Here is a 71,469-nt window from a genome sequence, read left to right as displayed (position 1 = left end):
GACATCCAGCAGTTTAACGCCGAAAGTCTGCTGTAAGCTTCAGCGCCTCGCCGCATTGGTATGGGACCAGAGCAGATTACGGCATTGGACATCGTCTGGGCCAGTTTAATCATCTCTCTAATATTACCCTTAGTTACCTCAGACTGCCGCAGACTAATATCATTGGCCCCTACATGAATGACTACCCTCGAATATCTCCTATCAGCTAACAGTCTAAGGTTGCCACTAATATCCGGCACTCTGGCTCCCGATAAACAGCTAACTGTTACTGCCGGCGCCCCTAAAGGAGTAGCTAATTTCATGTTTCGAACAATAGAGTCTCCTATAACCAGAGCACTCTTAACAGGCTCCTCAGTGGGTGCTTCGCTGAGCGGGGCAAACCTATTTGACACGCGAATCAGAGGAGCGTGGTGTCCTGGTGGGCTAGCTTTGGCCTCAGTGTTAGCATCAGCCTTAGCTTTCCGGCTATGACGCCGAGACGTCACCCATTCACCCCGCTGTAAGGGGTTTTACCGACAGACTTGAGGGGGTGCTAACTCTTTCTAAGGCACCTGGAGTTGCTAGCACTGAATCTCGCAGTTTATCCCTTGAAAATAATAAGCTCCGGATGCGCACTTTTAGCTGGTCCACTTTATCCACCAGAGAGCTAACTAGCTGACACTTAGCACAAACACAACCACTATCATTATCGCTAGAGGTGGAAAAGGGGGTTAAACTAAACATGCCACACTCTGAGCAGGCAAAACAGCCAGTAGTAGCCATGTAGGTACTTGCAGTATCTTACCGCTTTTAGTTGATTTTAGTAACTTACACCAAGAACGTTACTCCAGGGTCTGGTGGCAGTTTTAGTGCCTCTGTAATAAATATTCCTGCGGAGACAATCTAAAAGATAGATCTATGGATGGTTAGTAGGTTATAAAAACAGATATAAGTACAGAAATAACAGTAGAAACGAGTAAACAGGAAAACCCGAGCAATCAAAACAGCTTCTTCTAAACGGGTACAGGAACAGCCGAACGGGTTGCCAGAGGTTGCCCAAGTTGTTATCGACGCTCCGTTCAGAAGTCTGCATCACTGATGGTATGGGGTTGCATGAGTGCTTGTGGCATGGGCAGCTTGCATTTCTGGAAAGGCACCATTAATGCAGAGAACTATGTTCAGGTTCTAGAACAACATATGCTCCCATCTAGACATTTACATTTACATTTATGCATTTGGCAGACGCTTTTATCCAAAGCAACTTACAAAAGAGGATCTAACATTCGAACTACAGCACAATTTATACAAATTACCTTACATTGAGTGCAATAAGCCAGGAAGTAATAAGTGCATTAAAGAAAGACTTTCAGTGCAACAGATACTCTCGGAGGAGCTGGGTCTTCAAGGATTTCTTGAATGCGGAGAGAGTTTCTGTTGCTCTGATAGTGCTTGGAAGCTCGTTTCACCAGCGTGGTACCAGAGATGATAATAGCCTCGACTGACCTGTACGGGGGGTTGTTCGGGTTAGTTGGTTCTCCTTTGAGGAACGGAGAGGGCGGGCACTAACATATGGTTTTAAGAGTCTATTGAGGTAGATGGGAGCAGAGCCAGTGAATACTCTGAAGGCCATCATTAGTGATTTAAATTTGATGCGAGCAGCTAAGGGTAGCCAATGCAGCTCAACTAATAGGGGCATGACATGTGCTCTTTTAGGCTGGTTGAAAACCAGGCGTGCTGCAGCATTCTGGATAAACTGTAGCAGTCTCACAGCACAGGCAGGAAGACCTGTCAGGAGGGCGTTGCAATAGTCAAGACGGGAGATCACTAATGTCTGAACAAGGAGCTGTGTTGCATGTTGAGTTAGGTATGGCCTAATCTTCCTTATGTTGAATAGGGAAAAGCAGCACGATCGAGCTACAGCAATAACGTGATCTGCGAAGGTCAGCTGGTCATCAACCATGACACCCAGGTTTCTTACAACCTTGGTGGGAGCCACTGATTGGGACTCTAGCTTGATGCTGATGTTATGGAGAATAGCTTGCTTGGCTGGGAGGACCAGCAGTTCAGTACAATAGTACAGATGTATTAATATAAGATATCTACCATGTTAAAATTAACATTAAACATAAAACAAAAGGTACCAAAATTATAAATCTGTACCACAGTATATGCCACATACTCCAACATCTCTGTCATCTAACAAACATTTCCATCTATGTGTTTTAAGTGCATTTTTCCTTTCATAGGAATGACTAAGTGTCCTTCCTAAGTCCTAAGTTCTTCCTAAGTCATCACTTTCAGGGAAGACCCTGCATTTTTTAACAAGATAATGCCAGACCACATTCTGCAGCAATCACAGCATCATGGCTACGTAGGAGAAGGATCCGGGGACTGAAATGATAACCTGCAGTCCAGATCTCTCACCTGTAGAGAACATTTGGAGCATCATAAAGAGGAAGGTGCGACAAAGAAGGCCCAAGACGATTGAACAGTTAGAGGCCTGTATTAGACATGAATGGGAGAGCATTCCTATTTCTAAACTTGAGAAACTGGTCTCCTCTGTCCCCAGACGTCTGTTGAGTGTTGTAAGAAGAAGGGGGGATGCCACACAGTGGTAAAAACAGTGGCCTTGTCCCAACTTTTCTGGGATTTGTTGACGCCATAAAATTTTAAAACAACATATTTTTCCCTTAAAATGATACATTCTCTCAGTTTAAACTTTTGATCTGTGATTTGTGTTCTATTCTGATGGCACCTCCTCATCATTGCATTCAGTTTTTATTCACAATTAGTTTAGTGTCCCAAATTTTTTGGAATCCGGTTTGTATATGTGCGTGCGTGTGTGTGTGTGTGTGTGTGTGTGTGTGTGTGTGTAAAAGCAGCAGCCAGTAAACTCACAGAATGTGAGGGGTGTGTGTAGATCTGATAGAGGACTTTAAGGTGTGTCCAGAACATGAGCCGGCTCTCCTTCATCAGCTCTGTCAGGAGACTCCACAGCGCCACCTTCTGAGTGTGTTCAGGGCTATGTTACTGAGGGACAGGGCGTGGACTGTGATTAAAGCCCAGTGTCAGCGGTCAGACAGCGGTCAGTAGGCGATGAGAAGGTGGGACACTCTGGGAGACGCAGAAGTCTCGGGGAGAAAGGAGCAGGACTCATCCTGAGCCACGCCCACTCTGTGCTGCAGAGACACTGGTGGACAGTAATTTCATACGTTTTATAGATAGAAGAGAGAGAGAGATTACTTTATTGATCCTGAAGGACATTTAACAGCGAGCAGTGATGATGATAATAATGTGATAAAAGTGACACAGAGGAACGGCGCTCTCCTCGGCTCTGAGCACAGCACCCTTCTACACAGAGGAATGTACACACTTTCATCACTAATATTTCATCACTGTCCAGTTATACCCCTGTGTCTCTGTGTGTGTGTGTGTGTGTAGATACTGCATCATCTGAATACAGCAGCTGTGTAAATCTCATGATGAATGACCAATAGAAACGCTCCAGAATGACTCTGAATTAATCTGTTTACGTTGTTTTCCACTGAATGTTAAGGTTTCATGCGTGGAGCAGATGATTCGACATGGTGCGGGTGTGTGGTCTGCTGGGGCTCTCTCTGAACTGGGCGGGATGTGTCAAATAAAAGCTTATGCTGCCCCCTTGTGGCTGATATAATTATTTTACCAGTAATAATTAATAATAATAATAATTAATAATAATACATTACATTAATACAGCGCTTTTCAAGAACCTAAAGATGTTCAGAAGTTACAGTTAATGTAGGGATGTGTAAGTCTTTGTAGTCATATGTATTTGAGACTGTATTTGTACAAAACACACACATCAGCCTTGTGTACCACTTTAATATTGATGTACGAATACGTTAATGGATATTTTAAAAAGTTCTATTATAAAATACAATGCAGATGAAGACTGGGGTTCTGGACACTGCTGGGCAGTCTGTTCTAATGAAGAACTCTGAAAGAACCCTCAGCTCTACAGATTGTACAGAACAGAGAGAGAGAGAGACAGAAAGAGAGATAGAGTGGAAGAGAGATAAAGTAAAGTGAATAAGAGAGAAAGAATAGAGAGAGAACATTATTTAGAGCAGGTGTAAAGTGTTTTAAAGACAGAGGAGATAGAGAAGAAGTGGTGACAGCAGGAGAGAGAGAGAGAGAGACAGAGGAGATAGAGGAGAAGTGGTGACAGCAGGAGAGAAAGAGAGAGAGAGACAGAGGAGATAGAGGAGAAGGGGTGACAGCAGGAGAGAAAGAGAGAGAGAGCAGAAGGGTGTGGAGAGTGAGAGAGAAATGTAATGAGAGATAAGGGAGGATTAGAGAGAGAAAGAGAGGGACAGAGAGAGAGAGAGAAGTGGTGACAGCAGGAGAATGAAAGAGAGAGAGAGAGATAGAGGAGAAGTGGTGACAGCAGGAGAGCGAGAGAAAGAGAGAGCAGGAGGGTGTGGAGAGTGAGAGAGAGATGTAATGAGAGATAAGGGAGGATTAGAGAGAGATAGAGTGAGAGGTATTTGTTCTCCGACCTCCGTAGCCTCCGGTGCTGAACCACATTAAAACCCGTTCCTCGGGTTCTAGGCGTCTGACAGAAGAGAACCCTTCGGGGCGGGGCTTGTCATGATGATTTATGGGCAAATAAAACCAAACAATTATGAAAGAATGACAGAGGAAAACCACAGACTGTTCACTTTCCTTTAACACACATTCAGTCGCTTTATTAGAGACCCACCACTTTATTTACTCCTCTATTAGATCCATTAGATATTTATTAGGTTTTAATATTCACATAGACATTCACTCTTTTATTCATTTTTACACACAACTTACCTGCTGTGTTCTGTAGATTCAGATATTTATAATAATAAGATAAATAAATATACGTAAATGCCACCCCTCAAATTTTTACTTTATAAAACCCCATTTCCAAAGACGTTGGGCTGCTGCTCAAAACGTATATAAAAAGTACCAAGAATATTAAATGATAAAAATCAGAAATAGTTTACCTGACGACAGGTGAGTTACGTGACTGTGTTTAAAAATAGAGTCTCAGAGAGTCAGAGTCTGTCAGAAGTAAAGATGTGGAGGGGGTCACTCTGTGAAACACTGTGTGAACAAACAGTGAAATAGTTCAAGAATAAAGTTTCTCAACTTAAAATAGTAAAGAACCTGGGGGTTTGATCAGCTACATCCCATAATATCATTAAAAGACTCAGAGAGAATCCAGAGAAATCTCTATAAGAAAGAGACAAGGCCCAGACTGTGGTCTTCTAGCCCTCAGACCGCACTGAATTAAACACAGACAGGTTTCTGTAGGACATCACTGCACGGGTCAGAACCACTCCCCAAACCCACCGTCTGTGAACACAGTCCATCACCACCTCCACAAACACAAGCTAAACCTCACAGACGCAGAGAAGAACCCAGAAATAAACAGGGTCCAGAAACGCCGCCTTCTCTGGGCTCCAGCTCATTTCAGACGCACTGAGGGGGAGTGGAGAAGTGAGAACACCTGGGGCTTTATGAAACACAAACACTAACGGAGCAGAATCAGAGAACAGTTCACTTTCAGTGTCAGGCTTTGTAAACAAGAGAGACACTTGTGGGTTTTTAGCAGGAAGAGGTTTACTCCAGAGATGTTCACGTGCAAAGCACACCATAAAGAGAAAGCAGTCACAGCAAAAGGAGCAATCCAAAGAATAGTGAGGTACCAGCTGAGGTCAAAAACACAAAGTACTAAGCAATAGCAGTCCGGAACCAAAAACACAGAGTCAAGAGGAACGTAAGAAAGGGTCATACACGGGTTGGCTTTCAGAAACAATGTTCGCTCGGTAAGTAACATAAGGTTAGCAATACTTTGCAATTGGCAGATGCCACAGCCTGGGTTTATATAGTACGTGAATTATTGTAATAAATACAGAACAGCTGTAAGTTAAAACTCAGGTGACCCGGAGCGCACGAAAGAGTTCCCATTGGTTGATGGAGTCATGTGACCATCCGTTGAACCATGGGAACTGAAGTCCCCAGAGTCATTCACAGACTGAAGTGAAGAAGGAAGCGAGACATCCACATCCAACAGAACGAGCAGGTAAGCCCTCTGAACCACTTGAGTCAACAAGGGGCTGGACAGAAGAACTCCTCCCAGGATGACCCCCAGAACGTCGAGCAGTAGGAACCCTGCCAGTGCCAAGTGGTTGAGACCTGGGCCGTCCTCTAGGACGAGGGGCTGGTTTGTCAGGGTGGAGATGGTGGAACTCCAACACCAAGGCAGGATCCAGGACATCATGGGCAGGAACCCAACTCCTCTCCTCTGGACCATAACCCTCCCAGTCTACCAGGTATTGCAGTTGACCTCTCCTCCTCCTGGAGTCCAGCAACCCACGAACCTGATAAACCGGGACTCCATCCACAACCACCGGAGACGGAGGTGCCCCGCCTGGTATCACCTCGTCCAAAGGACCTGGAACCACAGGCTTTAGAAGGGAGACATGAAAAGACTGTGAAACTTTATACTGTTTGAGTAGATCCAACTTATAAGTAACTGCATTAATTCTTTCCATAACCTTAAATGGGCCGATATACTTGGGAGTCAGTTTCTTACAACCCCCCTCAGACCTGAAGTCCCGAGTTGAAAGCCAGACCCAATCTCCAGTCTGATAGAGGGTGGTATCATTTCTATGACGATCAGCAAAGATCTTATATCTGTTTAGTATCCTTTCAATGTGTTGATGAGTAGATTCCCAGACCTCTTCACTCCTCTTCATCCAGCTGTCTACAGCTGGGACTTCTGTAACCACCGCTGTCCAGGGCATGAGGGAGGTTGATAACCCAAAATACACTCAAAAGGAGTGATACCAGTTCTTGAATTTACTAAGGAATTCTGTACCATTTCAGCCCATGGGAGAAAACGAGCCCACTCTAACTGGTTCTTGTGGCAATATAATCTAAGGAATTTACCCAGTTCCTGGTTCACTCTTTCACATTGTCCATTGGACTGAGGATGATAACCAGGGGTCAGGCTTACATTGACCCCCAGATGTTCAAAGAATGCTGCCTACACCTGGGAAGTAAATTGTGGACCTCGGTCTGATACGATGTCCTCAGGGATTCCGAACAGTCTAAACACATAATTGAACAGGACTTCTGCAGTTTCAAATGCCGTAGGTATCTGACAAAATGGAATAAATCTCACAGCTCTTGAGAATCTATCTACTACTGTTAACACTGTGGTGAATTGCTGTGAAGGAGGTAAATCAGTGACAAAGTCAACTGCTATATGGGACCATGGGAACAGGTAATGGAAGCAATTTTCCAGCAGGCAAAGTCTTTGGGGTTTTGCATTGTGCGCAGACTGTGCAGGAAGCAACAACACGATGAATATCCGCTGACATGTTTTCCCACCAGTATCTAGCTTTTAGTAATTCTTGTGTACGTGTCTCTCCTGAGTGACCAGAGGTAAGTGAAGAATGCGCCCAAGTGATTAAATAGTCTCTGAATTCAGTAGGGACATATTTCTTGTTCTCCTTTATTCTTATCAAATTATAAGCACTACGGAGGTCTAATTTAGTAAAACCCTTTGCTCCCCTATTCTGTTCCAAGGCTTCGGGCACTAATGGTAATGGGTACGGATATCTTTTAGTTATTTGGTTTAAACCGCTATAGTCAATGCATGGTCTTAAACCCCCATCTTTCTTCTCCACAAAAAGAATCCCGCTGATACTGGTGAAGTGGAAGGACGAATGAAACCCTGTTGTAATGTTTCTTTGATGTACTCTTCCATAGCTTGGACGTCCACAGAGACAGGTGTGACATTCAGAACCACAGCGACTGGTCTCCTCGACAGAGACAGGGCTCTATACAGCACCTTTTAGAAAAGGGTTCCATACAGCACCAAATAAGTTCCTCTATTTTTCCATAACCCAGTTAGTTACATCACAGCAGCGGTTTTAGTGTCGTACAGAACACTTTTCTGATGCAACAGACCCTTTAAAGATACAAATGATTCTTCAAGGGTTCAGGGTTCTATATAGAACCATTTACTTTTATAAAGAACCCTTGTAGAACCATCATTTTCAAGTGTGTAAAGTTAAAATGATTACACATGACTGCAGTTAGTTTTTAATTACATAGTGTTCCTCTTCCCTGCAGGTCAGTGATACAGAATACGGGAGTTAAAGACAAACCAGAGCGGCTCTGTGTACACCAGGGCACTGGACACAGCGCCACACCTGGGCCTGGGAGGTTCACTGGACACTAGGGCACTAGTGACTTGTGGCAGGGTCTGAGGAGTCACAGAGTCCTCCTGCACTGAACAGTGGGATACGCCCGTGTCCTCTTGCACTGAACAGTGGGATATGCTCGTGTCCTCCTGCACTGAACAGTGGGATACGCCCGTGTCCTCCTGCACTGAACTGTGGGATACGCCCGTGTCCTCCTGCACTGAACTGTGGGATACGCCCGTGTCCTCTTGCATTGAACTGTGGGATACGCCTGTGTCCTCTTGCACTGAACTGTGGGATATGCCCGTGTCCTCTTGCACTGAACTGTGGGATACGCCCGTGTCCTCCTGCACTGAACTGTGGGATACGCCCGTGTCCTCCTGCACTGAACAGCAGAATATGCCCGTGTCCTCTTGCACTGAACTGTGGGATACGCTCGTGTCCTCCTGCACTGAACTGTGGGATACGGCCGTGTCCTCCTGCACTGAACTGTGGGATACGCTCGTGTCCTCCTGCACTGAACTGTGGGATACGCTCGTGTCCTCCTGCACTGAACTGTGGGATATGCCCGTGTCCTCCTACACTGACCTGTGGGATACGCCCGTGTCCTCCTGCACTGAATGTAGATCTGTAGATTTAACTTCTGTCACTTGTCTGTGTTTTCAATGGGCTCTGTTTGTATTTGTCCACCAAAAGTGTGATAATCTGTGTGTGTGTGTGTGTGTGTGTGTATTTGTGAGTTCACTGTAATTTAAAAACGAAGCTGTTTCCTTTCAAGTCTCTGCTTGACTGCTTTCGTTATGAATTTATCTGGAGTTTTCTGCAGAACAGGTGCGTCCTACAACAACCAAACACATGCCAGGGATATCACCCTGCACAGATCTCTCTCACACACACACACTCACAAACCTTTAGACCACAACCGCTCACAGATTCTCAGTTACAGTCTCCACTCAGTGATTTGCTTTATTTATAATTATATTTTAATAATAAACACAGACACAGACCTGTGACTGAGACGAGGCCAAACTCCACAGGTCAGAAATATTCAGGTGAAATTCTACTGGTGAAATCACTTCTCTATGAACCTGAAATGATTATATATATATAATATGGAGAGAGGAAATGTACAGGTGAAAAACTGAAGGCCATGGATCCACAGGTGAAAACGTACACATAATCTCCTGTTTCCCAGTCGTGGGGTGGGAAAGAGTGCAGATTTCTCTCTGATGCTTGTTTGTGTGTTATTCGGACCTCTGTGGACGCTGATGACCCAGAGGTTAGACTGTGTCCCAGGGCCGCAAGTGTGTAGCTGATCACGGGGTGGGGGGGGGGGGGGGGTAGGTGACAGGGGCAGGTGACAGATCCAGACCAATCTCTGAATAATGAGTAAACCCAGCAGGGCAGAGGGGCCTGATTTACACCTGAATGAAGGTGAGAAAGAGCAGAGCTCCTGTCCCGAAGGTCAGGTCCGGTGTGTACATATGTAGACCTGGTCTTTGGAGTCGTTTGAGAATGGGTCCGTCAGAAACAGACCGATCTGAACATGTTTAAAGTGAAACCAGAACAGATCTAACTGAGCATGCTTTAAATATCTGTTTTCTGTTTGAAAGGTGGATATAACCCTGCAGGCCGAGGCAGGTCTGAGCTGCTCTACAGCCTCTGAAACAACACGGACTGCAGTGATACATGCAGGTTTAATAAGCTTTAACCAGTCAGTGCTCTCAGCTTTAGAGGCCTGTATCTGCTGTAAACTCCCGGCTGATGAGGGCTATGATTGTGCAGGGTCTGAGCTGACAGCTATAGCTCTCTCAGAGGACGATACAGAAGGAAGCCTATGTTCACTCTTGGGAAACTGTAAATCCCAGCAGGCCCAGGAGGACTGGGCGCTCTGATACACACCTCTGTTCTTTGAGCAGTGATGTTGAAGAACAACTGTTGGTTCCATAGAGAACCATTTTTCTTATTGAGTTTAAAGAACCTTAAGATGGAGTGATGTGTTTTTAAAACTTTAGAAGGTCCTTCACACGCTCCTGTCTCTCACACAAACACGGGTCTTAATGGAACCAAAAGTGGTTCTTCTATGAATTTGTAGCACTGGGTGACTCAAATTACTATTTAATCCGTTATTATTTAATCAGTCTGACGTTTTTAAAGCCACTGCGAGACTGGGAAATGTTCCTGATCAGTAGGAGTCCAAAAAGTCTTCCTGGCGTGAATGACCCTGGGTTTAAACACAGGGAACACGACGTAATCAGGAGTTAATTCAGCTTCCCCCCGAGATCATAGCTGCAGTAAAATAGAAAAATGTACAAGGTCCGCTCACAATCAGCAGGGCTTCATTTCTGAAACAAGGGGAACCCTCTAAACACTGGAGGGAAATGGGCTTTATTCGGGCGGTTGAGGGCGAGACGTGGGAGTTCACTGTAGATTTAGATCAGTCTCCGTTTAAAACAGAACTGAAGGTTACAGTAATTCACAGCTTGTCTGTCAGCCCTGCACACATCATATCTACTTACACCCTCATTACCCCCTCCTCTACACATACTGTTCAAGGGGGGGTTGTGGTCACTCATCAGGGTCAAGCTGAAGAAACACACTGACCACTGACCAAGGGCAGGGGAAGGGTGTGAGGGCTGTGGGGAGATTCCTCTCCATCAGTGCTGTGTGTGTAGTCGGATTACAGTGGAATCCTCACTCGGCCGGGGCCTCGCTCTGCTGGGGCTCCCCTCGGCTGGCCCTCACTTGGCTGGGTCTTCACTCGGCAGGGCTCCACTCGGCTGGGTCTTCACTCGGCGGGGCCTTCACTCGACTGGGCCCTCACTCGGCTGGGCCTCCACTAACACATACACCGTTAGAACATCAGAAAACATTAACTACACAAAAGAACAAAGACATCGATAAACAGAAGCATAATAAATAATAGACTAAACCATGAATAGGCAAAGAAGCATAACAGATGTAGACTATGTCATTTATAACTGGTTCACTGCTGTGTGGTTGTGCCGAGATCCTGAGAGTAGATAAACACACACAGCAGATTCAGGGAGTAAACGTGGGCGGAAACATGTCAAGCACTAGCCCACAGTGTGTGCCTTTTATTAACCTTTCAGATATACTTTATTCTGTTCTACTAAAGGCTCAGTGTTTATATATAAAACCTTACAGGTCTCCAGTAAAGTCTCTTCTTATCATTTTATAAAACATCTCTTCTGCAGAATAACCTCATCATGACCATCACAAGCCCTGAAACCCACGTTAGAGTCAGAGCCAGAGCAAGAACAGATGAGCACCTGCTCCCCCCTCAGCGCTCTGTCCAGATTCCTCTCCCTGCTCGTCCAGTCCTCACCAGATCCTCTTCTAGATAACACACACACACACACACACAGACACACACAGGAGCCACAGGGCTGTTGTTATAAGACTGAATTACACACTCCTGCCCCTGACTACAGAGAGAACAGCGAGGGATGACCTCTGTTCTCTACTCACTCTTCTCCAGTGTGAGGTTTACACCATCACTAACCAGTGTGTAATCCACACACACACACTACCATCGTCTGTGTATGAACCTTACTCACGTCTCGCCCGTCGGAACCTGGCTCAGACAGGCACTGGTTGATAGTCTGAACGACAGTAAACTTCACTCAGACTTGGACTAGTCTGATTATATCCACAGTCCCGTGAAAACACAGCTCCTCTGTGACGAAGCTGGGCAGGGGTCTGGAAACGACACAGAGGATAAGACAATCCTTTACAGAGTGTTACAGCAGCAAAGGAGCAGCACAGTACTCAGTAATAAACAGAGCTAACACTGTGTACAAAGCTTTTTAATTCTGTAACTGAGTGCGATATGAACCCTGTCTATTGCTTATAATAATGTGGAGTGTGTAGCACATGGAGGATTCAGTCTGAGCCGGACGTCCTTTAAGAAGTGAATAGAGGAGGAAAGAGCCTGTATTAATATTACATTGTGGTTTATTTTAATTTTATTTCATTGTCGTTATTATGATCTTTGTTTATTTTTTAGTGTTTTTTAGTGTATATTTGTTTACTTATTTATTTACATTGTCATCACTCACTTCATTCAGTTCTTTATTGATTAATTAATTAAAATAGATTATGAACTAAAACCTATAAAATAGTAATTATTATTAGATTTATTATTATATTTACATGTATTTATTTATTTTTATTTAAAGTGTGTGTAATCATTTCTTCAGAAATGTGAATGAAACCCCGTTTTCCAGAGCAACGCAGGGGACTGGAGAATAGTCAGATTTACCTGCTGCAGAAGGTGTGGATGAATCACTCCGGCTGAATGCTCTATGTCTCTGAGGAATGTAAAGTTTGCAGTGTGTTACGAAACAGAAGCAGGGCTGTGGGGGTGGGGCGCAGCAGGTAAGAACTGCACATTTCTGAAGTTACTCTCTCCTTACAGAAGCCCTGAAAGGCCATGCTTTAGTGCAGTGTAATGTTCCTTAGTTTTATGGAGATAACTGATTATTCCTTTAATTTAAACCCAACAACAGTGAAGTGTCACAGCGTGAGTCTACGTGTGAGATGAGCGTGAAGTCTGGATGCTGCAGCTGCAGGACGGGGGCAGATTTGCAGAGGGGCAGCTGAGTAAAAGGCTGCACATGGGCTGTGTCTGAACATGCTCTGGGTCTCTCAGGGAAACTCGACACAGCAACATTTACTGCAACTTTAAAATCACAATATTAACTGAATATTAAATCTCTATAAAGCACAGAGAGAAACTGTAAACCCACGTCCTTCCTAGCGTCCGCCTGTGGAGCAGATCTGAACGTGTCTGAGATACAGTCTCCTAAACACAGTGCTCTCAGCGGCTTATCTTTTATCATGTGACAGTATCAGGATGTCTCTCTCCTGGGAGATACACACAAACACAGTCTAACACGTATACATATCCTCACATCAGCACTTCAACATGTCACGCTCTGCTCCACTGCCCTCACTGATTAGCCACAGGGGGGTGGTAGAGTTCACTCTCACCGGGCTGTGGTATCTTTAGTTATCGGGTGTAAAAATACATTTCGTAGAGATTTTGTGTAACGTATAAATTTCAGAAACTCCCTTGCAATGTTACAGTGACCGTGTCTCGTATTAAAATCACATTCTCATTTTCTTCAACAGAAAAGAACCTAAAAATGAAGCGGTACTGGCCGACTAAGGCTGTACCTAGCCCAACTGGTACCGTTAATGCACACTCAGTGCCACCAGTTCCAGTTGAACTTCACGTGCTTTCACCAACCACCACAGCAGCACCTCTACAGTGCATTCCCCAAATAGTCTGTGCTCTCCTTATCCACAATTATAACGGCACTGATTTTCCCTCCAGTGATTTTTTATTTAGTTGTTATTTCTAAAACAGATCTGTTCTGAAAGCATATACATATACATTCCTCTGTCTGAGAACACGGAGAACCTTCAGTGAGCAGAACTGAGAGGGCCTTTAAGACCCCTGCTGGACAGGTGAAGTGACGCCTAGAACAGAAGAGCACCTACACACTCTCAGAGACACTGCACTCTACAGGTACACTACTGTTCACTACAGGGTTAATGCATCTAAAGAAGGACCCTTCTCACATCCAGCTTCCTCAAACCCGATACTTACTGCTGCACACACACCTTCCACACAAACCTGACAAAAATATGACTCCTGACATTTTTACATTCCTAACCACTGCTCGTTCGTTTGTGTACGGTACCCTGTGCTTAATTTTGTACTTCTGTCTTTTTAATGTCCACAACTGCACGAAAACAAATTCCTTATAAAACAGACACTTGGCAAATAAAAGATTCTGGTTCTGACTTTAAAGGTTCATTACATTCTCTTCTCCTGAAGGAGAGGGGGATCTCTGTAATCTTTCATTATACAACTGTGGAGAATAAAAGAACACAATAAAAGTCCTGGAGATGAAACGGGGCGAATGACATCAACACAATTTTAACATCCACAGTTAATACAGAGTAAGGTACAGTTCTGTTCCCAATTAAAGGTACAGTGTATGTTCCTTTTTCTGAGAGTGTAGGGGAGGTGTCTCCTAAGGGTTTGAGAGTCAGAACCAGATGTTTTCTGGGTTGGATTTGGATTTTAATTCCCTGTTTATTTATGAAACCTACTGGACTCACCTGGGTGTGTGTGTGTGTGTGTGTGTGTCTCAGGTGACTAACTCTGCCCCCCCCAACAGCCTTACTAAAAACGGAGGAATGCAGGTATGGCTGTGAAAGGTCCCTGTCCTTCATCATCGTTCATGGCCTGTTTCGACATCAGAGATTCCTCTCATTGCTGGTCAAGTCTCTGCCAGAGATCTGTTTTCCTGACAGCTTTACTACATGTTTATTACAGGTTGGTCCAGTTTTGGAGAATTCGCCTGAGGGCTGGAAAGTCCCTCCCCCACTTTGAACCCCCCCACCCCTGCGGCCTTAAAAGCCAGCAGCTTTCCTCCGTTCCTCACTCACTCGCTCCCTGCCCTCTAGCCTGAGCAGAAGGAACCTGAGCCTCCAGCAGAACCATGTCTCTCTTCAACCAGAGCTTCAGAACCACCAGCGCCTCATCCCGTGCCATCTCCAGTTCCGGTTCTGGACTGCGTGCAGTTGGTAGCAGAAGCAGTGTGTACGGTGGCTCCGGTGGCCATGGGGTTCGCATCTCCAATGCAACAAGTCTTGGATCAGCCAGCTTCGGCATGGGAGGAGGCTCTGCAGGCGGCTTCAACCTCTCAGATGCTGTTGACGTCTCCACCAACGAGAAGGCCACCATGCAGAACCTGAACGACCGTCTGGCCTCGTACCTGGAGAAGGTGCGCTCCCTGGAGAAGGCCAACGCCGAGCTGGAGCTGAAGATCCGCCAGTACCTCGAGTCCAAGTCCTCCCCCAAGTCCCGGGACTACTCTGCTTACTACGCCACCATCAGCGACCTTCAGGGCAAGGTACGTCAAATTAGTAGAGATCCAGCTGCATTAGATCTGATCCAGCTGCTTGTCTAGTCTTAGTTATGGTGGATCCAGTTCGTTCTGAGGCTTGGTTCTACAGAACCTCCCAGTGCATTGCATAGGCATCACTTGTTAAACAATATCTTGCTTTTTAAAACCTTTCACTCCAGGCTTTTAAAAGGCTTAACTCTAGAGTCCCTCCAGGCCAAGGTGGTTCCACGTTCTTCCGTTCTGTGGTTTCCCACACCTTTCTTTAAGAAGGCTTAGATCTGCAGAACCTCCAGGCTTAGGAAATACAGTACACTGCTATTTCAGTTTCCTCTGGCCTCCAGGGACAGAGTTCTGCAGATCTAAGCTTTAAAACAATAAGAACCTATAAGAGGCTATTAGCAGCTTTCAAAGCTGAACTTCTCTACATCCTAAAACATCCCACAGTTCTGTAAAGCAAAGTGCAATCGTGCAACCTCCTCCTGCACCAATGGGCCATGTCCAAAACTATACCCAGAAAAGTGATCTCAGCTTTCACTGCTTTACCTCATGGGGGTTTACTCTGATCTCATTCCTTTCTCCTTCAGTTTTGCCTGAAGCTGTTTAGAGTAACTGACCCTCCCTCACTGGCCACACCCTGTTTTACTCTTTGGTACAATCCCAGATGAACAAAGACCTTTTAAAAACACTGACCTTCTGAAGACAATGTTTCACCTGGTACTTCCCCTCTTTAGAAAAGACATCATAACCTCAGTTAAAAACTAATAGAAATTCAGATCATGGTGGCTGATATCTGAGTAAAGCCCTTTTGTGAGAGGCTTTAGATCAAGTCAGAACCCGTCCCAGTCCTCGGGGAACTCAGGACACTCTGATAAAGGCCTCACCTTTTTTCAGGTGTGCTGGGAAATAAATCAAAACAAAAGAAAGCAGTTTCTTTTAGATCTTCACAGATTTCTCTCCTCCTTTGGCCTGTGTAGATCCAGAATGCCATCACAGTGAATGGAGGAATCTACCTGAGCATCGACAATGCCAAACTTGCCGCAGATGACTTCAGGGTCAAGTGAGTACTGTTTAAAATGAGCTCTCAGACCAAGAGACATTATCTTAAACCTCATCAGTACAGCTCCTACCTCTTCTGACTCTACTGTATGAGATTTATGGAGCTGGTTCACACATTTCTACACCTTCAGATGTATTTTACCTTACATAACAAAACCATTATGTAATGAAACTACAGTTATACTGACCCCTAGTGACCTGTTAATCATGGTCACCCCCATGTGGGAGACCCGCTCTATGGAGCATGAATTGTTTCATTCATGGATGATGATGAAGCTTGTCCATGCTCTCAGTTCAGAGGTGTTTAAAAAAAATAAATAAATAAATAACTGTGCAGGAATGTGATCCTGATTCTCTGCACACCTGAACAGGTACGAGAATGAGCTGGCCATGAGACAGTCTGTGGAGGCCGACATTGCTGGGCTGAGGAGGGTTCTGGACGAGCTGACCCTGGCCCGCTCCGACCTGGAGATGCAGATCGAGGGTCTGAGAGAGGAGCTGGTCCATCTGAAGAAGAACCACGAGGAGGTGAGTTCAGATCTGAGATCGGCTTCACAATCACATACCATAGGTGTCCATAGGTGTGAGTGTGTGTGTGTTTGTGTGTGTGTCTATGTTGCCCTGTGAAGGACTGGCGCCCCCTCCAGGGTGTACTCCCCGCCTTGCGCCCAATGATTCCAGGTAGGCTCTGGACCCAGTGCGACCCTGAATTGGATAATAATGAATTGGAATGAATGAACATATATCAAGCCATGAAAAAAAAACAGCTAAACCACAGGCAAAAAAACAACAAAAAAACAAAAAAAAAACTTAAAATAAACAGCAACCCTTATTTATACTCAGAGTGCAATGGGTGTGACGCAGATTTCAGCCGAGCGAACACAAAGATACGGAATGAGAAATAATTTCATAAAACAAGAACCAAAACATATAATAATAACAACAACAATAATAATGATAATAATAATAAAACCAAATAACAAAACTCAAATTTAAACCAAACAGGGGAAAAAAGATACTAAATAAACAAAACAAGTGCAAGTGTGAAGCAAAAGACCATCATCATCATCATCATCATTTTCTTCTCCGCTTCTCCATTTCAGGGTCGCGGTGGGCAAAAGACCAAGCTAAGAGAAATAATTAGTTAAATAAATAGTTACATTAAATAACAACAATGGTTAAACATTTAATGAATATTTTAACTATTTAACTATAAATTTCAAATTTAACTCCTAGAGAGAGTTACACTGAGCATTCATTCATTCATTCATCAATGTCATGGAAACCCCAGTGAACACTGATGTCCTCAGATTTCCTGAAGCAGGCAGAAAAAAAAGAAATCTTCTTCTCTTACCCTAGGACTCTTGTAGCCTGATGTAGCCTGCAGTGTATGTTAGCAGGGCTCGCCGCTACGCTACACCACCCACTGGGTCAGCACTAGGTCCTGTGGAGTTACTGACAGATCACCTTCAGTCAGGTTCTGGATCTGATTTGTGTTCAGACCTTTTATTGCTGAATTATCAGTAAATAAACCAACATGAGAAGGTTTTTACCATTAGCAATGATCCAAAAACAGCCTAATTGCTAAAGAGATGAATGCTAAACTAATGCCGGCCGATGGTAAATGCTAACCCGGCTGACCTTGTGACTTTCTTGCCTCAGGAGCTGCTGCTGATCCGCTCTCAGATGGGTGGTCAGGTGAATGTGGAAGTGGATGCCGCCCCACAGGAAGACCTTACCCTCATCCTGGCAGGAATCCGCGAACACTATGAATCCGTCGCTGCCAAGAATCGCAAAGAACTGGAATCCTGGTTCCAGGCCAAGGTGAGTACATTCACACAGGAGCAAGAACCAGGTCCTAAGAGCCCTGTGTTCAGAGATACTCTTTACAGCACAGTAGACACCTAACAGCACCTTAGAAACCACTTAATAGACATCTACTGACCACTACATTAGCAACCACCAGGCAAACCATAGCAACCACCTAGCAACTACTTAGAAACCACTGTAACCATCTAACAACACTTTGAACCTGCTAAACATGTAGAATCACTGTAGCAACCGCATAGTGACAGACTTAGCAACCACCCTGGAAACCATAGTAACCATATAGCAACTATTTACCTACTGCTTAGTAACAGATCTAGAAACTGCTTTGGAAACCATAGCAATCATGTTCCACTAGACATAGAAACCACGTTGGAAAGCATAGCAACCACCTTAGAAACAACAATAACCATCTAACAGCACTGTAGCAACCATCTTGGAAACCATAGTAACAATCTTGTAACAGCATAGAAACCACTTAGCAACAAATGTAACAACCACTTTGAAAACCTTAATAAGCATCTAGCAACCACTTGGAACACCCCAACAATCACATAGAAACAACACCTTAGCAACCACCAGGAAGGTGCTGAAGCAGCTCAGGCAAATGTACATTTTTAGTCATTCTTCTTCTTCTTGTAATATATTATAAAGTTGTTTCCTCCACCTGCTGTTGTCTAACTGTAAGTTGCTGTGTTCCTCCACAGAGCGAAGCACTGAACAAAGAGGTTGCCATCAGCACAGAGACCCTGCAGTCGTCCAGGTCCGAAATCACAGAGGTCAAACGCACGCTCCAGAGTCTGGAAATCGAGCTGCAGTCTCAGCTCAGCATGGTGAGACACCTCCTGCTTCTCTTCACCCATACATCCTTTCGGTTCTACATCTCTTGAGATGTTAATGAGCCACATTTGAGAAATAAGGCTGTTCTTCTGCGGTTAACCCTTTGCCTCTTTGTCTCTGTTACAGAAAGCGTCTCTTGAGGCCACCCTCGCTGAGACGCAGAACCGCTACGCTAGGATGTTGGCAGGCTTCCAGTCGCAGGTGGTCAGTCTGGAGGAGCAGCTGGTCCAGCTCCGCGCCGATCTAGAACGCCAGGGGCGCGACTACCAGATGCTGCTGGACATTAAGACCAGGCTGGAGATGGAGATTGCGGAGTACAGGAGACTGCTGGACGGAGAGCTCTCCACGTCCACGTAAGTCCTTTCAGTAAAAATAAATACTGTTCATCACTGATTATGTGCAAACTTTCAGAGTCTTTATTTTCAGCACTGGCCTCACTCTCCTCTCCCTCTCCTCCCACAGGAAGTCCTCCACCACCTCCACCCGGAAGGTGGTGATCGTCACAGAGGAAGTGGTGGATGGGAAAACAGTCAGCTCCTCCTCCACAACCACAAGCGAGACCAAAGCAAGCTAAGGAGGATCTCCAGCTTCCTCTCGAAGAGCTCCAGCACACAGACCACTGCTCAGAGCTCTAACTGATCAATAAAGAGAGAGAGAGGATCAATAAGAACGTGTCTGTGGTTCATTTAAAACTGCTCCTGTGCGTGGTCTGGGTACTGAGGGTAACAGTGAGGGCAGGGAGTGTAGAAATGCCCCTCCCAGGTCCTGGAGTTTCAGCCCCTGAGATCCGAGTGAACGAGCAGAGTTCAGGGGAGGAGTCTGACCCCGTCCAGGGTCCGAAAGTAAGAGGAAGTAGAGGAGAGGGAGAGAGAGAGAGATAGTTTATGAGCTGAAGGTCAGTTTATTTAATCAGAGGAAGTGAGACAGCAACAGACAAAAACATCAGCCAAAAAATAAATAAATAAAAATTAAAAAAGCAGCAAAATCAGCAGGAAAATAAAATGATAAAATTTATATAAATATAACATATATCAAATGGGCGGCACGGTGGCGCAGCAGGTAGTGTCACACAGCTCCAGGGACCTGGAGGTTGTGGGTTCGATTCCCGCTCCGGGTGACTGTCTGTGAGGAGTTGGTGTGTTCTCTCTGTGTCTGCATGGGTTTCCTCCGGGTGCTCCGGTTTCCTCCCACAGTCCAAAAACACACATTGGTAGGTGGATTGGTGACTCCAAAGTGTCCATAGGTGTGAGTGTGTGTGTGTTTGTGTTGCCCTGTGAAGGACTGGCGCCCCCTCCAGGGTGTACTCCCCGCCTTGCGCCCAATGATTCCAGGTCGGCTCTGGACCCACCGCGACCCTGAACTGGATAATAATGAATGAACATATATCAAGCCATGAAAAAAAACAGCAAATCCACAGGCAAAAAAACAAACAAAAAAAAAACCTTAAAATAAACAGCAACCCTTATTTATACTAAGAGTGCAATGGGTGTGACGCAGATTTCAGCCGAGCACAAAGATGAGATATAATTTCACACGGAATGAGATATAATTTCATAAAACAAGAACCAAAACATATAATAATAACAATAATAAGGATAATAAAACCAAATAACAAAACTCAAATTTAAACCAAACAGGGGAAAAAAAGATACTAAATAAACAAATAAACAAAACAAGTGCAAGTGTGAAGCAAAAGACCAAGTTAAGAGAAATAATTAGTTAAATAAATAGTTACATTAAATAAAAACAATAGTTAAAAATGTAATGAATAATTTAAAGAAAGCAGATAACACTCTCCTAAACAGGTGGAGTCTAAGTAGGTCTACTAGACTAAACCAGAGGATTAAACCACACACACACACACACACACACACACACACACACACACAGAGAGAGAGAGAGAAAGATATCTACACAGCGCTAAGCAACGAGCACGGAGAAAGAGCACAAACAGACAAGTACAGAGTGAAAATGGCTAAAAACCAGAGCTTCTGCTCCTCGCTCCTCACTGCTGTGCGCTCGGGGTCGGGGTGAACAGCGAGCGGCTCATTATCATTTAAAGGAACAGGTGCTGAAAGCGGGCGTTCTGAACAGGGGCTGTTTACACAGGGGGAGAACACTGCTGTGGGGCTCGTGGGGTTTGAACCAAAGTGGGTCACAGACGTTTCATTAAGAAACAGAACTATGTTCCACTGTGGAGACGAGGGGGTGGGTTTAAGGTGTCCATGTTTTAAGGTGTCTGTCTTTTAAGGTTTCCTTGTTTGAAGGTGTCCTCCTGAGAGGGTGAATCTCTGGTCACAGTGGAGTGTGTGCTGATCTGCAGATTGCTCAACAGTGTTTGTTTTAGCGTGTTTGAGACATGATAAACAAAAAGGAATGTGGAAAATCATTGAGGTGTGTGTGTGTTTGTTTGTGAGAATATGTGTGTGTGTGTTCGTAAAGTGGGTGTGTGATGCTGGAATGAGCTGCAGTTTAATACAGACCTGTCACTGATGGTTAACTCAGAGCAGCTGTTCTCAGCCACAGTGAGGTGTTTTAATAATATCCACAAGATGACACTGCAATGTCTTGGAGCCCTGGGTGGATCCTCTCCTCAGGTGACTGTCTGTGAGGAGTGTGGTGTGTTCTCCCTGTGTCTGTGAGGGTTTCCTCCGGGTGACTGTCTGTGAGGAGTGTGGTGTGTTCTCCCTGTGTCTGTGAGGGTTTCCTCCGGGTGACTGTCTGTGAGGAGTGTGGTGTGTTCTCCCTGTGTCTGCGTGGGTTTCCTCCAGGTGACTGTCTGTGAGGAGTGTGGTGTGTTCTCCCTGTGTCTGCGTGGGTTTCCTCCGGGTGACTGTCTGTGAGGAGTGTGGTGTGTTCTCCCTGTGTCTGCGTGGGTTTCCTCCGGGTGACTGTCTGTGAGGAGTGTGGTGTGTTCTCCCTGTGTCTGCGTGGGTTTCCTCCGGGTGACTGTCTGTGAGGAGTGTGGTGTGTTCTCCCTGTGTCTGCGTGGGTTTCCTCCGGGTGACTGTCTGTGAGGAGTGTGGTGTGTTCTCCCTGTGTCTGCGTGGGTTTCCTCCGGGTCACTGTCTGAGGAGTGTGGTGTGTTCTCTCTGTGTCTGCGTGGGTTTCTGCCGGGTGACTGTCTGTGAGGAGTGTGGTGTGTTCTCCCTGTGTCTGCATGGGTTTCCTCCAGGTGACTGTCTGTGAGGAGTGTGGTGTGTTCTCCCTGTGTCTGCATGGGTTTCCTCCAAGTGACTGTCTGTGAGGAGTGTGGTGTGTTCTCTCTGTGTCTGTGTGGGTTTCCTCTGGGTGACTGTCTGTGAGGAGTGTGGTGTGTTCTCCCTGTGAATTCATATGAATTCACCAGAAGTTTACGGCCTATCTGAGTTAACATGCTTTATTCTAGTACTGATATAGCTGATTATTAAGAACAGAATATACACTGTGTAAGCTTCCTTTTTAACAATAATCGCGTGCCTAATCTGTGCTTTGTATTTTTTTTTTTAGGTGGGAGTGGGAAAAAGACGTTTAGCACTCATTGCTCCAGATTGTGAGGGCTACACACGGGCCCAAATAAAGAGAGTCACAACATCTGGTAAACCATGTGTGTACATTGCAAGAGATACTTGACCTTAACCCAGTACCTGCTGAGGCCAAAGAATGTGAAAAGATGCACAAGGCAGCTTCCAGAACTGCCAGAAAACTTCCCCACTTCAGGTATTGGGTCTCCATGTTGGTTCCTGCACAGTTACATTAAGCTCATCTGAGCGTGAAGAGGTAAGTCAAAGTCAGGGCTTGTGAAGTCTGTACTAGAGTAAAGGGTGTTCTGTAACCAATCAGTGTTCTGAAATAAAAAAAAAATCTGTATTTAATTTTAAATTGTATTTATATAAATTCTCATACCAGCAATTTTTACCTTGCGGGAAAAACCATCAATGCCTCCAAAGATAACTATGTTGCAGCTAAAAAGAAAACAAAAATGGATTTGTGAATGGTGTCTTTGAAACACTGACTGTGAGGGAGTTTGCATTTGAGTGTTTCGCACAAAAAACTGTTATTAAAGAAAAGCAATATAGCATTTTTCCCTTAAAATTACAGCTTCAAAATGGCATTGGCATTGCTATTCTGAGCTCAGCACAGTAGAAATTGCACTATGTAACTCCTGAAGGCAGGCTGAAAGCCTCACATGAGAACAGTGTAAAGCATCACAGCACAAGCCATAAACACCAAAAACTATGGAGGGGGGGGGGGGGGGGGGTGGGAGAAAGGAAGAGGAAGAAGGGGGAAAAAAAGAGACCAAGTGAAACACCAGACACAGGTGCCTTGATTTCAAGACTCGGCCTGTCATTAAATGTAAATTTAATAGAATAATGTTTTTTTTATAAACAATATTCAAACATTGGAATATTAAATATCCTAAATAAAATAAAAAAATTATTATTGTTTTATTATATTAATTATATTATTATAAATTATTATGTATTATTAAAAAATAAAACAAATAAAACAAAAACATTTTTTTTTAGTGAGGCGAGGTTGACATGACAGCTCCAGAATATACACCAGAGAAGAGAACAGAGCAGAGGTGGGCGATACCGGGAAGTTGCTATCGATCCGATACCAAGTAAATGCAGGCCCAGTATCGCCGATATCAATACCGTTATTTTTAATATGTAAGCTTCATAGATCCAAAGGGTCCAAAAGGCCTAGGATAGAATTCCTCTCAGACATTTCAGTACTGCGGTAGTATCTGTCTCCGTACTGTGACGTGTCGACCCGAGGAGCGCGCTGAATGGGCGGGTCAGGCTGAGCCTCTGCCTGATTGGCTATTTGACTGGCACCGCTGAGCCACGTGATGGTGCAACAACCAAAGACAAGAAGGGGGAGGGTGCGGTGCTCCGTGCTGTGAGAGACAGCGCAGCGCTACACTTACAGACAGAGTGTAGACTGATGAATCCACGTACGCAGCAGTCAGTGCGTGCGGGAGAGAAAAAAGCTTGAGTATTGATCTTTTTACACGAGTATTGCTCAATAACAATACCAGCGTTGGTATCAATATCATCGATATTTGGATCGATCCGCCCACCTCCAGAAGAGAGCAAGTGGCTAAAATATTAGTGACATTCGTTCTTATGTAAACAACATGTCAGTAAACACAATGGACGATATCTGAAGTCAACAAACATTGAGGAAATGTCCATTTGCCTATTAAAGACAGTACTGTACACTCTGCAACTCTAAGGAGAGCTCAGGAGCAAGAGGAGAATTTTAACATAGGTGTTGCTGTAAGTGAATTACAGTGATGGTGAAGGACAATAACATGAAAGAAGAACTTTACATACTTTAAACATACTTTTTTAGATCCAACTTAAACTTTGTCCAAAAAAAAAGTACTTCAAGAAGAACTTACCGGATTAGTTTGTGGTTGGTATCTATATGCATCAAAGCCTGGGGCCCGGAACTGCATCGGTCCGTCGAGCAATGCATCCTAAGTGGACCATACGGATATTGCACCTGTGGTGTCAACATGGTGCATGGAAGCTCAGCCACGGGTAAATTACACCCTTAACCCTCGAGCTTGAAGAAGAGCATTCAACATTCGATATCCAGAGTAAGGCTGTCTGGATTTAATCTGTCTCACACAGTGGTCCAACTCTGTGGAGTGCCTTTACCGAGAGATTAGACTCAGCCATGCGTTGGTATACTGTACTTCTGGACATCCCCAAAAATGTAGCTATACCTGGGACAGAGAGATTAAGTTCCAGTGGGATGCAGAGATATCACCATTCATTGTCGCCCAGTTGGACCTTCTTCAAACTGCACAACTGCAGTGTATTGACTCATTTTCTCCTTTTCCAAGTTGATGAGATTGTGAAGCTGTGTCAGCTCATTTAAAATAGCTGGACAAACAGCTATTTGACTAGATCCAGCATCTAAAAACACAAGGTATTGTGTACATGTAAACGCCAAGAAGTCAAGATCCAAAAGCATGGGTCCAATAATGTGTTCTAAACGAGAGCGAAGTCTTTCTAAAATATGATTAAGCATTAGTTCCTAAAGAGATAGAGAAAAAAGTAACATCATGTACTACCAAAATGAACAAAAATATTTTTTAAAATCTGTAATTGGATGCAATACTTGCTTCATAAGATGTTTTATTAGCAGTACTGTAAAAACAGGTAAAGGCTCAAATTCAGGAAGAGTCTAAAACACTAGATGTGAGTTTAACGTGGTTTAACGTACTAAAACAATGACCCAGGAACACTAATCTCTCAATTACTAATGATTGTAAGTGCACTCTCCTACTGAAATGGCGAGTAACGTCAGCTAAAAATAAGCCACGATTAATAAACAATGCACATTTTACAACCACTGCCTCATTGAAATCTCAGCGTATATGTTGTCTATAGAAGTCTGTTAATGTGCAGCGCGTTAGTTACTAAATCTTACTGAATTTTACAAACATCACAAAATGCAAATAAAAGAGTAAACGCACTCACCGAAGAGGCACCTCTCGAGTTTGCCGCCATAGATACTGCCCTCCTGTAGCTGCAAGCACCGCCGTCATGTGAAGCAGTGGTAAGTAATTTAATTGGTTGGATGTTGGTTCGATTGGAGACAGAATCGATTGCTTGTCCTTTGTATCCAGGATGTGTATCTGAATTTTTTCACTCGTATTTTGGCATCCGAATTTTGTCTACCGAATGTGAGCAACTTCAAAATATATTGTTGGAATTTTTTTTAGCTTGATATTTTTTTTTTATCTGAATTTATCAACCTTGAATATTAAAGAGTTCAATTCAAGAGCAGTTATATTGAGATGCATAATTGTGAAGCAAAATATTCAGAGGTGGAAATCTGAAGACTTAAATTCAAAAGCAACAAAATTCAGATGCATAATTTTAGTGCAAAAAAAAATCAGTGTTACAAATTCTCTACTAACGAACTTTCCAAGATATGAACCGGGTATTTGAATATTTTTGCCTCCACCAACGAGCCACGACTCTAGAAACGAACCCGAGCCTCCTCCGAGCCGGCGGCTGGAAATGGCCACTGACCCCAATAGGCGAGTCTCCCAGTGCCCCCAGACTTGAGTGAGCTGTTAAGATTAGCACATTGTAGCTTTAGCAATTTAGCATGAATTTCAATGTCTGCTATTTACACTAATGCTAAGTTAAGCCGTATCTAATAATCCAGGGGGGTGTCGAACTGCACCCTGTATCCTGGTCATTACTCTCGTCCTCCTAAATCCTAAAGAGAAACACAAGGAAATAATATTAAAAATGTGTCATGATTCTCAGTTGTTAGGGTTATTACGGTAGTGCACCACTAATTTTATTGTGTATACACATTATTCCAACTTCACTCTTTTCTAGAATATCAGATAAGGATTCATTCCAAGTTTGAAACAGGTCTATTATATATCTATTTAAAACTCCTGTCACTTCTTCTAACTCTGTTCTATAACTACAATATCCTCCACAGTCCACACCAGGTTTAAAGCAGATCAGGGATGACAATGTAGCTTTGGAAATTCACACTATTTTCTGTGAATACATATTTTTGTAGGTTTAGACTCAATACAAAAATTATTCCAAATGAACTATATTTAATTATGAAATATTTCCAGGATACAAAAGTTAATGTTCACACACAAATATACACATTAAATATACACTTGAGATACTGTAGTGTAGAGTCAAAATAGAATGAGGGATATATTATGAGTAAAAATAATACCTATATATATATTAACGTGGCCCTGTGAAGGACTGGCGCCCCCTCCAGGGTGTATTCCTGCCTTGCGCCCAATGATTCCAGGTAGGCTCTGGACCCACCTCGACCCTGAACTGGATAAGGGTTACAGATAATGAATGAATGAATATTACGTATAGTATTCATTATGGTGATAAGTCTCACAGATCTACATTTTCACCATACGAGTTAACTATTCTAACCCTCAAATATCTTAACTATAGACCTCCTATAAGATGTGTGTGGTCTCTTGTCCAACGATCGAGAACAAATTTGAGTGGAATAACATATCTATCACAAACACAGTCCCAAGTGTCTATGCATGTGTACAGAATTACAATATGATTAAGTGAGTTCCAAAACAAAAGCCCACTTTGTGCTTAAGTTTGGTCAGGTCTGCCATCTTATCCAAGTAAGAAATATAAGAGGTTAATTCAATGAGTTTTCAGTAATAACTGAAATAAACAACAATGTGGTTATCTTTCCAAAACTCCACAAAAGATCTACTTCAGACTTAGTCAGATGATGAAGTACAGAATCCACATGTTCAAACTGACACACTTCCATCATGTACCTAGTTTCGTTCAGAGAGCCGTGTTTGAATATACTACGTTAGGACATTGTCAGAACAGGTCCTTCCTGGTAGTGTTTCACAAAATGATTGAGCTAGGTAACGTTAACTAATCGTTAATGTTGGAAGTTGAATGTTGGAACACTCCACCAAGATTAACCAGTTATAGTCTGACTCTAAGCCTCTATGACGAATTGTGCATTTACTAAAAGACATAACCCTTAAAAACATTTAAAAAAAAAAAAAAAAAAAAAAAAAAAAAAAAAAAAAAATATTGCCGGTCAGCCATTTTCCAGTTAGTGTAAAATTGTCATGCTCTTGCTGACGTTGCAGGATGTGCAGAATCTGCTGGGTGGGCGGGGCTTAATTTCAGCAGCCAATGACTGTCTAGATCCCCCCCCTTCAAATTCGGTCCAAAAACCATAAGCGAGAAATTTCTGGAGGCGAAAGCGAGACTGAGAGAAGCGCGACTTAGAAAAGGCAGAATGAATGCAAAAGCAGATTCTTCAAGAATATATACAGAAATATTCTGTTTATAAACCTGTTTTTATTACTCTCTCAATATTAATGACAGTTTTCTCAATCAAAAAAATGTCATTTATTGGTTATGATTTCTGTTTTTTGGTTCAGCAATTTAGAACCTATTTTAATGCCATAGTGTGTGCGTGGGTTTCCTCCGGGTGACTGTCTGTGAGGAGTGTGGTGTGTTCTCTCTGTGTCTGCGTGGGTTTCCGCCGGGTGACTGTCTGTGAGGAGTGTGGTGTGTTCTCCCTGTGTCTGTGTGGGTTTCCTCCGGGTGACTGTCTGTGAGGAGTGTGGTGTGTTCTCCCTGTGTCTGTGTGGGTTTCCTCTGGGTGACTGTCTGTGAGGAGTGTGGTGTGTTCTCCCTTTGTCTTTGTTCCCCTCCCACAGGCATGAGTGATGTGTGTGAAACTGTGTGAGAGACTGGGTGAGTGTGTGAAACTGTCCGTATAGGGTGGTCTGTCCTGTCCATACAGAAAGGTCTCACCTTTCCATAGAGCACAGTCTCACCTGTCTATATAGAACTGTCTCACCTGTTCTTACAGCACTCTTTCACCTGTCCATGCAGCACTGTCTCACCTGTTCTTACAGCACTGTCTCACCTGTCCATGCAACACTGTCTAACCTGTCCATGCAGAAGGGTCCTACCTGTCCATATAGAATTCTCACCTGTCTTTTCAGCACTGTCTCACCTGACTGTACAGCACAGTCTCACTCCTCACAAAACTCACAGACACAGTTGGATAACCACTGCTCATCTAGTATTACTATAAACACCGGTGTACCACAAGGCTGTGTCATGAGTCCCTTCCTCTATTCCCTCTTTACCCATGACTGCAAACCTGTAGATGGCTCCAACATCATCATTAAGTTTGCAGATGACACCACAGTGATCGGCCTCATCAAAGATAACAATGAGACCGCCTATAGGAAGGAGGTGGATCATCTGGCTGAGTGGTGTGACAATAACAACCTTCTGCTCAACACTGATAAGACTAAGAAGCTCATCGTGGACTTCAGAAGGAATGCTGATCCACATCCACCCATTCACATCAAGGGGATGGCAGTGGAGCATGTGATCAGCTACAAATTCCTAGGTGTCTACATCTCCGAGGATCTCACCTGGGCGACCGGCTGCTCCAAGTTGATCAAGAAAGTACACCAGCGCCTCTTTTTTCTGAGGACTCTGAGTAAGAACCACCTGTCCTCAGACATCCTGGTGAACTTTTATCGCTGCACTATTGAGAGCATCTTGACCTGCATCACAGTATGGCACGGGTGCTGCTCTGCTTCAGACCGGAAGGCACTACAGAGGGTGGTGAAAGCCACCCAACGCATCATCGGAGCACCACTTCCTGCCATAGAGGACATCTATTGGAAGTGGTGTCTGAAAAGGACTGGAAAAATCATCAAAGATTCCAGCACACAGACTCTTCACCCTCTTGCCCTCTGGGAGGCGCTACAGGAGCCTTGACTAAGACCACCAGGTACTGGAACAGCTTCTTTTCCACAGCTGCCACACTCCTGAACTCTGCCCCCCGATACCCAAACAATAATGACGAGCTGTATCCTAACACATGCTAATAACACATGGACTTAAACACCACTTTCCGGCTCTCTCATCTGTTGTATATATTGCCCACTATTGTACATACTGTATAAATAACCTACACTGTTCATAAGAACACACTTATGTATATATTATATATTATTTATTATACTCTGTTTATACACCTTCACATTCATATTTATAACCTGTTCATAGTCTGCACATTCATAACCTGTACATACTTATATTTATTCACACCACACCCAAACAATTTACTGCACATTTGTAATATATATATTTATATTTTTATTTTTTACTACTAAGCACTTCTGGATGGATGCAAACTGCATTTCGTTGCTTTGTACTTGCGACATGTGCAATGACAATAAAGTTGAATTCTATTCTAATCTATTCTATTCTATTCTATATGTTTAAGAGTTAAACAGAAGTGGCCCAAGTACTCATCCCTGGGGAAGACCATGCTCTCAGATCAGGTTAGATGTGAGGGTGTGTGGGGTGTGTTCAGAGCTCTGTGCCCAAGGACTAAAGGGTTAAACAGGGTCCACAGAGCTGCTCTGTGTTGAGAAGAGCTCAGGGCTAAAATTCACAGAAATGTGAGCCCTGTCAACCACCCTGAGAGCCTCAGGGAGGGCAGGTCTCAGCACACACACACACACACACACACACGTCACCATCAAATCTCCTTTGACAGCACTTACAGTAGATCAGAGCCTTGAGAAAACAGGTGCCACTGTCACACACACACACACACACACACACACACACACAAACTAATCATACACACAAACATATGACAACTACTGCTTCAGGGCAGGACATACAGCAGATCCACTGTCAGAGCATCCAGGAGAACAGGTCTCAACACACACACAAACACAGATATGTTACCATCAATTCCCCAGGACAGCATACACATCTGAATCATTAGTTTACAGAACCGCTCAGTTCCTGAAGTCTCCTCTAAACCTGTTCCCTCTCTGAGCTCAGTCCGGACCAGGGCCTCTACTCCACTAAAAATCGTACAAATATCAGAATAAAACAAAAGCCAGTCATTATTCAGCTCTGATTCCTCTGCTTACATTCCCAGAGTCTAGGGCTAGGGTCAGGGGTTTGGGGCAGGCCTCCTCCTCCTCTCTCACACATTTTCAGTTCTGTCTATAGACTCTCTATGGGACTGAGGTCAACGCTTTGTGATGGACACTCCTTTACACATTTTGCCAACTTTCTGGAAGTACAAAGTGTGTCTTTGTCAATAAAGCAGACACTTCTCTGTGTGTGTCCTCTCCATGTGCTGCTCTGCAGTCGGTTTGCTCTGGAAACCGCTCTAATGTGTTGACGAAGCCCCAGTGTCTGTAAATGGGTAAAAAAAATAAAAAAAAAATAAATAAAAAGTGTCTGGGTCCAGTGCTAGGCTTTCTCTCTCTCTGCTCACGGCAGAGAAACGCCATCTGGAGGTTTTTAGACAACGGAGAGACTCCAAACACTGAAAAGCACCAACCGAGATGAGGATGTTTCTCTATTCCTGCTCCATAGGGGGGTAACACTGACTTATTTTTACTGTTACAGTTACATTACTTAAGGTGGAACTGACTCTAAATTCAGGAGAGCGCTAACTGCATGAAAGTAAACACAGAGCAAAAGTGCTACAAAACTAAACAGCTCAAGTTACACACGAGTTTATGTGGGAATTCAAACAGTGAATAAACATTCATTCATTAATTCTCTGTAATGCTTATTCAGTTTAGGGTCGCGGTGGGTCCAGAGCCTACCTGGAATCATTGGGCGCAAGGTGGGAATACACCCTGGAGGGGGCGCCATTCCTTCACAGGGCAGTGAATAAACACTTACAGACAATTTACACCTCAGACACCAACAAGATACAGTCGCTTCTTACTCACACACACCGCTCCACATTAAAAGATACAGTCACTTCTTACTCACACACACGCACCGCTCCACCTTAAAAGATACAGTCGCTTCTTACTTACACACACACCGCTCCACATTAAAAGATACAGTCACTTCTTACTCACACACACCACTCCACATTAAAAGATACAGTCGCTTCTTACTCACACACACCGCTCCACATTAAAAGATACAGTCGCTTCTTACTCACACACACCGCTCCACATTAAAAGATACAGTCACTTCTTACTCACACACACGCACCGCTCCACCTTAAAAGATACAGTCACTTCTTACTCACACACCGCTCCACCTTAAAAGATACAGTGGCTTCTTATTCACACACATCCTTCTCACACCAGGAGGATATATTTGAGGAGTCAGTGTCTCATCTACACTGGTCCAGGAGGATGTAGCTGAGTAGTCAGGGTCTGATCTACACTTGTCCAGGAGGACGTAGCTGAGGAATCAGGGTCTGATCTACACTTGTCCAGGAGGATATAGCTGAGACCCTCCAGAGCTGTGGAGTGGGCATTATTCACTGAGCCCTTTACAGCAGTCACTTCAGCTCCATACTCTAGTGGACATGCAGGTTCCGAGAATCCAGCACTGAACCGGAACCAGAGTTCACTCTGTTGAGTGGCTCAGTGCAGGGGAAGGGTCCGGAGACTGTGTGTGTGTGATCTGATGGGATGTGTGTGTGTGTGTGTGTGTGTGTTGGGTGGTCTTATAGTGTGGTATGTGACTGTGTTCAGACCTGTCCTGCTCCAGGCCCTGAGAGTGGGTCTGATTTCTGTGGCTGTGACAGGTATGTGTGTGTGTGTGTATAGTATATAATTTGCGTGTGTGTGTATATATTGATGCCTATAATCTCTGTAGCTCTGAGAGTGGGTCTACTGTGTGTGTGTGTGTCCTGGGGCTGTGTTGGTGATGTATGTGTGTGTGTGTGTGTGAGTGTGTGTGTGTGTGTGTGTGTTGAGGCCTGTCCTCTTCTCTACTCTTCTTACATACACTCAGGTCCAAGTCGTTAAAACTCTAATATATTTCTCCCCTCCGCTAATTCAGTTTCAGCAAACTATAAATTTACAAGTGATTTACGAGATCTATTTCCTTTTTGAGACAAGCAGTTTATCAATCGTGTGTTTACCAACAGATCACTCCCTTTGTAATTTACTCATAATCAGACCTGCAGATCAAACCCTCCTCCAGCTACATCCTCCTGGACTAGTGTAGATCAGACCCTGACTCCTCAGCTACGTCCTCCTGGACAAGTGTAGATCAGACATTGACTCCTCAGCTATAACCTCCTGGACAAATGTCAAGTGTCTCTGTAGCTCCTGGACTTGTGTAGATCAGACCCCGACTCCTCAGCTACGTCCTTGTGAACTAGTGTAGATCAGACCCCAACTCCTCAGCTACGTCCTCCTGGACTAGTGTAGATCAGACCCCGACTCCTCAGGTACGTCCTCTTGGACTAGTGTAGATCAGACCCCGACTCCTCAGGTACGTCCTCTTGGACTAGTGTAGATCAGACCCAAACTCCTCAGCTATATCCTCCTGGACTAGGGTAGATCAGACCCTGACTCCTCAGCTACGTTCTCCTGGACTAGTGTAGATCAGACCCTGACTCCTCAGCTACGTTCTCCTGGACTAGTGTAGATCAGACCCTGTCTCCTCAGCTATATCCTCTTGGACAAGTGTAGATCATACCCTGACTCCTGCTGCTTCTGAATAGGATCCATTTGATCCGACATCACTGAGAACGCTCGCTATATCAAGGCAGGTTTATTTATACAGCATCTTTTTATACACTGAGGTCATTTACAATTCTTTAATACAGAGAGGGTGCAGAGACTGGGTAAACGACAAGTACACACCCTGGAGGGGGTGCCAGTCCTTCACAGCATGACACACTCACACATTCACTCACACCTACGGACACTTTTGAGGTTGCAATCCACCTACCAACGTGTGTTTTTGGAGCATGGGAGGAAATTGGAGCACCCGGAGGAAACCCATATTAAAATAATTTAATTATTAACCAAAAACATGGTTACAACTGTACTTCCTTCGAAATCATGTACATTAACATAATTAACCCCGCCACAAATAAGAACACTATCTCCTTATTAAACATTTATAGACCACCAGGGCCCTATTCAGAAATTATAAAAGAATTTGGTGAACTAGCTGCTAATTTAGCAGTGTCATGTGATAAGTTAATAATTGCAGGAGACTTTAACATTCATTTTGAGAAAAGTGATGATCCCCTAAAAAAGGCGTTCACATCAATCATAGATTCTGTTGGTTTCACACAAAATGTATCAGGTCCTACTCATTATTGTAATCACACACTAGACTTGGTTTTGACCCTGGGCACGAACATAAAAAACCTAAATATTCTCCCTCAGTCTTCCACAGTCTCAGACCACTACCTAATTTCATATGAACTGAGTTTAGATGTTAAAAAATGTACATGCCCACATTATTATCTAAAGCGCTCACTAACCCCATCTACAGCCCCTAAATTTACTGAAAACATTACTGATTTATTGACCTCAGTCAGTAGTCCAGCGGACCCACTGGAGCTGGACAGACTAATGGACTACTTAGATAACACTCTTCGATCAACTTTAGATAGTGTAGCACCGCTTAAGCGTAAAAAGCTACAACAGAAAAAACTCGCTCCCTGGTATAATGAAGAAACACTCACCCTAAAACAAACCGTAAGGAAATTAGAGCGCAAATGGCGGTCGACTAAACTGGAAGTGTTTCACTGTGCCTGGAAAAACAGCCTTATCCAATATAGAAGGGCACTCGTCAATGCACGTTCAGCACATCTGTCCTCACTGATTGAAAATAATAAAGACAATCCTAGAGCACTCTTTAATGTAATCTCTAAACTTACAAACAATCGGGCAGCTACTGATCCACAGATCCCAGCCGTTCACACCAGCAATGCTTTTATGGACTTTAACAATAAGATTGAAAATATTAGACAAACAATAAATACCATATTACTAAATCCAGCCTGTCTGTCATCTGGTGTGGATGATATAGAACAAAACATAGAAGAAAGACTAGAGGACTTTGACCCACTACCACAGCTAGAACTGGAGAAAATCACCTACTCGTCAAATTGTATGACCTGCACACTTGATGCAATACCAACAAAACTATTTAAAGAAGTATTACCAGTCATAATCAATCCCATCTTAACAATCATAAATTCGTCCCTTAGACTAGGTCACATACCCAACGCATTTAAACTAGCAGTTATTAAACCCCTGATCAAAAAACCAAATCTTGATCCTAGTGTACTATCCAATTACAGACCCATCTCTAACCTTCCCTTCATATCTAAGATCTTAGAAAAAGTTGTGGCCCAACAACTTAGGTCATACTTGCATAAGAATAACATATATGAAAAATTTCAATCTGGTTTTAGGCCACACCATAGCACCGAAACAGCTTTAGTTAAGATAACAAACGACCTTCTTCTCGCCTCTGATCGAGGCTGCGTATCCATGCTAGTTCTACTAGACCTCAGTGCAGCTTTCGATACAATTGATCATACTATTCTGCTAGAAAGATTAAAAAACATGGTTGGAATAACAGGAACAGCTCTATCATGGTTTAAGTCTTACCTCACAGATCACTATCAGTTTGTAAACGTAAATAACGTTTCTTCTATTCATACAAAAATGAGATTTGGAGCTCCCCAAGGTTCCATTTTAGGACCTTTACTATTCATATTATACATGCTGCCACTGGGCAGAGTTATTAGCAGGCATGGCATTACCTTCCACAGTTACGCAGATGACACACAGTTACACATATCAGCCAAACCATATGACAAACCTACACTAAAGAACATGGAGGATTGTGTTAAAGAAGTGAAGCATTGGATGCCATACAATTTCCATCTGCTAAACAGCGACAAAACCGAGGTTCTCCTTCTAGGTCCAAAACCTGCTATAAATAAGGCATCAGACTTAATACATAATTTTGACTTCCCTGTTCTCCCGAGCTCATCAGCTAAAAATCTGGGTGTCATAATTGATTTAGATCTATCATTTAATCAGCATATAGGTAAAATTACAAAAACAGTTTTCCTACATCTTCGGGAACCTCGCTAAGTTAAGAAATTCCTTATCCCTCCCAGATGCGGAAAAACTAGTTCACGCTTTTATTACACCAAGTTTAGCTTATTGCAATGCACTTTTATCAGGATGCTCCAGCAGAAACCTGAGTAAACTCCAGTTAATTCAAAATGCTGCAGCCAGGGTCCTCACTAAAACTAGAAAATTTGATCATATCAGCCTTCACTGGCTTACAGTTAAATTCCGTATTGATTACAAAATTCTTTTACTCACGTATAAATCCTTATATGGTCTCGCCCCTGAATACTTGCAAGACCTCATCACACACTATGAACCACCAAGATTACTCAGATCTCAGGGCGCCGGCCTCTTACTAGTACCCAGAATTCATAAGACTTCAGCGGGGGGGAAAGCCTTCTCCTACAAAGCCCCTCAGCTCTGGAACAATCTTCCAGCTAGTGTTCGGGACGCAGACACAGTCACTATGTTTAAGTCTAGGCTCAAAACACACTTGTTCAGTTTAGCCTTTGGCAACTAACCTCTGTCTAGTTTAAGGTTGTCATTTCAGGAACTCATGGACATGGAGAATCAGGGTAAACCTGGATGATGTGCTCACAATTTCTCTTGCTTGGAGCGAAAGGATGTCTTTGCCTGAGCTCCTTCTGGTTTCCCTCCTCCCAGTCTGTTACAGTCAGATCCGTCACTACACTAATGAAAATATTCACATGCTCTTATTCTCTGCTGCACTCAACCAAACTAACTGCTTCCCTTTACTGTTTTACTGTTTTCTGAGAAAATGGTGGCCCACTGATGGAAGATTGTTTGCTGGATTCTCCTGCAGCCCAGACCAGACCAGACCAGCTGCTCACCTTATTATTATTATTATTATTATTATTATTGTACTGTAGCATAATGACACTTCATTGGTGATCATTTAAAATTCAATCTATAGTTTGATCAGAGGAGGATGGGTTCCCTTTGTGAGTCTTGGTTCCTCCCAAGGTTTCTTCCTCCAGCCTCGAGGGAGTTTTTCCTTGCCACTGTCGCCTTCGGCTTGCTTGCATTGGGCTTTGATTTAAATGTTCTGTTTTGAAACTGTGAAGCTGCTTTGTGACAACGTCAGTTGTAAAAGGCGCTATACAAATAAATTTGATTTGATTTGATTATCACTCACCCAGACACACTCATACATTATCACTCTCTCTCTCTCTCTCTCACACACACACACACACACTCATAATCACACTCATAAATAATTACTCTTACAACAACACACACACTCATAATCACACACTCATAAATAATTACTCACACACACACACTCATAATCACACACTCATACATAATCCTCACAGACAGTCACCCGGAGGAAACACATGCAGACACAGAGAGAACACACCACACTACTCACAGACAGTCACCCAGAGGAAACCCATGCAGACACAGGGAGAACACACCACACTCCTCACAGACAGTCATCCGGAGGAAACCCACGCAGACACAGGGAGAACACACCACACTCATCAGACAGTCACCCGGAGGAAACCCAAACAGACACAGGGAGAACACCCTACGCTCCTCACAGACAGTCACCCGGAGGTAACCCACAAAGACACAGGGAGAACACACCACACTCGTCACAGACAGTCACCCGGAGGAAACCCAAGCAGACACAGGGAGAATACCCTACGCTCCTCACACAGTCACCCGGAGGAAACCCACGCAGACACAGAGAGAACACACCACACTCCTCACAGACAGTCACCCGGACGAAACCCACGCAGACACAGGGAGAACACTCCACACACACTGAAAATCACACACTCATACATAATCACTCATACTCACACTCAATCACACACTCACACTCAAAAAATTACTCACACACACAAATATAATTACTCATAATCACACACTCACACACACACTGCAGTAGTCCACCCTCTGCGTGTGTCCTGGTGGGGTCAGTGATACTGCGGCACGTCAGACGTAAGAAGACAAACTTGTCTGCATCTGAAACACAAGGCAGTGCCTTGCTGTGCCTCACACCACCTTTAGGACGTTTCAGACACCGTCCAGAAGAACAAAGCGGTTCTGACTCTAAGTCACTGAGGTGAGCTAAGTCACTGAGGAGATTCAGATTTACACTGAGCCTCTTTCCACTCCCACACCTCAGCAGCATCCCACCCTGGGTCTCCACTATGTCTCTTCATTAGTGAGGTGTGTGTGTTTGGTCTCTGAGGAGTCTCTGCGCAGGGTTGGATGTGTTCTCAAGGAGAAGAGGATGGTGCTTGAGCTGTGGGAGTGAAACTCTAGCAGGGGTAAATGTATCCTTCTGGGGTGAAAAAGTTACAGGAGTCAGGAAGAATAATGAGCTTTCACTGAATCATCTTTGTGCTGAAAGCTGTTCTCAAGCTTCAGGTATTTAGAACCTGCAGGTAAAAGCCTTGAGAGAGAGAGAGAGAGAGAGGTAAGAGAGCAGGTGAAAGCCTGAGAGAGTCGCTGCTGCTGTCAATCATTCCGTCATTAAGCCTCTCCTGAAGAGCTTGACCTCATACTGAAACGGTCTCACGCAGCGATAAATTTCAGCAGGTTTCGTAACATGCAAATGACCTGAGAGCCCAGTTCTGATGGAGGAGCTGAGGGTATAAAAGGAGGCTGAGTGTCTGCTCCCCACTCACTCTCTCCAGAGCTGAGTAAAACCTCCACTCATCACACAGACCTGTGCTGAAGATGTCCACCAACTTCGCCCGCAGTAGCTTCATGGCCGGAGGAGCCGGAGGGAGCCGGGTCAGCGCCATGAGGGCTGGCAGCGTGTACGGAGGAGCTGGAGGGTCCGGAGTGCGGATCTCCCAGGCCTCGGGCTCCAGGAGCTTCGGCTTCAGCTCCGGTGGAGGCTTCGGTGCGGGTTCAGGGTTCGGCGCTGGTGCTGGTTTTGGCGCTGGATCCGGGGCTGGGTTTGGAGCTGGAGGTTCTGGATCTTCTTTTAGTTTCAGTGCTGGCGGTTCTGCTGGTGCCGGAGGAGCAGGGGAGGGCAGCATTCTGGGGAATGAGAAGTTCACCATGCAGAACCTGAACGACCGCCTGGCCTCGTACCTGGAGAAGGTGCGCTCCCTGGAGAAGACCAACGCTGAGCTGGAGCTGAAGATCCGACAGTTCCTGGAGTCTAGAACCTCCCCAGCCGCGCGGGACCAGACCGGATTCCTGGGAACCATCTCTGAGCTCCAGGCCAAGGTGAACCCCGTGTCACATTTAGGAGAACCGCCTGTGCTTATGCAGATTTATAATTAGCATATCACAATCATATGAACATCATATGAACACCTGTCTGTCACTGTTTGAAAGTTCCCCACCTGTCTGACACTGTTTTAGATCTCCTCATTTATCTGACACTGTTCTAGATCTTTCCATCTGTCTGACACTGCCCTAGAGCTGCTCACCTGTGTAATGTTCCCTGTCTCTGTTCTAGATCTTCGACGCTATCCAGGTGAAAGCGACTGTTCACCTGAGCATTGATAACGCCAGCCTCGCTGCAGACGACTTCCGACTGAAGTGAGGGCTTAGTCCACTTCTTGTACACTTACTCTGCCATAACACTCTAGTACCACACTCCAGGGATGAAACCAAGGACACATTGTCTTTTTACAGCCTCTCGGGTTCTAGATAATGATTTTTATTTAGTTTCAGACTAAAATGTGTATTAGTTTAGTCTTTTTTAGTAATGTAATGTTGTTAGTTTTAGTCGAAGACAACATTTTAGTTTGGCTTTAGTTCATTAAATTAAAATAAGCCTTAGGTGGCTTTTTAGTAAAAATCATTTATTACTAACTTTATAAACAAAACTTTAATGTCATTTTACATTATAAAATTTTCAATATAATTTGCATTTCTAACATTTACATTTTAAGTTCAAAGTCACTGCAGAAGGCGTCACAAACAGAGACTGAGTCAACTCCAAGAGATTCTACTCTCTGAATCATTAACTGACAGTTGATAGATGCGATGTGATGATAGTGATAATGCTTGAAGAAATGATTCTTTGGGAGTCGACTCCTCTCCACTGAAAAGGTAGATGTTGAAGAGGAGTCAGCTCCCAAAGAATCACTTCTTCAAGCATCATCACCCTGAGAGCAGCAAACAGACGGAGCATTTACCTGTTTTTATTTCCTTACAATATTCTGTTTTCAATCAGAAATGTGTCATTTATCCATGCCTCACATTAATGTTTACTTTTTATTTGTTAATGAAAACATTTCACCATAGTTCTCATTTTCAAATGATTTAGTTCTTGTCTGGTTTTATTGGTGAAAAGTAGGTTATCAATTATAACCGTTCCTCATAATTTAATGAAATTTAAACAGATAATACCCAGGCCTTTCAGAGGTATTACCTCAGGGTTCTAGGTAACAATGTGGTGTGAAATTCTAACAAGGAATAATAAGGTTTCTCTGGTGCTGCAGGTATGAGAACGAGCTGGCGATGCGTCAGTCAGTGGAGGCAGACATCGCGGGGTTGAAGAGGGTTCTAGATGATCTGCATCTCACCAATAAAGACCTGACTCTGCAGATCGAGAGCCTGAAGGAGGAGCTCGTCTTCCTCAAGAAGAACCATGAGGAGGTGAGGAACCAACTTCAAACACACATCCAGTTTACAGACAATGATGATGAGAAAGGGACCATGGGACAATGGAGAGGGTGTGGCTAGACAGAGACCAGAGAAAATCAAAAACAGAGACGAGGGCAGGGACGAGGGCAGGGACAAAGCAGGGACAGGGATGAGGGGTAGACGTGTTGGAGACAGTCCTGATGAACACACTTCATTCCAGTATCAACGCCTTGTCCTTTAACATGGCTCTGTGTCCTCAGGAGCTGGTGTCCACTCGTACAGAGATGGGTGGACAGGTCCACGTGGAGGTGGATGCTGCTCCTCAGGAAGATCTGACCAAGGTTCTGGAGGAGATTCGAGAGCACTACGAGGCCGTCGCTGCCAAGAGCCAGAGGGAGCTGGAGGGCTGGTTCCAGGGCAAGGTCCGGTGGTCCTGTCCCTACTTCACGATCTTCAATTTGTCCACATCTCTTCGATGATGTCCCCTTAACCCCTGCATTGTCATCCTCTCCACAGACCGAGACACTGAAGCAGGAGGTGGCGGTCAGCACAGAAACTCTCCAGACATCCAAAACAGAAGTGAACACAGTGAAGAGCAGCGTCCAGTCCCTGGAGATCGAGCTCCAGTCTCTGTTAGCCATGGTGAGGACACAGAACCAGACACAAATCTCCCACAATGCACTGCAGCTTTGTTTATTTCAGTTCTGTAGACTCTGCACCCTCTTAGTTATTTCAGAGACACAGATGTGAACTAAAGAGCACCTTAGTGCACCTTTAGTGTCTCTAAAACTGATTAAAGATGCTCGGCTTGATCTGAAGAGCATTGTTTACATGTTAACACTGTTGATAAACAAAGCAGCACCTGTGCAGAACCTTTTTGTTAAATGTGCAGTCTTATTCTCCACTTTTCATGCTGCCACCTAGTGGCCTTTGTCAGAGACTCTGAGCTAAGCCCGTGACTGCCCCCGTGTGGGAGACTCGCTCTGTGGAGCATTCAGAGAGACAGCAGTCTGAGCCCTCATCTCACTTTCTTGAAGATTGTTGCTGCCTCCTGGTGGTGAAAGTGACTGATTGCAACTTTAATGTACAGAATGCTGAGTAGTGAATGCTGTGCAGGATCTGGAGCCCCCTGCTGGACACCTGAGAGAACTGTCCCACTGCCTGTGCTGAGACAAACTGAACTGAGATCTGTATTCTAATGATGTTAATGTTAATACGGTAATGTCTCTGTTTAAACACAGAAAGCGTCAATGGAGAACACTCTGGCCGAGACTCAGACTCGTTACTCCATGAAGCTCGCAGGATTCCAGGCCCAGGTGAGTCTTTACCTCCATCACCCTTAGTCCTTGCCTTCATCTGGAGGACATTAATGCCATTAGTCTTCTTACACTGAAATAGATTTAAATAGAGTTCTCTGACTGGGTCGTTTCCTCAGTGGCTGCTCAGTTCTGGTGGGACATCCACAGGTGGCGCTGTTTCATTATAAACACTCAGTCACGGAGCTGTAACCTGCTGGCGACAATGCTACACACTGGAGCTTACTGTTAGTGATCACATTAATTCAGATATATTTTAGGTTAGTGTTAGATTCACATTTAGGTTTAGGGTTAGGTTTTAAGTTAAAACAAAACTAGGTGAGATTTTTCACTCCTGGGCGCCCCCTACAGCTGCAGAGTTCAATTCACTTTTACAGCTCTGCCCTGAAACAAGAAGAAGTGGGGGTGGGGAGTGCGGTTTGTCCCCTACCCACCTTCAAAAGTTACATAGTGCAGTTTCTGCAGTGCTGAGCCTGGAGTAGAAACAGCAGAGACTCTATTCTCCCTGTTACAGCTCAGTGGAGCATCACAATCAAGCTGTAATTTTACCTAGAGTTGCTTTAAAACTTAGTTTAGTGATAGAATTAGGGAAAAAGAGTAAAGTCAGAGATCATCTATGTTACATCTCTGGTATCCAGGTGTAGCTCTGTAGATCCTATAGAACCTCAGGGACATCATGTGCAGCTGCTTCTTCAAGAGCGTGTCCTTCACCCTGACACAGGGGTTCCGAGGTGGAGTATTTTCAGTGCTGAGAACCTGAACGTGGTGTAGAGCGGGTCACAGCAGAGACAGGACTGACCGAGTCGATCCAGACCAGTGCCGCTGCTATTGAGTTCAGTGCTGAAATCATAAGCTCTGATTCCTACTGATTATTTAGACCAGCTAGCGGACCCCACAGCACCCCAGTGTCCAGTTCTTAAAGCCCCTCTGTTGTGTCCGGTGTGGTGTTCTAGGCGTCCAGTCTGGAGGACCAGCTCATCCAGCTCAGAGCTAATCTGGAACGCCAGAGTCAGGAGTACCAGATGCTGCTGGACGTGAAGACCAGGCTGGAGCTGGAGATTGCGGAGTACAGGAGACTGCTGGACGCAGAGGCCAGCGGCAGGTCAGTACACACTCGCACAGGGGGGAGGGGGGTGACAAGTATGCAGAGCTACAGATGGACTACAGGCAGGAAGTGATTCATAACCTGGTAGACACTAATGAAGCCTGTGGTGTGTTGCTTACAGTCGCTCAAAATAATCTCCGCTGATAAATCACAGGGAGGTCGTCTCAGGAAGTAGACACTTTTCACGAGGGAGAAGTGAAAAACATCTACGAGACGTTCAGGACGAGACAGAGGCAGCTTCCTGTTCAGAAACACGTCCTTGTTGGAGTTGTGCTGTGTTATTATCGATGTTTTAAATCTGTCTCCAGCGCAGACACAGCTCCAACACAACTGTGTACAACACACACACACTCCTCAACACTGCACGAGGCTCCACTGTCCCCTCCGCCTTAAACACTGCAGCACACACCATGCACCTGCAGCTCCATTTAAGGTGGAATGGAAAAGTGTGTGAGGAGTGAGTGTTGTGGTCAGCCCTGAGGGAGGTGTGTGTGTGTGGGGGTGGGGGTGGGGTTGTGGTAAACAGTGGTAGCGTTAATGTGGAGAGCAGCTCAGTGCTGAATGTTGTCTCTGGGTGAATTCACAGAAGAATAAATAGAACCACACCACCGTCGCCGTGGAGCTCCGGCGAGCCCATGACTAAAAACCCGCTGAGTTCTGTGAGTTTCATTAGTGTGGAGTTAAAGGCTCTGGAGAAGGCAGTTCTGATATGGCCTCGATTTCAGCTGATCTCAGTTCAGCTCACATCCCTCCATCACATAAAAATCTCTGAGTTTTCTCTCGTAGTTTCCTCTAATCTCACACCACACAGGCTCCGCTTCCTCCTCCTCCGCTCTGTTCTTACAGAACTACAGAGCGACCCACATGGACAGTGACAGTAGAAACAGGGCAGTGGCTTTAATGTTTTGGCTGAAAAGTGGAGTCCAGTAAGATCTGAAAGACCCTGAGCAGTGTTTGTTTGTCCTCCTGTTCCCCCAGCGCCTCCATCTCCGCCGGCTCCAGCTCCAAGGCGGCCATCATCACCGTGGTGGAAGAGGTGGTGGACGGAAAGGTGGTCACTTCATCCTCTACTACAACTGTTACTCACAAATAAGCCCCGCCCACCTGCAGCTCAGAGGCCAATCAAACAGAAGCCCCGCCCTGTCACAAAGTGGAAATAAACCTGAGCCTGTGAGATCACAACTGTGTGTGTGTTTCTGTTTCACCACAGAGATCATGGGTCTACCATTAATATTAAACATGATTTAAAACACTCACCCAGTCACTCACACACACACACACACTCACCATTACTCACTCACTAATCCAGCCAAACACTAACACACACACACTCGCCCAGTCACTCACACAATCACTCACCCAGTCATCCAGTCACTCACACAATCACTAATCCAGCCAAACACTAACACACTCACCCAGTTGCCTTGCCACTCACCCACCCAGTCACACACACACTCTCATAGCTGCCCAGTCACACACTCACCCTGCCATTCACTAACACTCAACCAGTTACTCACACACTGGTTAATTGGTATAATTGGATTCTGAGGACACACCCCACATTGTCACCAGCAGATAGAGGGCCACCAGCCAGGTTTTATTAGGGAAATGCATATAAAAAGAGGGAGTCTGAGAGCAAATCTCTCCCACACTGACCACACTCAGGTTGTTCAGAGACAACACTGCACACCTCCTCAGTGTTCCCCTGTAGAACCAGGCTCTAGAACACTGCTTTCTGATTGATTTTTCTGTGAGAAAGTAGTGGAGTAAAGGTACTGGATTACAGCGAGTGACCACTAGAGGACACCACTTGCTTACTTCAGACACAGGTTAATTTGGCTCGGTGTGTTTACATTTATTTAAATTTAGTTTAAAATAAACTCTCTGAACAGTAACTGCTTTCAATGCCTGGAACCTGTGTAATATTAGAATATATACAAATGAAAATAAGCACAATAAATCATGATCAGTAATAAATGATAGCTCCACACTCTGTGGGACATTAGAGTCTCCTCCACCTTCACCAGTGACACAGAGCACAAGGACAGCGCCCCCTGCTGGACACACCACCTCCAGCACCACACAAGCTTTCCTAGGAGGAGGAGGTCTCCCATTCTGGGCCTCTCACTATTTTTATTTTCACTCTGTTCTTCAGCAGTGACACTGAGGGGTTAAAAACTCCAGCAGCACTGCTGTGTCTGATCCACTCTACACCAGCACAACACACAGTAACACACCACCACCACGTCAGTGTCACTGCAGCGCTGAGAATAATCCACCACCACATCACACCTGCTCTGTGAGGGTCCAGAGCGCTGAGGAACAGGGGTATGCAGAGCAACAGATGGACTACAGAGTGTAATTGTAGAACTACAAAGTGCTTGTGTGGTCAGAGGAGCTGCTAAAATGAACAATGTAGCTACAATGTGGGTGTTCCTAATCCAGTGATCGTTCAGTGTAGAAAGTGCAGCTCACAGGAGATGGAGAATCAAACTGCTCTGTTGTCCCTGAGTAAACCTGTTTATGCTCCATAGGGCGGGTCCCCCACAGCCGTGATTAAAACAGAACTACAGGATCTGTGACACTGCATAATGGCTGTTATTCACAGTGAGTTTTCATGCATGTACAATTGCTAATCATTAAACATACCCCAGTTAAAATCCAAGAATCAGTGAATTAATCAGTGCCCATCTGTTATCCCCCAAATTAACACACTGATTACCTTCTTACACCTTCTAATCTGTACCAGACCTGTACATCTCATCTGGCTTCTTCACAAGAAGGCACAGAGAACTCCATGCACTAAAGCTAGGCTCAGCCAGACCATGAGCAGTCAGATATTCAACACTAAACCCTTTATAACTTCCCCTTTTCTCTGGGTGGACAGGATAAACATGTTTAACTATCGCTTCATCACGCAAGACCTGCTGACACACTTCAACCACATGAGGCCTAGCATTGTCATGCATCAGAAGGAACCCAGGGCCCACTGCACCAGGATATGGTCTCACGATGGGTTTGAGGATCTCACCACAGTCAGGGTACCTCTGGCTAGCACCTACACAAAGAACTGATTCCCCACACCATTACTGACCCACTGCCAAACCGATCAACGCTGGAGGATGTTGCAGGCAGCAGAACGTTCTCCACGGCTTCTGTGAAGCTGCTCTCATTAATGGCCAGCTGGAGGTCATTTTTCAGGGCTGTGGCACTGCTCCTCCTTACACAATGGAGGAGGTAGCGGTCCTGCTGCTGGGTGGTTGCTCTCCTACAGCCCCCTCCACATAATTTATAGGGGCCATCTCGCCTCACTAATTGCCTCTCAATTCTACCTGTTGTCTGTTCATTTCGCACAGCAGCAGGTGAAACAGTCACAATCAGTGATGCTTCCAACTTATTTCTTTGAACAGTGAATAATCTGAAAGGATTTTAAGATATCATCATTGTTGTAAGACAGTATTAGGAAACCTCTGAACTTGTCACAGCAGGTTAGAAGTCTTTTAACAATTACTCTAAACAATATTGATAGAATGTTTGCTACAAAAAATATGAGGGGGATACCACATGGGACTACATAAATGCTACAGTGTTAAATGAAGACAAGGTAGCTGAAAGGAGACATTTTATCTACTATAGTGTAGAATGTAACAACATTAAGCTAAAAAAAGCAAAAATTCATATAGCATAAACATGCAAGAAAAAAAAAATACAAAATCAACCAATTAATTAAACAAACCAAAAGAAAAAACCCACAAACATAACTCCTCAAAACACTGTCCTTTTTATCCTATGGGAGCATGGGCTTAGGTTTGGGTAGATCCTTAATGGAAAAGGAGAAAATTAGTCCCACCAGTTGAAATGCAGTCCTGAAAGGATGAGCAGCAGGTGGAAGATATAAACTTGAAGAAACTTTGGTACGGCAAAACATCCAAGCAGTTCTCAATCCCAGCCGTCCGCACATTAAGAACCTCCTTCTGTATAAAAGGGTGAAAATGAATTCCCCAACTACCATGTTCTTAACACATTAGCATTAGCATATTAGCATAAAAAACAGCCTTAGCCTAGCACTAGCATTAGCATTATCATTAGCATAATATCAGCATTATGGCATAAGTAATACATACTCACAATGAGTCTGAAACGTAAAGCTTCTCACAAGGAGGTCTTCCAAGCAGAGCATACATGTGCCTGTAGGGCAACTCTCTCCCTCTCTTACCTGGCTTCCCCTATTTATACCCCTAGACATGTTAACCTCCCTCCTGCCCCCTAGAAGATAGGAGGAGTTATACCAGAGTTAGTGACCAGGTTGGTTACAATCTGCTACAGCTAAAGTTTGAAATAATAATTGCTAAATTGCTGGCAGAGAAACTGCAATAACAGCTGACAAAAATAATGCAGGGAAATACAGCTTCAACAAAATAAACACAACAATCTTTTACTTTCTTTTTACGGTCTGGAGTATTTACTAAATATTTTCAATCCAAAAAACTTTTAGCAATGGTGTATGTTCCCATGGACTTTACCTGAAATGGGCTAAAACAGGTAACAAATCCAGCACCTAATCACCACCTAAACGTCTGAACTTCAGCTGTACATTTAAACAAACGCTGCATTTTACATTGGGCTTTTCCCTGTTCCTTTAAAGCTGCTGCTCAAGCTTGATATAGCTGCAAATTAAACCCACTAATGTGGTATAACACTTTCTCTGGAGGCTTAGCATGCGTCCACTCATCCACCAACACTGCATCAAACACTTACTCATTTGGACGAAATCCTGTGCTTTCTTGTGCAACTAAATTGTTAAAAATAACTCCTCGCAATCACCATCAAGTTCAACACAATAAGAGCAAAGAAGAACCTTGACTCTGGGGTAAATAAATGAATAAATATTAAACTATTAAACAATTAAATAATAAACCACTGCCTCAAAGGAAGGACTGAGATAAAGCTACAGTCTGGTTGAGATACACTAACTAACCATAAACCTTACTAACCTTACTAACTAACTAACCCTTGGCCTTAAAACCAGAGACGAGCCCCAGGTTTTAGGTCACGCTCAGTTCATTCGACACAAGTTCATTCATGACACAAAAACTGTTTATTTAAAGGAATATAACTTAATGATATCATCTTTAGAATCTGGAGGTTTGAGGCATGTGTCGAATGAAGGACAACCGTTGCTTCAAATCAATGAGTCAATTCTTGATTAATCATATGACCACCGACATCCAAAACTTCCTTTCAGCACAACCATATGACTGCTTCAGGGAGTGATTGACGAGTAGCGAAACCTCGAGCGTTGATTGGAACCAGGGCAATCTGTGAGAAAAAGAGGATGTTCTTCAGTGTGTCCATTTGGGAACTATTTGAATGTTTGCTATCAAACAGTGTATACATTTTCAAATGAAATTTATGAGAAAAAATTAAACACTTGGACTTCCATTGTATTTTTCACAAAATGATCACTACCCACTGCCCTGTCAATCACTCTCACTACTTTCACACCCCTCAGCACCTCATACCACAGTCCTCACGAGCCATGCCTGTGAATATTAGGCATTGGACTGTGGCTGTGATATATAAGTTATAAAAAGCCCTACCTGGAAGTGTGTTGATCAGTCTTAAAACTGTAAACATAGTGTAAACATAATAATTATTAAAACACAGTAGTTTTTTTCTCCAAATGTGCCTTAATATTCTTGTAAAAATTATTCAGAAAACAGGACAGCTGTATCCATTTTAATACGTTACTCAGCCTTCACTCCTTTTTCTAAGAATTTTCTCAACCCCAGACATTTGTACCAACTCAGCAATGAGGTTTAGAGACATGCACAACAACTGGTTACATTTGATCAGTTCCTTTTTTGGACACAAATGTAATGTTTTAATGCACTGAAGCACTGTGTCATGAAGCTTTGAGTAATGAGCCTTTTTCAGCACAGTCAGAAGGAAAGCTTTAGTGCTTCAGAAAGCTTCAGTCTGCCATCACTAACATAAATGTGTATGGATAAAAGAGGATAAACCAAATAAAACCACTCAAAAACACAAGTACAGCAGGCAAAATGTGTGGTAATCAATACAAGATCCAAACAGAGTCAAACAGGCTCATGCTGTAAAAAAGCCCATAGGGCGAGAGAGAGACCTTAAAGCTTCTCTCTCACAGGTGGCCCAATCAATGAGGCCCCCGGCCCAAACCCACACTGCCCCCAACAGGACAAACAGGTTTCCAACCACACTCAGGGTCTTAACAGGTCTTTTAGTCTACTTTATAATATTTTATTTGAGATAATTCTGGTCTATTTTTTGGGTGCTATGTCGTGGAGGATGAGGTCCTGTGAGATGGTTGAAAGATGGTGGAGCTGGGATGAAGAAGGAGAAGAAACACAGGGCCTGCTGCGAGCAACAGCACTGGCAGGAGGAGTGGTCCAGCGTTTAGCATGAAGAGAGGGGCGCAAAAGAGGAGGAGAGGCTTAGGAGGAGCGAGGAGAACACCTGGAGCCCAAGTGTGGAACTCTGAGGCGTCTGGATCAAGAGCCTGAGGTGGCCGAGGCAGGGGTGTCTGAAACCTCGAGCACCAAGTGAAGCCTAGGAGTAGGTCTCGAACCGGTAGATGAGGGGCTGGGGGTTGAGGAAAACAACATCGGAGGTGACAAGGGCAATATCCATGATGGCTAGTAAACACGGAGGTGAGACAAAAACATGATGCAATGTCATTCAACACATGGATGGAGTGAGAATGAAGGGGTATAAATGTAGAGAGGTAATTGGGGTGTGGTGTGGCTCCCAAATCTATGTCACATGGAAGAACGGTAATTGACGGGCCAAATCAATGTTTGGCCTCCTCATTCCAAACGTCCAGTGTGCTGGACTTTTTTTTGCTGGCTTTTTTAACTCGACAACAAGTTTTTTAATGTCCCACCCACTTTTACAGGTTCCTGCCCAACTACGGTTTTCTATTGTTAGGTCAAATACGTTTAGGTTTTTTGGATTGGTTTTTGAAAATAGTCCTGGAAATGGCAGCTCCTGAGAAAGACACACATCGCCTACGTGACCCAAAAAAACGTACGTTTTTCTTCATTATTCTACATTGATAACTGAAAAGTCTTTGTACAAATGCAACAGGGACCATCATGACAAACAGTTTACCAATATGACAACACCTGCCCACTGACATTCATTCATTCATTGTCTGTAGCCCTTATCCAGTTCAGGGTTGTGGTGGGTCTGGAGCTGTGTGACTGCAGCACTACCTGCTGTGCCACCATGTCGCCCTGCCCACTGACACTGAAAAAGGAAGGCCAAAATGTTTATATGTATTCCATATCAGTATGTAATTTTATAATTCCCCTAACACTTACTATAGAAAATGCACTTGCTTTGGATCGTGTGTTAGTAGTAATATATATGTACAGGGGTTGGACAATGAAAGTGAAACACCTGGTTTTAGACCACAATAATTTGTTAGTGTGGTGTAGGGCCTCCTTTTGCGGCCGATACAGCGTCAGTTCATCCAATTTAGCCATGAAACCTCCCATACTACAATGACAGGTGTTTCACTTTCATTGTCTAACCCCTGTACATTTTTCAAACTCGTGCAGCCTTTAATTCCAAATGTCCAGGATACTGGACACTCAATATCTTACAGTCTCCGTGCAAATAAAAAATAAAATCTTATTATGAATTTTAAATGGCTGCAGTAAACTTTCTTTGCAAAAAATAATTTGTTTTTGACATGTCCTCTCTCTGGACTGAGGAGGTTTCAACAAATATTGTTCTTTATCCTGTTCACTATGTCCTTTTATCTGCTTGTCCCAGGGTAATATCACTAGAAGGTTTATAGCTTCTCTTTTCTACTTTCTCTTACACCTAATTTTCGGAGAAACTCTGCAGTGTTACGTTGACTAAATGGCTTTATTGTGCATGTACACCCTTTGAGTCAGTTTCCTCTGTCTGTTTTTAACTTCCCTTTTTTCTATCTCACTTTATCTGATCTTACCTTCACCACCACAGGACACATCTGTTTGTGCTCGGTCTTATCGCCAAAACAAAATGAGGATGTGATCTTCTGAAGCAGCAGGGCTGCGATATAGTAAGGCATAACTGCAGACAGCAGTGGCCTGTGGTGCCAGATGCCACCACCAACAATTCTCTCCTCAGTCCCCAGCATCCTCAACCTCAACTCACTAGCTCCAGACACAATAGTGAGAGTGATTCAAAACACATAGCAGCCAGTAGCCGCACCCCAAGCTGCATTATATATATATAACTCTTAAGGTCTGTGACCCTTATCCAGTTCAGGGTGACAGTGGGGCCGGGGCCTATTCAGAATTACTGGGCATAAGGTGGGGTTGCCAGTCCCATTACAGTAATGTTGAAGGAAACTATATTTTATTGAAATTATTGTTCATTGAGTCAATCAGTTGGGAAGGCAGTCTTAAACAGGTGTGTTTTGAGTGTGGACCTGAATTGTAAAAGTGAGTTTATATTCTTTATGTCCTTTGGTAAAGAAATCCAAAGCTGGGGAGCAGAGCGGCTGAAAGCTCTACTCCAGAGGGGACAGTCAGATGAATGGAGAGAGATTATCTGAGGGTGCGAGAGGGAGTAGCAACATGGAGGAGAAAGACTGTGGATGGCCTTGAGTGTGAGCAGAAGGATTTTGTAATCAATGTGGGACTTGACCGGGAGCCAGTGGAGCAGGACAGGAGTGATGTGGTGAATGGAGGAGGTTCTGGTGATGATACGGGCAGCTGAGTTCTGGACCAGTTGAAGCTCATGGAGAGATTTGTGAGTGCGACCGAAGAGGAGGGAGTTACACTAATCCAGGCGGGAGGTAACGAGGCTGTGAAGAAGGATAGCAGTGGAATGTAAGTGGAAAGTAAGGGAGGCACAAAGATGCTGATGTTACGCCCGTGAAAACAGACAGAACAGGTTATCTTATTGATATGAGAATGAAATGAGAGAGTACTCTCGAGGATGACATAGTCCCACAGTGCCTTAGATGTAATATTTATTTACCAAGAGGCTAAACAAAGATCCTGTATAAATGTGATTATGATAATGTGAATCACTTATGAATCTTTTGAGGGAGATTACTATACCACTGAGAATCAATTCTTTAACCCCAGCCCTGTCTAGCTTAGGCATGTGTATCCTGGATGATGATAAATTAGAGGGTTAGAGCTGTCAAAAGACCAGCCGGTATATTTCAGAACCAAGCTCTTAAAGCACAACACCCCCTTCACCATTCATACCTCCAGGCATTTTGTCAGAAACTGTTTCCTCATCTCCCTCTCTGGCAAGAATTTGAGCAGCGCCAGTGCCCCCAAAGGTTGCAGTACTAGTGGCAGAAGCAGCAAGCTCAACATTGACCCCAAGCTGGGAGGCCTTTGAAGGAATCACACAGTCACTGAGCCCTCCGTCTACTCCCTGGGCCAGAGTGGTGTTTTCAGCCATGTCTTCAGTAACGGCCAACTGCCCAAAAGCCCCACAGTCAGCCAAGAGACATCTTTTGTGGGCTACAGATCAGCAGACCACCAGGGCAGCACCCCCAGCATTGCTGATGGAGAGATGCGTGTGCCTCGAGCCTCTGATTGGAGCTCTGCAAGTTGAGACAGTCAGCGGGAACAGACCAGTTGTGAGAGGCTGTCAGGTGACAGATCTTCTTCTGGAGGCAGTCAGTTTAACGCCACAGCCACAGCATCAGCTCAGTGAGCTCCATAACTCACTTGTGAAAATTAATGCACACCATAGGCTTTTGGATTTTTCAGGAACTAACTTCATGTTCTTGTCACAAGAACTATCTATGACACAAACTTGTGCATAATCATCTTTACAGGACTGTGAAACATTAGACTCTGCTTTAAAGGAATCTTTCTCTAATGTGATGAATGCAGTCTGCAGCTCTATAAGGAGTTATGTTACAGCATAAAAATGAGATTTTCTTACACACAGTGCCTAGGGACATAGGGACATCTCTCATACGGTAAACTTCAGAGTGTGATGATGAATTCAGGTTTTCTTTCAGGGGTTAAAACCATCCCAGAAGATGCTCCCACTTGCAGAGTTCTGATGCGTTTGGTTGTCAATGTTAACTCCTTCAATAGGAACCAAAGGGAAGAAAAGGGATTGCTCACATAAGGAAACTAAGCAGCATTTACAGTGCTGACTGCCAAAGATCTGTTTTAGTCTTTATCCAATCTCCTGACTCTGTAGGATCAAGGAAAAGTTCCCTTATGTGTTTGCCTTTCCTCTGAGGTTTCCTGCCTACTGGCCCACTGTAGGGCACAAGAGCACAACAAGAACAATACGGGAAAGGCAGTTTATGAATGTGTATGAAGAAGAAGAATCGGTTCGGCCTGTTGTAGAAAGGGGATTGACAAACTTTCTAAAAAACAAAGAAATCAGGACCGAAATCCCTTCAGAACTCTGCCATATGAATTATAACCAAAACATAGCATTTGACTGAGGATTAATGACAGAGAACCACTGAAGTTATGGTGTAACCAGAGGCTGAACTACAGAGAAAAACAACAGAGCATCATGAAACAAAAAATGCTCACAGAATACAAGATGCTAATTAATTTCCTATATGAGTTGTGCACACTGGTGGAAGTCTTTAACTAAGGACAGCTACATTAGGGTAAAGACTGAAACAGCACGTTTTCTAACTATTTCAGAAAAATGTTATATGTTTATAGTGTTTTTTACCAGGATCAAATTTGAAGCAGGTTAAAGCCCTTCAGACTCCCAGGCTCAGAGCTGGACAAAGACTTGCTAATTCCACTGTTTGCAATAAACGTAACTAACAGGTTCCTCAGAGTGATCTGCTTGTTCCCGTTGTAGCAAAATAAAACACAAAACAACCAGGAAAAGTTCATTTTGGACTAGTGCAGTGACAAAATAACTGTGTGCGTGACTTTCTGTTCTTATCAGAGCACTGTTCTGAGAAAATCCAAGACTTCAGCAGTGTTGATATTCCCATAGTGCTACTTCAATGCCCTGAAGCCAAACTAAATGAAGAACAAAAGGGTTGATTTGTGTCTGAGCTTTGGTTAAAAGTGCCCCACTCCAGCAGTTCTTATTTCACAGAGGTCTATGTTAGGAACAGTAAACCAAGACTGTGTTCTGTTATTAAATTACTGACTCTGTTCACACCCAGAGTGTGGAGATACTTCATTATCAAAGCAGAAATCACTCATCTTACTCATTTCAGTGGTTTAAGTTTTATACAGGATTTATTTTTCACAGACATCAAAGTCTTAGCCAGGTCCTAATGTCCCAGCCAAGCTCAGTGGAGCCAAGTTCTCTGGAGTGATGGGGTTCCTCTGGTGTGTGGAACAGTGGAGCCATGTTCTCTGGAGTGATGGGGTTCCTCTGGTGTGTGGAACAGTGGAGCCATGTTCTCTGGAGTGATGGGGTTCCTCTGGTGTGTGGAACAGTGGAGCCATGTTCTCTGGAGTGATGGGGTTCCTCTGGTGTGTGGAACAGTGGAGCCATGTTCTCTGGAGTGATGGAGTTCCTCTGGTGTGTGGAACAGTGTTCTCTGGAGTGATGGGGTTCCTCTGGTGTGTGGAACTGTGTTCTCTGGAGTGATGGGGTTCCTCTGGTGTGTGGAACAGTGGAACTGTGTTCTCTGGAGTGATGGAGTTCCTCTGGTGTGTGGAACAGTGGAACTGTGTTCTCTGAAGCGATGGGGTTTCGCTGGTGTGTGGAACAGTGGAACTGTGTTCTCTGGAGTGATGGGGTTCCGCTGGTGTGTGGAACAGTGGAACTGTGTTCTCTGGAGTGATGGGGTTCCTCTGGTGTGTGGAACAGTGGAACTGTGTTCTCTGGAGTGATGGAGTTCCTCTGGTGTGTGGAACAGTGGGACTGTGTTCTCTGGAGTGATAGGGTTCGTCTGGTGTGTGGAACAGTGGAACTGTGTTCTCTGAAGTGATGGGGTTTCTCTGGTGTGTGGAACAGTGGAACTGTGTTCTCTGGAGTGATGGAGTTCCTCTGGTGTGTGGAACAGTGGAACTGTGTTCTCTGGAGTGATGGGGTTCCTCTGGTGTGTGGAACAGTGGAACTGTGTTCTCTGGAGTGATGGGGTTCCTCTGGTGTGTGGAACAGTGGAGCCATGTTCTCTGGAGTGATGGAGTTCCTCTGGTGTGTGGAACAGTGTTCTCTGGAGTGATGGGGTTCCTCTGGTGTGTGGAACTGTGTTCTCTGGAGTGATGGGGTTCCTCTGGTGTGTGGAACAGTGGAACTGTGTTCTCTGGAGTGATGGAGTTCCTCTGGTGTGTGGAACAGTGGAACTGTGTTCTCTGAAGCGATGGGGTTTCTCTGGTGTGTGGAACAGTGGAACTGTGTTCTCTGGAGTGATGGGGTTCCGCTGGTGTGTGGAACAGTGGAACTGTGTTCTCTGGAGTGATGGGGTTCCTCTGGTGTGTGGAACAGTGGAACTGTGTTCTCTGGAGTGATGGAGTTCCTCTGGTGTGTGGAACAGTGGGACTGTGTTCTCTGGAGTGATAGGGTTCGTCTGGTGTGTGGAACAGTGGAACTGTGTTCTCTGAAGTGATGGGGTTTCTCTGGTGTGTGGAACAGTGGAACTGTGTTCTCTGGAGTGATGGAGTTCCTCTGGTGTGTGGAACAGTGGAACTGTTTTCTCTGGAGTGATGGGGTTCCTCTGGTGTGTGGAACAGTGGAACTGTGTTCTCTGAAGCGATGGGGTTTCTCTGGTGTGTAGAACAGTGGAACTGTGTTCTCTGGAGTGATGGGGTTCCGCTGGTGTGTGGAACAGTGGAACTGTGTTCTCTGGAGTGATGGGGTTCCTCTGGTGTGTGGAACAGTGGAACTGTGTTCTCTGGAGCGATGGGATTCCTCTGGTGTGTGGAACAGTGGAACTGTGTTCTCTGGAGTGATGGGGTTCCTCTGGTGTGTGGAACAGTGGAACTGTGTTCTCTGGAGTGATGGGGTTCCGCTGGTGTGTGGAACAGTGGAACTGTGTTCTCTGGAGTGATGGAGTTCCTCTGATGTGTGGAACAGTGGGACTGTGTTCTCTGGAGTGATGGGGTTCCTCTGGTGTGTGGAACAGTAGAACTGTGTTCTCTGGAGTGATGGGGTTCCTCTGGTGTGTGGAACAGTGGAACTGTGTTCTCTGGAGTGATGGGGTTCCTCTGGTGTGTGGAACAGTGGAACTGTGTTCTCTGGAGTGATGGGGTTCCGCTGGTGTGTGGAACAGTGGAACTGTGTTCTCTGGAGTGATGGGGTTCCTCTGGTGTGTGGAACAGTGGAACTGTGTTCTCTGGAGTGATGGAGTTCCGCTGGTGTGTGGAACAGTGGAACTGTGTTCTCTGGAGTCATGGAGTTCCTCTGGTGTGTGGAACAGTGGGACTGTGTTCTCTGGAGTGATGGGGTTCCTCTGGTGTGTGGAACAGTAGAACTGTGTTCTCTGGAGTGATGGGGTTCCTCTGGTGTGTGGAACAGTGGGACTGTGTTCTCTGGAGTGATGGGGTTCCTCTGGTGTGTGGAACAGTGTTCTCTGGAGTGATGGGGTTCCTCTGGTGTGTGGAACTGTGTTCTCTGGAGTGATGGGGTTCCTCTGGTGTGTGGAACAGTGGAACTGTGTTCTCTGAAGCGATGGGGTTTCTCTGGTGTGTAGAACAGTGGAACTGTGTTCTCTGGAGTGATGGGGTTCCGCTGGTGTGTGGAACAGTGGAACTGTGTTCTCTGGAGTGATGGGGTTCCTCTGGTGTGTGGAACAGTGGAACTGTGTTCTCTGGAGCGATGGGATTCCTCTGGTGTGTGGAACAGTGGAACTGTGTTCTCTGGAGCGATGGGATTCCTCTGGTGTGTGGAACAGTGGAACTGTGTTCTCTGGAGTGATGGGGTTCCGCTGGTGTGTGGAACAGTGGAACTGTGTTCTCTGGAGTGATGGAGTTCCTCTGATGTGTGGAACAGTGGGACTGTGTTCTCTGGAGTGATGGGGTTCCTCTGGTGTGTGGAACAGTAGAACTGTGTTCTCTGGAGTGATGGGGTTCCTCTGGTGTGTGGAACAGTGGAACTGTGTTCTCTGGAGTGATGGGGTTCCTCTGGTGTGTGGAACAGTGGAACTGTGTTCTCTGGAGTGATGGGGTTCCGCTGGTGTGTGGAACAGTGGAACTGTGTTCTCTGGAGTGATGGGGTTCCGCTGGTGTGTGGAACAGTGGAACTGTGTTCTCTGGAGTGATGGAGTTCCGCTGGTGTGTGGAACAGTGGAACTGTGTTCTCTGGAGTCATGGAGTTCCTCTGGTGTGTGGAACAGTGGGACTGTGTTCTCTGGAGTGATGGGGTTCCTCTGGTGTGTGGAACAGTAGAACTGTGTTCTCTGGAGTGATGGGGTTCCTCTGGTGTGTGGAACAGTGGGACTGTGTTCTCTGGAGTGATGGGGTTCCTCTGGTGTGTGGAACAGTGTTCTCTGGAGTGATGGGGTTCCTCTGGTGTGTGGAACTGTGTTCTCTGGAGTGATGGGGTTCCTCTGGTGTGTGGAACAGTGGAACTGTGTTCTCTGGAGTGATGGAGTTCCTCTGGTGTGTGGAACAGTGGAACTGTGTTCTCTGAAGCGATGGGGTTTCTCTGGTGTGTGGAACAGTGGAACTGTGTTCTCTGGAGTGATGGGGTTCCGCTGGTGTGTGGAACAGTGGAACTGTGTTCTCTGGAGTGATGGGGTTCCTCTGGTGTGTGGAACAGTGGAACTGTGTTCTCTGGAGTGATGGGGTTCCTCTGGTGTGTGGAACAGTGGAACTGTGTTCTCTGGAGTGATGGGGTTCCTCTGGTGTGTGGAACAGTGGAACTGTGTTCTCTGGAGTGATGGGGTTCCTCTGGTGTGTGGAACAGTGGAACAGTGTTCTCTGGAGCGATGGGATTCCTCTGGTGTGTGGAACAGTGGAACTGTGTTCTCTGGAGTGATGGGGTTCCTCTGGTGTGTGGAACAGTGGAACTGTGTTCTCTGGCGTGATGGAGTTCCTCTGGTGTGTGGAACAGTAGAACTGTGTTCTCTGGAGTGATGGGGTTCCTCTGGCGTGTGGAACAGTGGGACTGTGTTCTCTGGAGTGATGGGGTTCCTCTTGTGTGTGGAACAGTGGAACTGTGTTCTCTGGAGTGATGGGGTTCCTCTGGTGTGTGGAACAGTGGAACTGTGTTCTCTGGAGTGATGGGGTTCCTCTGGTGTGTGGAACAGTGGAACTGTGTCCTCTGGACTGATGGAGTTCCTCTGGCGTGTGGAACAGTGGAACAGTGTTCTCTGGAGTGATGGGGTTCCTCTGGTGTGTGGAACAGTGGAACATTGTTCTCTAGAGTGATGGAGTTCCTCTGGTGTGTGGAACAGTAGAACTGTGTTCTCTGGAGTGATGGAGTTCCTCTGGTGTGTGGAACTGTGTTCTCTGGAGTGATGGGGTTCCTCTGGTGTGTGGAAATGTTTTCTCTGGAGTAATGGAGTTCCTCTGGTGTGTGGAACAGCGGAACTGTGTTCTCTGGAGTGATGGGGTTCCTCTGGTGTGTGGAACAGTGGAACTGTGTTCTCTGAAGCGATGGGGTTTCTCTGGTGTGTGGAACAGTGGAACTGTTTTCTCTGGAGTGATGGGGTTCCTCTGGTGTGTGGAACAGTGGAACTGTGTTCTCTGGAGTGATGGGGTTCCTCTGGTGTGTGGAACAGTGGAACTGTGTTCTCTGGAGTGATGGGGTTCCTCTGGTGTGTGGAACAGTGGAACAGTGTTCTCTGGAGCAATGGGATTCCTCTGGTGTGTGGAACAGTGGAACTGTGTTCTCTGGAGTGATGGGGTTCCTCTGGTGTGTGGAACAGTGGAACTGTGTTCTCTGGAGTGATGGGGTTCCTCTGGTGTGTGGAACAGTAGAACTGTGTTCTCTGGAGTGATGGGGTTCCTCTGGTGTGTAGAACAGTGGGACTGTGTTCTCTGGAGTGATGGGGTTCCTCTGGTGTGTGGAACAGTAGAACTGTGTTCTCTGGAGCAATGGGATTCCTCTGGTGTGTGGAACAGTGGAACTGTGTTCTCTGGAGTGATGGGGTTCCTCTGGTGTGTGGAACAGTAGAACTGTGTTCTCTGGAGTGATGGGGTTCCTCTGGTGTGTAGAACAGTGGGACTGTGTTCTCTGGAGTGATGGGGTTCCTCTGGTGTGTGGAACAGTAGAACTGTGTTCTCTGGAGTGATGGGGTTCCTCTGGTGTGTGGAACAGTGGAACAGTGTTCTCTGGAGCGATGGGATTCCTCTGGTGTGTGGAACAGTGGAACTGTGTTCTCTGGAGTGATGGGGTTCCTCTGGTGTGTGGAACAGTGGAACTGTGTTCTCTGGAGTGATGGGGTTCCTCTGGTGTGTGGAACAGTAGAACTGTGTTCTCTGGAGTGATGGGGTTCCTCTGGTGTGTAGAACAGTGGGACTGTGTTCTCTGGAGTGATGGGGTTCCTCTGGTGTGTGGAACAGTAGAACTGTTTTCTCTGGAGTGATGGGGTTCCTCTGGTGTGTGGAACAGTGGGACTGTATTCTCTGGAGTGATGGGGTTCCTCTGGTGTGTGGAACAGTGGAACTGTGTTCTCTGGAGTGATGGGGTTCCTCTGGTGTGTGGAACAGTGGAACTGTGTTCTCTGGAGTGATGGGGTTCCTCTGGTGTTTGGAACAGTGGAACTGTGCTCTCTGGAGTGATGGAAATCCTCTAGTGTGTGGAACAGTGGAACTGTGTTCTCTGGAGTGATGGGGTTCCTCTGGTGTGTGGAACAGTGGAACTGTGTTCTCTGGAGTGATGGGGTTCCTCTGGTGTGTGGAACAGTGAAACTGTGTTCTCTGGAGTGATGGGGTTCCTCTGGTGTGTGGAACAGTGGAACTGTGTTCTCTGGAGTGATGGGGTTCCTCTGGTGTGTGGAACAGTGGAACTGTGTTCTCTGGAGTGATGGGGTTCCTCTGGTGTGTGGAACAGTGGAACTGTGTTCTCTGGAGTAATGGGGTTCCTCTGGTGTGTGGAACAGTTGAACTGTGTTCTCTGGAGTGATGTGGTTCCTCTGGTGTGTGGAACAGTGGAACTGTGTTCTCTGGAGTGATGGGGTTCCTCTGGTGTGTGGAACTGTGTTCTCTGGAGTGATGGAATTCCTCTGGTGTGTGGAACAGTGTTCTCTGGAGTGATGGGGTTCCTCTGGTGTGTGGAACAGTGGAACTGTGTTCTCTGGACTGATGGAGTTCCTCTGGTGTGTGGAACAGTGGAACTGTGTTCTCTGGAGTGATGGAGTTCCTCTGGTGTGTGGAACAGTGGAACTGTGTTCTCTGAAGCGATGGGGTTTCTCTGGTGTGTGGAACAGTGGAACTGTGTTCTCTGGAGTGATGGAGTTCCTCTGGTGTGTGGAACAGTGGAACTGTGTTCTCTGGAGCGATGGAGTTCCTCTGGTGTGTGGAACAGTGGAACTGTGTTCTCTGGAGTGATGGGGTTCCTCTGGTGTGTGGAACAGTGGAACTGTGTTCTCTGAAGCGATGGGGTTTCTCTGGTGTGTGGAACAGTGGAACTGTGTTCTCTGGAGTGATGGGGTTCCTCTGGTGTGTGGAACAGTGGAACTGTGTTCTCTGAAGCGATGGGGTTTCTCTGGTGTGTGGAACAGTGGGACTGTGTTCTCTGGAGTGATGGGGTTCCTCTGGTGTGTGGAACAGTAGAACTGTGTTCTCTGGAGTGATGGGGTTCCTCTGGTGTGTGGAACAGTGGGACTGTGTTCTCTGGAGTGATGGGGTTCCTCTGGTGTGTGGAACAGTGGAACTGTGTTCTCTGGAGTGATGGGGTTCCTCTGGTGTGTGGAACAGTGGAACTGTGTTCTCTGGAGTGATGGGGTTCCTCTGGTGTTTGGAACAGTGGAACTGTGCTCTCTGGAGTGATGGAATTCCTCTAGTGTGTGGAACAGTGGAACTGTGTTCTCTGGAGTGATGGGGTTCCTCTGTTGTGTGGAACAGTGGAACTGTGTTCTCTGGAGTGATGGGGTTCCTCTGGTGTGTGGAAGAGTGGAACTGTGTTCTCTGGAGTGATGGGGTTCCTCTGGTGTGTGGAAGAGTGGAACTGTGTTCTCTGGAGTGATGGGGTTCCTCTGGTGTGTGGAACTGTGTTCTCTGGAGTGATGGAATTCCTTTAGTGTGTGGAACAGTGGAACTGTGTTCTCTGGACTGATGGAGTTCCTCTGGCGTGTGGAACAGTGGAACAGTGTTCTCTGGAGTGATGGGGTTCCTCTGGTGTGTGGAACAGTGGAACAGTGTTCTCTGGAGTGATGGAGTTCCTCTGGTGTGTGGAACAGTGGAACTGTGTTCTCTGGAGTGATGGAGTTCCTCTGGTGTGTGGAACAGTATTCTCTGGAGTGATGGGGTTCCTCTGGTGTGTGGAAATGTGTTCTCTGGAGTGATGGGGTTCCTCTAGTGTGTGGAACAGTGGAACTGTGTTCTCTGGAGTGATGGGGTTCGTCTGGTGTGTGGAACAGTGGAACTGTGTTCTCTGGAGCGATGGGATTCCTCTGGTGTGTGGAACAGTGGAACTGTGTTCTCTGGAGTGATGGGGTTCCTCTGGTGTGTGGAACAGTGGAACTGTGTTCTCTGGAGTGATGGGTTTCCTCTAGTGTGTGGAACAGTGGAACTGTGTTCTCTGAAGCGATGGGGTTTCTCTGGTGTGTGGAACAGTGGAACTGTGTTCTCTGGAGTGATGGGTTTCCTCTGGTGTGTGGAACAGTGGAACTGTGTTCTCTGGAGTGATGGGGCTCCTCTGGTGTGTGGAACAGTGGAACTGTGTTCTCTGGAGTGATGGGATTCCTCTGGTGTGTGGAACAGTGGAACTGTGTTCTCTGGAGTGATGGGGTTCCTCTGGTGTGTGGAACAGTGGAACTGTGTTCTCTGGAGTGATGGGGTTTCTCTAGTGTGTGGAACAGTGGAACTGTGTTCTCTGGAGTGATGGAGTTCCTCTGGTGTGTGGAACAGTAGAACTGTGTTCTCTGGAGTGATGGGGTTCCTCTGGTGTGTGGAACAGTGGAACTGTGCTCTCTGGAGTGATGGGGTTCCTCTGGTGTGTGGAACAGTAGAACTGTGTTCTCTGGAGTGATGGGGTTCCTCTGGTGTGTGGAACAGTGGGACTGTGTTCTCTGGAGTGATGGGGTTCCTCTGGTGTGTGGAACAGTGGAACTGTGTTCTCTGGAGTGATGGGGTTCCTCTGGTGTGTGGAACAGTGGAACTGTGTTCTCTGGAGTGATGGGGTTCCTCTGGTGTGTGGAACAGTGGAACTGTGCTCTCTGGAGTGATGGAATTCCTCTAGTGTGTGGAACAGTGGAACTGTGTTGTCTGGAGTGATGGGGTTCCTCTGGTGTGTGGAACAGTGGAACTGTGTTCTCTGGAGTGATGGGGTTCCTCTGGTGTGTGGAACAGTGGAACTGTGTTCTCTGGAGTGATGGGGTTCCTCTGCTGTGTGGAAGAGTGGAACTGTGTTCTCTGGAGTGATGGGGTTTCTCTGGTGTGTGGAACTGTGTTCTCTGGAGTGATGGAATTCCTTTAGTGTGTGTAACAGTGGAACTGTGTTCTCTGGACTGATGGAGTTCCTCTGGCGTGTGGAACAGTGGAACAGTGTTCTCTGGAGTGATGGGGTTCCTCTGGTCTGTGGAACAGTGGAACTGTGTTCTCTGGAGTGATGGGGTTCCTCTGGTGTGTGCAACAGTGGAACTGTGTTCTCTGGAGTGATGGGGTTCCTCTGGTGTGTGGAAGAGTGGAACTGTGTTCTCTGGAGTGATGGGGTTCCTCTGGTGTGTGGAACAGTGTTCTCTGGAGTGATGGGGTTCCTCTGGTGTGTGGAAATGTGTTCTCTGGAGTGATGGGGTTCCTCTGGTGTGTGGAACAGTGGAACTGTGTTCTCTGGAGTGATGGAGTTCCTCTGGTGTGTGGAACAGTGGAACTGTGTTCTCTGAAGCGATGGGGTTTCTCTGGTGTGTGGAACAGTGGAACTGTGTTCTCTGGAGTGATGGGGTTCCTCTGGTGTGTGGAACTGTGTTCTCTGGAGTGATGGAATTCCTTTAGTGTGTGGAACAGTGGAACAGTGTTCTCTGGAGTGATGGAGTTCCTCTAGTGTGTGGAACAGTGGAACTGTGTTCTCTGAAGCGATGGGGTTTCTCTGGTGTGTGGAACAGTGGAACTGTGTTCTCTGGAGTGATGGGTTTCCTCTGGTGTGTGGAACAGTGGAACTGTGTTCTCTGGAGTGATGGGGCTCCTCTGGTGTGTGGAACAGTGGAACTGTGTTCTCTGGAGTGATGGGATTCCTCTGGTGTGTGGAACAGTGGAACTGTGTTCTCTGGAGTGATGGGGTTCCTCTGGTGTGTGGAACAGTGGAACTGTGTTCTCTGGAGTGATGGGGTTTCTCTAGTGTGTGGAACAGTGGATTTGTGTTCTCTGGAGTGATGGAGTTCCTCTGGTGTGTGGAACAGTAGAACTGTGTTCTCTGGAGTGATGGGGTTCCTCTGGTGTGTGGAACAGTGGAACTGTGCTCTCTGGAGTGATGGGGTTCCTCTGGTGTGTGGAACAGTAGAACTGTGTTCTCTGGAGTGATGGGGTTCCTCTGGTGTGTGGAACAGTGGGACTGTGTTCTCTGGAGTGATGGGGTTCCTCTGGTGTGTGGAACAGTGGAACTGTGTTCAATGGAGTGATGGGGTTCCTCTGGTGTGTGAAACAGTGGAACTGTGTTCTCTGGAGTGATGGGGTTCCTCTGGTGTGTGGAACAGTGGAACTGTGCTCTCTGGAGTGATGGAATTCCTCTAGTGTGTGGAACAGTGGAACTGTGTTCTCTGGAGTGATGGGGTTCCTCTGGTGTGTGGAACAGTGGAACTGTGTTCTCTGGAGTGATGGGGTTCCTCTGGTGTGTGGAACAGTGGAACTGTGTTCTCTGGAGTGATGGGGTTCCTCTGCTGTGTGAAAGAGTGGAACTGTGTTCTCTGGAGTGATGGGGTTTCTCTGGTGTGTGGAACTGTGTTCTCTGGAGTGATGGAATTCCTTTAGTGTGTGGAACAGTGGAACTGTGTTCTCTGGACTGATGGAGTTCCTCTGGCGTGTGGAACAGTGGAACAGTGTTCTCTGGAGTGATGGGGTTCCTCTGGTCTGTGGAACAGTGGAACTGTGTTCTCTGGAGTGATGGGGTTCCTCTGGTGTGTGGAACAGTGGGACTGTGTTCTCTGGAGTGATGGGGTTCCTCTGGTGTGTGGAACAGTGGAACTGTGTTCTCTGGAGTGATGGGGTTCCTCTGGTGTGTGGAACAGTGGAACTGTGTTCTCTGGAGTGATGGGGTTCCTCTGGTGTGTGGAACAGTGGAACTGTGCTCTCTGGAGTGATGGAATTCCTCTAGTGTGTGGAACAGTGGAACTGTGTTGTCTGGAGTGATGGGCTTCCTCTGGTGTGTGGAACAGTGGAACTGTGTTCTCTGGAGTGATGGGGTTCCTCTGGTGTGTGGAACAGTGGAACTGTGTTCTCTGGAGTGATGGGGTTCCTCTGCTGTGTGGAAGAGTGGAACTGTGTTCTCTGGAGTGATGGGGTTTCTCTGGTGTGTGGAACTGTGTTCTCTGGAGTGATGGAATTCCTTTAGTGTGTGGAACAGTGGAACTGTGTTCTCTGGACTGATGGAGTTCCTCTGGCGTGTGGAACAGTGGAACAGTGTTCTCTGGAGTGATGGGGTTCCTCTGGTCTGTGGAACAGTGGAACTGTGTTCTCTGGAGTGATGGGGTTCCTCTGGTGTGTGCAACAGTGGAACTGTGTTCTCTGGAGTGATGGGGTTCCTCTGGTGTGTGGAAGAGTGGAACTGTGTTCTCTGGAGTGATGGGGTTCCTCTGGTGTGTGGAAGAGTGGAACTGTGTTCTCTGGAGTGATGGGGTTCCTCTGGTGTGTGGAACAGTGTTCTCTGGAGTGATGGGGTTCCTCTGGTGTGTGGAAATGTGTTCTCTGGAGTGATGGGGTTCCTCTGGTGTGTGGAACAGTGGAACTGTGTTCTCTGGAGTGATGGAGTTCCTCTGGTGTGTGGAACAGTGGAACTGTGTTCTCTGAAGCGATGGGGTTTCTCTGGTGTGTGGAACAGTGGAACTGTGTTCTCTGGAGTGATGGGGTTCCTCTGGTGTGTGGAACTGTGTTCTCTGGAGTGATGGAATTCCTTTAGTGTGTGGAACAGTGGAACAGTGTTCTCTGGAGTGATGGAGTTCCTCTAGTGTGTGGAACAGTGGAACTGTGTTCTCTGAAGCGATGGGGTTTCTCTGGTGTGTGGAACAGTGGAACTGTGTTCTCTGGAGTGATGGGTTTCCTCTGGTGTGTGGAACAGTGGAACTGTGTTCTCTGGAGTGATGGGGCTCCTCTGGTGTGTGGAACAGTGGAACTGTGTTCTCTGGAGTGATGGGATTCCTCTGGTGTGTGGAACAGTGGAACTGTGTTCTCTGGAGTGATGGGGTTCCTCTGGTGTGTGGAACAGTGGAACTGTGTTCTCTGGAGTGATGGGGTTTCTCTAGTGTGTGGAACAGTGGATTTGTGTTCTCTGGAGTGATGGAGTTCCTCTGGTGTGTGGAACAGTAGAACTGTGTTCTCTGGAGTGATGGGGTTCCTCTGGTGTGTGGAACAGTGGAACTGTGCTCTCTGGAGTGATGGGGTTCCTCTGGTGTGTGGAACAGTGGAACTGTGTTCTCTGGAGTGATGGGGTTCCTCTGCTGTGTGGAAGAGTGGAACTGTGTTCTCTGGAGTGATGGGGTTTCTCTGGTGTGTGGAACTGTGTTCTCTGGAGTGATGGAATTCCTTTAGTGTGTGTAACAGTGGAACTGTGTTCTCTGGACTGATGGAGTTCCTCTGGCGTGTGGAACAGTGGAACAGTGTTCTCTGGAGTGATGGGGTTCCTCTGGTCTGTGGAACAGTGGAACTGTGTTCTCTGGAGTGATGGGGTTCCTCTGGTGTGTGCAACAGTGGAACTGTGTTCTCTGGAGTGATGGGGTTCCTCTGGTGTGTGGAAGAGTGGAACTGTGTTCTCTGGAGTGATGGGGTTCCTCTGGTGTGTGGAACAGTGTTCTCTGGAGTGATGGGGTTCCTCTGGTGTGTGGAAATGTGTTCTCTGGAGTGATGGGGTTCCTCTGGTGTGTGGAACAGTGGAACTGTGTTCTCTGGAGTGATGGAGTTCCTCTGGTGTGTGGAACAGTGGAACTGTGTTCTCTGAAGCGATGGGGTTTCTCTGGTGTGTGGAACAGTGGAACTGTGTTCTCTGGAGTGATGGGGTTCCTCTGGTGTGTGGAACTGTGTTCTCTGGAGTGATGGAATTCCTTTAGTGTGTGGAACAGTGGAACAGTGTTCTCTGGAGTGATGGAGTTCCTCTAGTGTGTGGAACAGTGGAACTGTGTTCTCTGAAGCGATGGGGTTTCTCTGGTGTGTGGAACAGTGGAACTGTGTTCTCTGGAGTGATGGGTTTCCTCTGGTGTGTGGAACAGTGGAACTGTGTTCTCTGGAGTGATGGGGTTTCTCTAGTGTGTGGAACAGTGGATTTGTGTTCTCTGGAGTGATGGAGTTCCTCTGGTGTGTGGAACAGTAGAACTGTGTTCTCTGGAGTGATGGGGTTCCTCTGGTGTGTGGAACAGTGGAACTGTGCTCTCTGGAGTGATGGGGTTCCTCTGGTGTGTGGAACAGTAGAACTGTGTTCTCTGGAGTGATGGGGTTCCTCTGGTGTGTGGAACAGTGGGACTGTGTTCTCTGGAGTGATGGGGTTCCTCTGGTGTGTGGAACAGTGGAACTGTGTTCTATGGAGTGATGGGGTTCCTCTGGTGTGTGAAACAGTGGAACTGTGTTCTCTGGAGTGATGGGGTTCCTCTGGTGTGTGGAACAGTGGAACTGTGCTCTCTGGAGTGATGGAATTCCTCTAGTGTGTGGAACAGTGGAACTGTGTTCTCTGGAGTGATGGGGTTCCTCTGGTGTGTGGAACAGTGGAACTGTGTTCTCTGGAGTGATGGGGTTCCTCTGGTGTGTGGAACAGTGGAACTGTGTTCTCTGGAGTGATGGGGTTCCTCTGCTGTGTGGAAGAGTGGAACTGTGTTCTCTGGAGTGATGGGGTTTCTCTGGTGTGTGGAACTGTGTTCTCTGGAGTGATGGAATTCCTTTAGTGTGTGGAACAGTGGAACTGTGTTCTCTGGACTGATGGAGTTCCTCTGGCGTGTGGAACAGTGGAACAGTGTTCTCTGGAGTGATGGGGTTCCTCTGGTCTGTGGAACAGTGGAACTGTGTTCTCTGGAGTGATGGGGTTCCTCTGGTGTGTGGAACAGTGGGACTGTGTTCTCTGGAGTGATGGGGTTCCTCTGGTGTGTGGAACAGTGGAACTGTGTTCTCTGGAGTGATGGGGTTCCTCTGGTGTGTGGAACAGTGGAACTGTGTTCTCTGGAGTGATGGGGTTCCTCTGGTGTGTGGAACAGTGGAACTGTGCTCTCTGGAGTGATGGAATTCCTCTAGTGTGTGGAACAGTGGAACTGTGTTGTCTGGAGTGATGGGCTTCCTCTGGTGTGTGGAACAGTGGAACTGTGTTCTCTGGAGTGATGGGGTTCCTCTGGTGTGTGGAACAGTGGAACTGTGTTCTCTGGAGTGATGGGGTTCCTCTGCTGTGTGGAAGAGTGGAACTGTGTTCTCTGGAGTGATGGGGTTTCTCTGGTGTGTGGAACTGTGTTCTCTGGAGTGATGGAATTCCTTTAGTGTGTGGAACAGTGGAACTGTGTTCTCTGGACTGATGGAGTTCCTCTGGCGTGTGGAACAGTGGAACAGTGTTCTCTGGAGTGATGGGGTTCCTCTGGTCTGTGGAACAGTGGAACTGTGTTCTCTGGAGTGATGGGGTTCCTCTGGTGTGTGCAACAGTGGAACTGTGTTCTCTGGAGTGATGGGGTTCCTCTGGTGTGTGGAAGAGTGGAACTGTGTTCTCTGGAGTGATGGGGTTCCTCTGGAGTGTGGAACAGTGTTCTCTGGAGTGATGGGGTTCCTCTGGTGTGTGGAAATGTGTTCTCTGGAGTGATGGGGTTCCTCTGGTGTGTGGAACAGTGGAACTGTGTTCTCTGGAGTGATGGAGTTCCTCTGGTGTGTGGAACAGTGGAACTGTGTTCTCTGAACCGATGGGGTTTCTCTGGTGTGTGGAACAGTGGAACTGTGTTCTCTGGAGTGATGGGGTTCCTCTGGTGTGTGGAACTGTGTTCTCTGGAGTGATGGAATTCCTTTAGTGTGTGGAACAGTGGAACAGTGTTCTCTGGAGTGATGGAGTTCCTCTAGTGTGTGGAACAGTGGAACTGTGTTCTCTGAAGCGATGGGGTTTCTCTGGTGTGTGGAACAGTGGAACTGTGTTCTCTGGAGTGATGGGTTTCCTCTGGTGTGTGGAACAGTGGAACTGTGTTCTCTGGAGTGATGGGGCTCCTCTGGTGTGTGGAACAGTGGAACTGTGTTCTCTGGAGTGATGGGATTCCTCTGGTGTGTGGAACAGTGGAACTGTGTTCTCTGGAGTGATGGGGTTCCTCTGGTGTGTGGAACAGTGGAACTGTGTTCTCTGGAGTGATGGGGTTTCTCTAGTGTGTGGAACAGTGGATTTGTGTTCTCTGGAGTGATGGAGTTCCTCTGGTGTGTGGAACAGTAGAACTGTGTTCTCTGGAGTGATGGGGTTCCTCTGGTGTGTGGAACAGTGGAACTGTGCTCTCTGGAGTGATGGGGTTCCTCTGGTGTGTGGAACAGTAGAACTGTGTTCTCTGGAGTGATGGGGTTCCTCTGGTGTGTGGAACAGTGGGACTGTGTTCTCTGGAGTGATGGGGTTCCTCTGGTGTGTGGAACAGTGGAACTGTGTTCTCTGGAGTGATGGGGTTCCTCTGGTGTGTGGAACAGTGGAACTGTGTTCTCTGGAGTGATGGGGTTCCTCTGGTGTGTGGAACAGTGGAACTGTGCTCTCTGGAGTGATGGAATTCCTCTAGTGTGTGGAACAGTGGAACTGTGTTCTCTGGAGTGATGGGGTTCCTCTGGTGTGTGGAACAGTGGAACTGTGTTCTCTGGAGTGATGGGGTTCCTCTGGTGTGTGGAACAGTGGAACTGTGTTCTCTGGAGTGATGGGGTTCCTCTGCTGTGTGGAAGAGTGGAACTGTGTTCTCTGGAGTGATGGGGTTTCTCTGGTGTGTGGAACTGTGTTCTCTGGAGTGATGGAATTCCTTTAGTGTGTGGAACAGTGGAACTGTGTTCTCTGGACTGATGGAGTTCCTCTGGCGTGTGGAACAGTGGAACAGTGTTCTCTGGAGTGATGGGGTTCCTCTGGTCTGTGGAACAGTGGAACTGTGTTCTCTGGAGTGATGGGGTTCCTCTGGTGTGTGCAACAGTGGAACTGTGTTCTCTGGAGTGATGGGGTTCCTCTGGTGTGTGGAAATGTGTTCTCTGGAGTGATGGGGTTCCTCTGGTGTGTGGAACAGTGGAACTGTGTTCTCTGGAGTGATGGAGTTCCTCTGGTGTGTGGAACAGTGGAACTGTGTTCTCTGAAGCGATGGGGTTTCTCTGGTGTGTGGAACAGTGGAACTGTGTTCTCTGGAGTGATGGGGTTCCTCTGGTGTGTGGAACTGTGTTCTCTGGAGTGATGGAATTCCTTTAGTGTGTGGAACAGTGGAACAGTGTTCTCTGGAGTGATGGAGTTCCTCTGGTGTGTGGAACAGTGGAACTGTGTTCTCAGAAGTGATGGAGTTCCTCTGGTGTGTGGAACAGTGTTCTTTGGAGTGATGGGGTTCCTCTGGTGTGTGGAACTGTGTTCTCTGGAGTGATGGGGTTCCTCTGGTGTGTGGAACAGTGGAACTGTGTTCTCTGGAGTGATGGGGTTCCTCTGGTGTGTGGAACAGTGGAACTGTGTTCTCTGGAGTGATGGGGTTCCTCTGGTGTGTGGAACAGTGGAACTGTGTTCTCTGGAGTGATGGAGTTCTTCTGGTGTGTGGAACAGTGGAACTGTGTTCTCTGGAGTGATGGGGTTCGTCTGGTGTGTGGAACAGTGGAACTGTGTTCTCTGAAGCGATGGGGTTTCTCTGGTGTGTGGAACAGTGGAACTGTGTTCTCTGGAGTGATGGGGTTTCTCTGGTGTGTGGAACAGTGGAACTGTGTTCTCTGGAGTGATGGAGTTCCTCTGGTGTGTGGAACAGTAGAACTGTGTTCTCTGGAGTGATGGGGTTCCTCTGGTGTGTCGAACAGTGGGACTGTGTTCTTTGGAGTGATGGGGTTCCTCTGGTGTGTGGAACAGTGGAACTGTGTTCTCTGGAGTGATGGGGTTCCTCTGGTGTGTGGAACAGTGGAACTGTGTTCTCTGGAGTGATGGGGTTTCTCTAGTGTGTGGAACAGTGGATTTGTGTTCTCTGGAGTGATGGAGTTCCTCTGGTGTGTGGAACAGTAGAACTGTGTTCTCTGGAGTGATGGGGTTCCTCTGGTGTGTGGAACAGTGGAACTGTGCTCTCTGGAGTGATGGGGTTCCTCTGGTGTGTGGAACAGTGGAACTGTGTTCTCTGGAGTGATGGGGTTCCTCTGCTGTGTGGAAGAGTGGAACTGTGTTCTCTGGAGTGATGGGGTTTCTCTGGTGTGTGGAACTGTGTTCTCTGGAGTGATGGAATTCCTTTAGTGTGTGTAACAGTGGAACTGTGTTCTCTGGACTGATGGAGTTCCTCTGGCGTGTGGAACAGTGGAACAGTGTTCTCTGGAGTGATGGGGTTCCTCTGGTCTGTGGAACAGTGGAACTGTGTTCTCTGGAGTGATGGGGTTCCTCTGGTGTGTGCAACAGTGGAACTGTGTTCTCTGGAGTGATGGGGTTCCTCTGGTGTGTGGAAGAGTGGAACTGTGTTCTCTGGAGTGATGGGGTTCCTCTGGTGTGTGGAACAGTGTTCTCTGGAGTGATGGGGTTCCTCTGGTGTGTGGAAATGTGTTCTCTGGAGTGATGGGGTTCCTCTGGTGTGTGGAACAGTGGAACTGTGTTCTCTGGAGTGATGGAGTTCCTCTGGTGTGTGGAACAGTGGAACTGTGTTCTCTGAAGCGATGGGGTTTCTCTGGTGTGTGGAACAGTGGAACTGTGTTCTCTGGAGTGATGGGGTTCCTCTGGTGTGTGGAACTGTGTTCTCTGGAGTGATGGAATTCCTTTAGTGTGTGGAACAGTGGAACAGTGTTCTCTGGAGTGATGGAGTTCCTCTAGTGTGTGGAACAGTGGAACTGTGTTCTCTGAAGCGATGGGGTTTCTCTGGTGTGTGGAACAGTGGAACTGTGTTCTCTGGAGTGATGGGTTTCCTCTGGTGTGTGGAACAGTGGAACTGTGTTCTCTGGAGTGATGGGGTTTCTCTAGTGTGTGGAACAGTGGATTTGTGTTCTCTGGAGTGATGGAGTTCCTCTGGTGTGTGGAACAGTAGAACTGTGTTCTCTGGAGTGATGGGGTTCCTCTGGTGTGTGGAACAGTGGAACTGTGCTCTCTGGAGTGATGGGGTTCCTCTGGTGTGTGGAACAGTAGAACTGTGTTCTCTGGAGTGATGGGGTTCCTCTGGTGTGTGGAACAGTGGGACTGTGTTCTCTGGAGTGATGGGGTTCCTCTGGTGTGTGGAACAGTGGAACTGTGTTCTATGGAGTGATGGGGTTCCTCTGGTGTGTGAAACAGTGGAACTGTGTTCTCTGGAGTGATGGGGTTCCTCTGGTGTGTGGAACAGTGGAACTGTGCTCTCTGGAGTGATGGAATTCCTCTAGTGTGTGGAACAGTGGAACTGTGTTCTCTGGAGTGATGGGGTTCCTCTGGTGTGTGGAACAGTGGAACTGTGTTCTCTGGAGTGATGGGGTTCCTCTGGTGTGTGGAACAGTGGAACTGTGTTCTCTGGAGTGATGGGGTTCCTCTGCTGTGTGGAAGAGTGGAACTGTGTTCTCTGGAGTGATGGGGTTTCTCTGGTGTGTGGAACTGTGTTCTCTGGAGTGATGGAATTCCTTTAGTGTGTGGAACAGTGGAACTGTGTTCTCTGGACTGATGGAGTTCCTCTGGCGTGTGGAACAGTGGAACAGTGTTCTCTGGAGTGATGGGGTTCCTCTGGTCTGTGGAACAGTGGAACTGTGTTCTCTGGAGTGATGGGGTTCCTCTGGTGTGTGGAACAGTGGGACTGTGTTCTCTGGAGTGATGG

The 71,469-nt window shown here is 46.0% G+C and overlaps 2 protein-coding genes across 2 annotated transcripts; both read left to right on the top strand.

Moving 5' to 3' along the window:
- The first annotated feature begins 14,677 nt into the window (after positions 1–14,677).
- Positions 14,678–19,550, top strand: LOC136699830 (keratin, type I cytoskeletal 13-like). The gene is made up of 7 exons (XM_066674846.1): positions 14,678–15,163; positions 16,132–16,214; positions 16,585–16,741; positions 17,876–18,037; positions 18,748–18,873; positions 19,007–19,233; positions 19,343–19,550. The coding sequence occupies exons 1-7, from the start codon at positions 14,750–14,752 to the stop codon at positions 19,452–19,454; spliced, it is 1,281 nt and encodes a 426-aa protein (XP_066530943.1). The 5' UTR covers positions 14,678–14,749; the 3' UTR covers positions 19,455–19,550.
- An 18,516-nt stretch (positions 19,551–38,066) lies between these two features.
- LOC136699831 (keratin, type I cytoskeletal 13-like) lies at positions 38,067–43,426 on the top strand. The gene is made up of 9 exons (XM_066674847.1): positions 38,067–38,217; positions 38,317–38,525; positions 38,761–38,843; positions 39,752–39,908; positions 40,157–40,318; positions 40,413–40,538; positions 41,138–41,212; positions 42,166–42,314; positions 43,296–43,426. Exons 1-9 carry the CDS (start codon positions 38,091–38,093, stop codon positions 43,408–43,410), a joined length of 1,203 nt encoding a protein of 400 aa, XP_066530944.1. The 5' UTR covers positions 38,067–38,090; the 3' UTR covers positions 43,411–43,426.
- Positions 43,427–71,469: the final 28,043 nt, after the last annotated feature.

The sequence above is a fragment of the Hoplias malabaricus genome, chromosome 6, assembly GCF_029633855.1.
Source record: "Hoplias malabaricus isolate fHopMal1 chromosome 6, fHopMal1.hap1, whole genome shotgun sequence".
NCBI lineage: Eukaryota > Metazoa > Chordata > Actinopteri > Characiformes > Erythrinidae > Hoplias > Hoplias malabaricus.
The sequence above is the reverse complement of the archived record's forward strand: the minus strand, read 5'-3'. Positions and strand labels throughout refer to the sequence as shown.

Coding starts and splice junctions, on each gene's coding strand:
- LOC136699830 (XM_066674846.1), top strand. CDS start 14,750: ATGTCTCTCTTCAACCAGAGCTTCAGAACCACCAGCGCCTCATCCCGT. Junction 16,215..16,584: donor GCAGATGACTTCAGGGTCAA/GTGAGTACTGTT, acceptor ACACCTGAACAG/GTACGAGAATGAGCTGGCCA. Junction 16,742..17,875: donor TGAAGAAGAACCACGAGGAG/GTGAGTTCAGAT, acceptor TTCTTGCCTCAG/GAGCTGCTGCTGATCCGCTC.
- LOC136699831 (XM_066674847.1), top strand. CDS start 38,091: ATGAGGGCTGGCAGCGTGTACGGAGGAGCTGGAGGGTCCGGAGTGCGG. Junction 38,526..38,760: donor TCTCTGAGCTCCAGGCCAAG/GTGAACCCCGTG, acceptor TCTCTGTTCTAG/ATCTTCGACGCTATCCAGGT. Junction 40,539..41,137: donor TCCAGTCTCTGTTAGCCATG/GTGAGGACACAG, acceptor GTTTAAACACAG/AAAGCGTCAATGGAGAACAC.